The sequence below is a fragment of the Zingiber officinale genome, chromosome 6B, assembly GCF_018446385.1.
Source record: "Zingiber officinale cultivar Zhangliang chromosome 6B, Zo_v1.1, whole genome shotgun sequence".
NCBI lineage: Eukaryota > Viridiplantae > Streptophyta > Magnoliopsida > Zingiberales > Zingiberaceae > Zingiber > Zingiber officinale.
This window is the reverse complement of record NC_055996.1, coordinates 122,195,452-122,267,540: the sequence shown is the minus strand read 5'-3', so window position 1 is coordinate 122,267,540 and position 72,089 is coordinate 122,195,452. Positions and strand designations below refer to the sequence as shown.

The window sequence follows — 72,089 nt, the reverse complement described above, 5'->3', positions numbered from 1 at the left end:
AACTTCACCCTCAATGTAGACAAATACCCAACCTTGAGCATTTTCTAACCACTTGAGTTTCCACTTGAAATAATGAGGATATCCACTCCCCATTTCAAGTTCAAAAGCTCGTCCATGAGCATTTTCTTTAAAGAAGGTTAACCACCTTCCAAGGTTCATGAAAAATAATTTTCATGCCTTTAAAGAGTCCCTCCCCCTAAAGACATGGTGGTAACTTCTGTCATTGCACCAACAATGACTTGGAATCCCTAAACCTTTAGGAAACCCAAATTTAGAAGTTTTGAGGTTCAAATGTTCAAAGTTTGAAACAAACCTCAACCTAAACTTCAACTTAGCCTTCCTTTACCATTCCATCCTTGTTTTCAACACAAAAACACCCTTTTTATGTATACAAATGTATTTTAAGGGTTTGGAATGGTTACATAGACTAACCATGGTTCAAAGATGCTGAAGTCAGGCCTTCCCAGCCAAAATCAGCAACTTGGATCGATTGGAGTTGGGATCCAATCGATTGAACCAACCGAATCGATCCACTGATCGATTCAGTATGTGTGGATCGATCCACTGATCGATCCAGCGAGCTTCTGCTCGCATGATTTACCTCGATCCCCGGATCGATTCAGAACTCCAATCGATCCATGGATCGATCGGAGTTCTGATAGTTGCTGAAATTCCATTTCAGTCAACGTCAGAAACCCCTAGAAAATTCTACAAAAATCCAAAAATCATGAAAATTTGTGTAGACATTATTTAGGGTATTCTTTATCATGGGAAAAGAGTTTTCTATGAAAATACTTCATATTTTCAAAGATTGACACAAACTTGAAAACTTGCAAAAACTTTAGCGTTTTCTTCAAGTTTGTGTCTAACTATTCAATGGTGATTACTATCAAAAGATAGTCTTCACCAAGGTTTTCCAAAAACATTTTAAAAATATTTTCAAAACCAATATCCCATCATGTTCCTTGGGCATAATGCACATGACTTGTACATTAGCTTTCCCAATGATGGGAAAACACATAACTATGTGTTTTGATGAACCTAAAACTCAAAAGAATGCACTAAATCAACATCTTGAGTTTTGTTCATCTTCCTAACATCTCACTTGTATCTAATGTACACTAAAACACGTACAAGTCACCTTATAGTCCTTGTGAGATGTGAGATTTTGGTTTTGCCCTAATCTAGGAATCATGCATATCTATCTAGGCATTCTAGAGATATTAGACATCCACCTAGGATGTCACTTGTCAATAATTGTTGTTAAATGCCATTTGTCCTTAATTACAAGGAAATAACCTAATGCATGATAATGTTATAGCATACATCAAAATAAAATAACTTTCAAAAGAAAGATTCCTATAACTACATGATGTATGAATGTCATGACATGGTATTTTTGGATTTTGCATAATAGAGCATGAATGCAAAAATAGACATGATGTCATGGCATGTGATGGGCAAACAATCATGGCAAGATTTAGAATAAATAATGTATTCCTAGATTAACTATCTAAGTATCCTTAAAATCTTAGCTAAACTTACAACTTAAACCTAGATTGCCCTAAAGTGCTTTAAGAAAATGCCAAAGCCTAAATTGGCATTTCTAATTTCCTTGATTAATGTATGCCAATTGAAAGTAAGCATATCCTCAAATGTTGGCATATTTCATTTTTCCACAAGAGTAGCACTTTTAAATTAAGGCCCGGATTGCCTTAAATTTCCTAAGAACATACCAAAATCCCAACTTGGTAGTTCTTATGAATTTCCCAATATGTGCCATTTAAGACTAAAATCAATTCTTCCACCATTAGGCACATTTTACTCTTTCAAGGAGTAAATAATAATTCCATTTCATTTTCAAAGGTTAACAAAAACCTTGAAAATGCTCCTTGAGTGTCAATTTCCTCAAAGTTGGGTTAACTACCCTTCTAATCAGAGTTGACACTCTCTAACCCATCTATGGGGTAGAGAAGATGCTCCTAGGAACCCAACACCTATTGGTGCTCCTTGGATACTCTAGGTACTCACTAGGGATAACTTCCCTAGATACCTTCCTAGTGACCTTGTTGGGCTTCTTAGAAGCCTTGGTCACATTTTCTAGGTCAACTCTAGGGATAGCCTCCCTTGTGACCTTGTTTGTGACTTTCTTAGACTTCTTAGAAGCCTTAGTCACATTTATTGCAAAAATACTCTTAGGGATGACTTCCCTAGTATTTTTGGCTTGACCACTAGACCTAGGGTTTGTTCCATAACTATATGGAACTCTATGGTAAGAGGGCGCATCCTTCTTAGCCTTTGGTTTGTATCCCAAACCTCTATGGCCATTTGATGGCTTTTGTACCCCTAAACCTAGGTTATGCTCATTTTTCCCTAATAGGATATTTTCCATCCTTTTTAGGGTCTTTTCCATTTTATCAAGTCTTGACCTCAAGACTTGATTTTCCATCACTAAGTCCTTAGTTTTTGGTTTTCCATTAAGTTCATGAGCATTTTTGTTTCTAGGCTTGTAGCTACAATCCTTAGAGTTCTTGCCTAGGCTTTTACCTACATTCCTAGCCTTAGGTGTAGTAGTTTTAGCATGAAAAGCTATATGTTTTTCTTTAACGCTATCATGCTTTCTATTTTCATGGTAAATAGCATTAAAATGATATAAGTTAGAACTATCATGCTTTTTACCATAATGTAAAGGGTAGACTCAATAAATGTTACCTTCCTTTTACCTTAGAGGCTCCCCTTGACTTGAGCTTCCTCCTTGAGCCTTGACTATCTTCCCCTTAGGGCATTGACTCCGATAATGCCCTTTTGATTGCAAGAGAAACACACAATGTGCTCCTTGCTCTTCTTTGTTCCGGGATGGTCTCCTTGGGCTTCACCTTACCTTTTTGTGCCACTTGGCCCTTCTTCTTGGCCAATTTAGGGCACTTGCTCTTGTAGTGCCCATGTTCCCTACACTCAAAGCATATAATATAACTTTTATTATTAATTGAAATATTTATACCTTTGCTTGTAGGGGTGGCATCTTTTCCTTTGGATCCGGAGGTAGAAGCTTCCTCTTGATCGGACCTTGATTCTCCTCCATTTGATTTTTCTTGACTTGTGGAGGTAGAATCTTCTTCCTCCTCTTCGTCTCTTGACCCGGATGTAGAAGCTTCTCCTTCTTCTTGATCCGGCGTCACCAAGGATTGCTCCCCCTCAATCCTAGAGGTGGAGGCTTCATCATCTTGAACATGAAACAAGGAGTATGCTTCCTCCTTGTTCCCTTCGTTGCATTCCCTTGAGGATGAAGCTTCTTGGATTTCCTCTTCTTCGGAGGTTGAGCATCTCTCAACCTCGGAGTCCTCCTCTTGGTCTTGCTCCAAAGAGTCACCCTCTCTGGATTCTTCATGATCTTGTACAGTGGAGGGGATCTCTTCATGAAGCTTGGCCAAAATGCTCCATAGCTCCTTTGCATCTTCAAACTCTCCAATTTTGCAAAGGATGGTGCTTGGCAATAAATTGACCAAAAGCTTGGTCACTTTGTCATTGGCTTCGCACCTTTGGACTTGCTCCGGGCTCCATTTGCTTTTCTTTAGAACTTTGCCCTTTGAATTTCTTGGAACCTTGAAGCCTTCCATTAGAGCAAACCATTGCTCTATCTCCATCATAAGAAAATTTTCGATTCTTGATTTCCAAGAATCGAAACTCGTAGAAGTGTATGGTGGAGCCACCCTTGTGTCAAATCCAAGCCCATCTTGGAATTGCATCGTGAAGTTGAGCTTGATAAAGTCTTGAACTTGAAGAATTTGCTCCAACTTCTTCACCCTCTAGCTTTTCTTGATATGTTTGACCCTTCCGGCGATGATTCCGGTGAAGAGCGGCCTTGCTCTGATACCACTTGTTAGGACCAAAAGTAGCTAGAGGGGGGGGGGGGGGGAATAGCTCGTCGCGTGCTCGTCGCTCGGCGTGGCTTGTTTCTTCAAGGATATGCAGCGGAAAATAACAGAAACAAAACACACAACGCTAACAAGGTTGGTTTACTTGGTATCCACCTCACAAGAGGTGACTAATCCAAGGATCCACACCACGCACGCACCCTCCACTATGAAAACACTCCTTTTCGGTAACTACCGAGGGCGGAGAAGCCCTACAAGACTCTCAGTACAAGAAGAAAGGAAAGGGAAACTAAATACAAGCGCAAAGCTTACAATGAGTACAGAAAACCCTAACCCTAGCTTCTCTTCTTGCCTTTGATCCGCCTCTTGACTTGGAAAGCTTCCAAGATCCTTCAAGAACTGGCGATCTGATCTTTGAGAGCGCTGTGGAGAAGTTGGCGAGAGATCTGGAGTGAATCGGTGAAGAGCTGCCGAAGGAATCGTGCGCCTGCGGCCTTTATCGACGCCAACGGTCGGATCCCGATCGATTCGAATGTTCCCAATCGATCGAGGAGACTTTGGATCGATCCACGGATCGATCCAGAGCGTCTCTGTGCTCTGGGAAAACGCCTGGATCGATCCACGGATCGATCCAGCGCTTATCGCGCGAAGCAGCAGCGTCCCAATCGATCGGCTGATCGATTGGGACCTCTGGATCGATCCATCGATCGATCCAGAGGCTCTCTGTTCGCTGGGAAAGATCTGGATCGATCCACTGATCGATCCAGAGCCTGGATCGATCCACTGATCGATCCAGAACTTGGTTTTTGCCCAAAACCAAGTCCCGAAACTCCCAAACCAACATCCGGTCAACCTTAACCCGTTGGTACATCATGCCTAGCATCTGGTCACTCCTTTGACCTGCTAGGACTTCCCACCAAGTGTCTGGTCAATCCCTTTGACCCACTTGAACTTTTCTAGTCGTGCCAAGTATCCGGTCACTCCCTTGACCTACTTGGACTTCCACCAGATGTCTGGTCAACCTTGACCCATCTGGATTTCCTCATGCCAAGTATCCAGTCAATCCTTTGACCTACTTGGACTTCCCAACACCAGATGTCCGATCATCCTTGATCCATCTGAATTTTCCTTTGCCTGGCTTCACTCACCAGGACTTTCACCTAGTTTCACTCACTAGGGTTTTCCATCTGCCTAGTTTCACTCACTAGGACTTTCCATCTGCCTAGCTTCACTCACTAGAACTTTCCATCTGCCTAGCTTCACTCACTAGGACTTTCACCTGGCTTCACTCACCAGGACTTTCACCTAGTTTCACTCACTAGGGTTTTCCATCTGCCTAGCTTCACTCACTAGGACTTTCACCTGACTTCACTCACCAGGATTTTCCTCCTGCCTAACATCCCAGTTAGGACTTCCCAGTCAAGTATCCGGTCATCCTTGACCTACTTGACTCTTCTTCAATCAATATCTTATTGTCAAACATCTAAACCCAAACCAAGACTCAGCTTGGTTAACCAGGTCAACCTTGACCTGAGGGATATTGCACCAACATCTCCAACTGAATGAAGACCATTTAGGAGTTCCTTGAATCTCCCATGTAGTGAGCTTACCGTTTCTCCATCCTTCATGGTGAAGTTTTGAAGTTGATTTATCAACAAATCTCTCTTTGCAATTCTTGAATCCTTGGTGCCTTCATTTAGTTCAATAAGCTTATCCCATAAATCCTTGGCACTCTTAAAGGGTCCGACTTTGTTGAGTTGTTCCGAGCTTAATCCACATTGAAGAGTCACAATCGCCTTTGCATTTGCTTGAGCCTTCATTTTTTGTTCAACAGTCCACCTTGATGACTCAAGCATTTTTCCATTTTCAGTTGGCGCCATGAATCCCTCCGTGATTGAGAACCACATATCAATTTCGGTCATGAGATAGTGTTCCATGCGACTCTTCCAATAAGCAAAATTGCTGCCTTCATAGAATGGTGGTCGTGAAGTACTATGTCCCTCCTTCATTGACATCTTGTAGCTCTTTAATTTGTGCTTTCTTGACGATGAATCCTCAAAAGCAAACCAATGCTCTGATACCACTTGTTAGGATCGGTTGAGCTAGGGGGTGAATGGCTCACTTCTTTTGCTGACCAACTTTGTTTTGCACAGCGGAAATCTGAAGGCAATGCTAACACCGATATTTACTTGGTATCCACCTCCTCAAGGAGGTGACTAATCCAAGGATCCACACCACTCACACTCTTTCACTATCAAAAACCCTCCTTCTCGGAATCACACCGAAGGTGGAGAAACCTTAACAGAAATACAACTCTCCTTTCTCTTCAAAGTAAGTATTACAAACACTACAAAGAAGAAGTAGAGAAGAATTACAAGTTTTAACCAGCTTCTTCTTTGCAGGTGAGATTTCAGTATGTAGTGGAGAGGAGCTTGACCCCTTTTCTTTGAATCTTGATCACTTGAGAGCTTTCAAGAGGCTTGGAGAGCAATGGAACAGTATGTTTTTGCGTGGTTGTGTTTTCCAGTTTCTTCCCGTGTCTTATACGTTGAGAAAACTAGCCGTTTCTCACGTCGCCGTCGCCGTGGATCGATTGAGGTTATATTCCAATCGATTCACAACTATCCGTTGGAAGCCATCGCGTCAAGATCGACGGTGCAGATTCTTTTATTTGACTTGGATCGATTGGGGCAGCGTTTGAATCGATTCAAGCGCTTGCTCATGAAATTCGCAGCTGCGTGAATCGATCGGCCGATCGATTCAGAGTGATTCTGTGCTTCGCACAGAATGTTCACGGATCGATCGGCCGATCGATTCAATCCCTTGAATCGATCGGCTGATCGATTCAGAACGATTCTGTGCTTCGCACAGAACGTTCTCGGATCGATCGGCCGATCGATTCAGTACCTTGAATCGATCGGCTGATCGATCCAGATGCATTCTGTGCTGCGCAGAACTTTACCAATCGATCAGCCAATCGATTGCCTTACCTTCAATCGATCGGCTGATCGATTCAGAGTCAATCTTTCGCACAGCCATGTCTGAATCGATATACCAGTCGATCTCTGACAGTGAGCCTATCACACACATAATCTTGTGACTTGCAAGAGCTTCTCTTGCCAAGAATCCGGTCCCCGACCTTCTTGGACTTCTCTTGCCTTGCATCTGATCTTTTGACCTGCAAGAACTCTTTTTACCAAGAATCCAGTCCTCGACCTTCTTGGACTTCTCTTGCATCCGGTCTTCTGACCTGCAAGAAACTCCTCCTGCAAACTCACAATGCATGTTAGTTCCACCGTATTAACCTAAACTTAAATAATTGTCAACACATTGAAACTTCCAGGGCATGATTGCACCAACATGTGCCACCTCATGAGGGAGGCCAAGAGTTGTGACCCTTGGTATACCATGGAGATAAAAACTCCTCCATTAAGTGGTCGGCCACTTAAGTGTGCATTTGGTGTGCTTGTGTAACTCCATCTTCTTCCTCCTCTCTTCTCTTCTCTCCCTCTCCTCCTCCTTGGCCGAAACCTCCATGAGTGCTAGCACACTTTAAGGTTTCTTTTCCATCTTTTTGTTCGTGTAGATACACATAGAGGGGTAGTGTTCACTTGACACCCTTGAGATCTGGCGAACCTTGGACGAGCGGGATAAGCGAAGGGCTTCGCATCAAAGGTATAAACTCTTTAACATGTAGATCTAGTGTAGATCTAGGTTAGAAAAATATGTACACGAAATTTTAATCTTCGCACGGATCCGGTGGCATGGGACTTCGGGGTTTCCGCAACGCAAAAATCGATTTTTACGGCTCGAAAGTCCCAACATTTAGTAACGACAAAGGTCATCTATAACAAGGTTGATTATAAAGCTGTTCACTAGGCATACAATGAGTTATGAGAAGGGGTGTGAATAACGTAGATGGAATTTGTCCCTTCCATATAACAAAAGTGATGTTTGTAGTCTCTTTGATTAAATAAGACTATTAAAATGCATGATCATACTCAAATAAGTCAATATAAGATATTAAACTTATTTGGTTAAGTAAGTCTACTTAGAGATCAAGAAACACATAAATTGATGAGAAAATGACATGATCTATGCCTTGTAAATCATTCTAGATATCATGGACAAAATGAGTAAATTATGCAATAAAATAATCATTGATATATTAGGTTGGATCTATGTACGACATTCTCGTCACTTGGATGATCATAATGCATTGCTAGATACAACTCATTATTTGTGTTTTAAAAATGTGATTTTAGAGTAACTGTCAATGTTATAAGAACTTATTAGGTCATACATAGAGAGCGCATCAATTTTAGAATTTATTTTATTTTAGTATGACTAAAATAAAGTGGGTCTAGGTTTTAAGTCTGAAATTAGTTTTGGATCTTAAATTTGTATTAATGGGTTAATCTAATAGGGTTTTATTGGATTACTGATGAATTTAATTTGATCTTAAACTTATTGGATTAATGGTTAATTCAATATTTATTTGGGCTTTTTAAATAAGTCCAAAGAAGCCCAGTTATTAGATAAAGTCTTATTAGATAAGACTTAGCCACATTTTACAATTCTTATTAGATAAGACTTCAAAATTGCTTAGGTTAAGGGTATGATCTCAACTTATATATGCACATGGTAGCTAGCACTATATGTACGACAAAGTGAGTCTCCAATTGTGCTCGTGAGACTGGCGGCAACTCTGCTCGTATGGATACTAGAGAGGCACGAACACTATGATCGTTTTTAGATCGACTTAACTCTCTAGATTCACAAAGGTTCTGCATAACTAGAGGCATCTTTCTATACCAACAATATAATTAGAATTAACATATGGATATTTGATGTATTCCTTTTTCTACTGCATTTTAATGCTTGATTTCGCTTCGGATCCCAACAGTATGATTAGTATCCTGCAGCTCAGAAGTCTACGTGCACAGTTCGTTCGTCTTCCTTTGGCATTTACAGTGACAATGCCACTTCTACATGTTTATGAAATAGCCTCCATCTGATACGAGTCAAGAGGACAAAGCCCTGTCAGAACTTTGATTCTAATAGACCCCCATAGTGGTTAAAAGTAGAGAGATGCAGAAAAAACATGAGAGCACAAATAAAAATGAGAACTTAAGCAATAAAACACACAATAACTTACAAGGCCTCCACTGGATTCCCCAGCAATAACAATTTTTAGTTTCTCCAACTTTTCATCATTAGATGGCTGAGATGAATCAGATGCATGCCCAATGACAGACTGATAACTATGAAGTGCACGAGAAATGACTAGTTGCAAAATGACTAGTTGCAAAATGCCCAATGCACAACTTTTCATCCGTTGGTCATTTTCATAAACAAGTTAACTATGAAGTGCACGAGAAATGACTAGTTGCAAAATGCATGATACAGTACTGATAACTGGACGCTAACACATTTACATCTCAAAGAAAAAAGCAATGACAATCCATAACCATAAGAAAAGATCACCACCGCCGTACTAATGTTGCAACTTAATAGATTGCAACCGACTAGTCAAAAAATTAGATCAATTTGATTAACTTAATATGATAAAAAATATTGATTAGATTAATTCTTCTTTTATCTGGCCGAAAAGAATAAAATTGAAGATATCGGTTTGGTCTATACTCTTGCTACCAAGGAGACGGTGCCTTTATGAGTGGACGATATTTGTTGTTAGATAAGAGATTGAGGGGGCGTTTAGTTTAGGGGAATAGGAGTGGAGAATGAGAATGAGAATAATTGATTATCATTGTTAATGTTTAGATTATAGGAATAGGAATGCAAATAAGGGAATGAATCCTTGAAATTGGGTAATAACTCATTCCCATGTACCTCCCCTTCAATGAGCCATTATCCTATTTTCATCAATCAAAATATTCCTTTATTCCAAAAACACCCTTGACCTAAAACTAAAATTTTCTCCCTTAATATCAAATATCAAAATATATTTATTTATTTTTTCTTTCATATCACTTCTCTCTCCTTGTTCTCTCTCATCATTTTATCACACACTTTCTCTCTCCTTAATCTCTCCTATCACACTCTCTTTCCTCTTTTTTTTTCTCATCACACTTTCTCTCTCATCCTACTTTCTCTCTCATCATACTTTCTCTCTCCTCAATCTCTTCCATCGCACTCTCGTCGTTTTTTTCTCTCATCATACTTTCTCTCTCCTCAATTTCTCTCATCACACACTCTCTTCTCATTTTTCTTATTACATTTTCTCTCTCTTCATCCTCTCCCATCATATTTTCTCTCACATCATATTTTCTCTCTCATCTTCTCTCATCATGCTCTCTCCTATCACACTCTCTTTTCTCATTTTCTCTCAGCACACTTTCTCTCTCTTCTTTCTCTCTCATGAGACTTTCTCTCTCATCATTCTCTTTCATCATATTTTTCTCTCACATTCATCTTTCTCTCACATCTATTTTTTTTCTCTTATTTTCTTTTAAGGGTAAAAAAGGAAAATTTGATTTATTCCGATAGAAAATATACAACTAACCAAATATTGCTTTTAAGAGTGATATCCATGCTCATACTCATTCCCATTCCACAATACAATGATTCCCATTCTGATTCCTATTCCTAGGACAGAACCAAACGCCCCCTGAATTGGCAGGTTTTGACAGTTCAGCATGCTCTATAGTTAATGTATTTAGTATTTGTGGCAGTGGGCCGTTGTCATTCGTAGACCTTAATTTAGAGAAAATGAATCCACGTCTAATAATTAATCGGAGAAACATACCATGTACTACATCATAATTGAACTTTAATCTACGCTAGGGGCGAGCGAATCGCCTTTTGCCACATAATTGAACTTTAATCTGACCGAACATAATCTCCCCCATGTCTTGGTCATTTGCACTAATGGCTAGTAGTCACCCGTGATTTACCTCCTCCGTGTTGGCCTAGGGGCGGGTTGGCGGGGGCGCTGGGGGCCAGCGAATCGCCTTTTGCCACATAATTGAACTTTAGTCACTTGGTGCGTTGGAGCATACTGCTTCTATACTTTGACTATCTATATTAATAATTAGTAGTCATTTATGATTTATCTCTTTTATATTGGCCTATGAATGAATTGGTGGGAGCGTTGGGACGAGCGAATCATATTTTTTTATCACATAATTGAACATTCATGAACAAATTTGATGTTCAATTTAATAAGAGGTTATTTAATACACATAAAATAAATTAAATAAGTAAGCTTGAACAATGTGTTAAAGTAAATAAATAAGAATGAACACATATGTGTTCAGCTCGTTAACGTTCGTGAACAATACATAAACAATGTTTGTAAACTATGTTCATTAATAAAACTCTTATCTGTTAGTATCCTAAGATAGTTTTGATGTGATCAACCAAGTCAGGTTAGGTCTTGTTAGTATTTAACCCCTGTGTCTAAGTGTACAGGAACTTAAGAGCACAGAAAGTCGAGTAAATGACGTAGCTAGCAAGAAGGACAACACAGGAGAGAGCCAACGGGGCTCGGTTCGACCAAGGTATGACGTGTTGCAGAAGAGTACACGAGCGGATGAGAAAGAGCCGCACAACATTTTCGAGGGACAAGAAGTTGGGTCCGAAGACTGCTCGAAGGTCGGAAAATGGGTTCGGATGAGCCCTATTCTGGATGGTCGAGATCACCCAAGTGAGTGGAGCTAGAGCGGAAGACCCGGACCAATGCGAGCGGAATCGGAGCGAAAGACCGAGACCGAAAGTCAAAAAAATGTTGACCTTTTGGCCCAGGGCATGCCCTGACCCAGTTCGGGGCGCCTGGACATGGTCTGGGCACCCGAATTCTCGGCGTCCGGACCCAAAAAATTAGCCAAACACGACATGGCGCATTGCATTGCGACGAGGATAAAGTTTTATCCTCCTAGAGGTGTCTGGAACCCTTCCAAACGCCCGACCAGGGCTATAAATATAGCCCTGCTCCCAATGGTTCAGAACAACACTTGTAATTGATTCCATTTGAGTCTAGCTTTGCATTTTGAGTGCTTTAACTATGTAAAAGGCCTCTACGCCTGAAAGAGACATTAGTGAGCTTTACATCTTCTTTGGATTAACAACTTTCCCAGTTGTAACAAAGTAAACTTTTTGTGTCTATTCCTTTCTTTAATTAGTCTTATTTCTTTTATGCAAGTGTTGATTCTTATTAAACTATATAATTCGAGGAAGGTTTATTTTCCTTTGCAGGGTTATTCACCCCCCTCTTGTCGGTCGCCAAGTGTCCTACAAATGGCATCAGAGCGAGTTCACTTTAGGAGGACTAACCGTCGAATGAAGCACACGAGATGGTCGGACTGAGCATCTATCCACCGAAGTTCGAGGGGGAATTCGCGAGCTAGAAGAAAAAGATGGAGGTATTTTTTAAAACAAATTTTGAATTATTAATCATTATGAAATATGATTTTGTAGCCCCGAAAGACAAAGAAGAATATCAATGGATGAAGAAGGAGCAAGTCGACTTCGTGGGAAACGACAAAGCAGAGCTTCACCTGCTTAGCGTTTTACCACCTCAAGAAGTCAATCAGATCGAAGACTATGAGTCAGCAAAGAAGCTTTGGGAGAAATTTTTGGAACTACACGAAGGGACCTCGGAGGCAAAACTCGCGAGACGGGATTTGCTCAGGAACCAGATCAGCAACATCAAGTTAGAAGATGGTGAAACCGTTGTACACCTTCACTCAAAAATAAAAGAACTCATCATCGGACTCACGAATCACGGAGAAAAGGTAAGCAACCGAGAAGGTATACGTTTAACGCATTTCCTAAGACTACTGAATGACATCATTAGTAGATGCTTATTATATATCTAAGGATCTAGAATTAAGTACGTTTGAATAATTATTTTCAACATTTGAAGTCCATGAAACAAGATGTGTAGATCCAAAGAAGGAGCCAAGGCACAACGTTGCCTTAAAGGCAAAAATGGATGAACGAGACTCTGAATCTTCTCTCGACGATGACGAAACGACGTTTGTTGTAAGAAAATTTAAAAAATTATTTAAATCTAATAAATTTAATCAAGTATAGGGTAGAAAAAAGAAAAGAAAGGTAAAGTACTACCACTGCAATGAAGAATGACACACGAAAGATAACTGCCCCAAATTGAAGAACAAGGACAAGGAAAAGAATAAGAAGGCAGCCCAGAACAAGTATAAAAATCTAAAGGCGACATAAGATGAAATATCATCTGAATCAGAGATCGAAACAATCGCCGGACTTGCGCTAGTGGCAAGTCACCAAGAAGACGAAGACAAAGCAAACTCGTCTGAAATGAGCATCGATGAAGGGAGAGCAACATCGGAAGAAAGCAACACTTCAGGGGGAGCTTCAGACTATGGGATTGACAAGGTAAGTCAGGTACGATCTCTTCCTCCCGACAAGTTATTTCAGTTCGTAAAAATGTTATCGAAAAATTACTATAAGTTAGAAAAAAAATCAGTTAAAATCAACTTTAGCTATATCTTGTCGATTAAAAGATCTCGACAAAATAAAAATGAAAAATTGAAAGCAGAAATAGAAGAATTAAAAAATCATGCATACTCATATAGTCAATATGTTAGAAAATACAATGTATTAAATTAACACTTTAAATACCATAAGGGCTAAATTAAGAAAATATCACAGAAATATATTTTTAAGAAATTCTTGATTAATCCTATAGGAAGGAATCTATTTTGAATTCCAAAATCATATTTAGATTAACTATTTTTGGACTTAGGGCTTTTAAAAAGAAAATTAAATATTTAATTTTTTTAAATGGCATGTCTAGAAGTGATTGTTATTCCAATAACTAAGAAGACCTAGTATCTCGCTACAGTTTGAAAATTAATTACTGAAATAAATATTTAATTGACTAACTGTGAAGTATTTAATTATTTTAACTAATGCTTTAAATTATTTGTCAAAATTTTTGTTAGAAAAATTCTGATCGTTAAAATTTATTTAACAAAAATCATATTTGTTAGAGTTACTTTAGCAAATTTAGTTTTCTATATCTAAACAACTCTTCGGTATCTTTTTATCATTAGAAAATTTTCTATGAATTAATTATCTAAATACAAATTTTTAAAATTTTGCTTAAAACTAAACTGTTTGTGAAAATTTTATATTTGTTTGATTAACCTTTGTTAAATTTTTTCAATAATTAAAAGATTTTTTTAATTATTCCCTTAGACTTTAAATTTAGCTTTTCCAAAGGCATTTTTAAAGTACCTCATTTTTAATATGATTAAAATAGGGAGTAGTGAAAATTAAGTCTAGGAGGAGGGTAGTATAATTTAATTTTTGTACTTACTAATTTACTTGAAAATTTTATAACTGTTATTTTATAACTATTATTTTTATAACTGTTAGTTTTGAGGTTTATCCTAACTTAATTTGGGTTTGCTCACATAAAAAAGGGAGAGATTGTTAGTACTCCAAGGTAGTTTTGAAATGATTAATCAAGTCAGGTTAGGTCCTGTTGATATTTAACCCCCTGTGTCTAAGTGTGTAGAAATTTAGGAGCGCAGGAAGTGGAGTGAAAGATGCAGCTAGCGAGAAGGACGACACGGGAGAGAGTCGACGGGTTCGGTGCGTCTAAGGTACGAAGTGCTGCGGAAGAGTATATGGGCAGATGAGAAGGAGGCGCGTGGCATTTCCGAAGGACGAGAAGCCCTACTGCTCGAACGCCGGAAAATAGGTTCAGGTGAGCCCTATTCCGGGTGGCCGAGATCACTTAAGCGAGTAGAGCCGGAGCGGAAGACCAGGACTAAAAGTCAATAAAATATTGACTTTTCGGTTCGGGGTGCCCCGACCCAGTCCGAGGCACCCGGACTCGGACCCAAAAAATTAGCCAAACGCGATGTGGCGTATTGCATTGCGACAGGGATAAAGTTTTATCCCCCCTAAAGGCATCTGAAACCCTTCCAGGTGTCCTGACCAGGGCTATAAATACAGCTCTGGTCCCAATGGTTCAGAACAACACTTATAATTGATTCCATTTGCGTCTAGCTTTGCATTTTGAGTGCTTTAACTGCTGTAAGAGACTTCTCCGTCGGAAGGAGACATTAGCGAGCTTTTTATCTTTCTTGGATTAATAACCTCCTCGGTTGTAACCAAGTAAACCTTTTGTGCTTCTTCCTTTCTTTATTTAGTCTCTTATTTCTTTTATGTAAGTGTTGATTCTTATAAAGCTATAAAGTTGCAAGAAGGTTTGTTTTCCTTTACAGAGCTATTCATCCCCCTCTAACCGACCGCCAAGGGTCCTACATTATCAATATGCTAAAAAAAAATTAAAATAAACAAACAAATTTAAATTATCAAACTTAACAACCAATCAAATAAATAAAATTTCCAAACAATCAAGTCAAGTTTGAATTGAAAGCTCGATAACATCTAAACAAACCAAGCTCAAGTCAAGCATGAATTAAAAGCTTGATAACATCTAAACAAACCAAGTTTAAGCTCATCAAAAATAAACCAAGCCAAGCTTGAATAATCATTTCAAATATTTGGGTTATTTTAGGCTCAGCTTACCTTGTCTTGGCTCGATTACCTTATCAAATAAGCTTGATATCCTAAAGTTTGTCTCGGCTTGACTTGTTTACAACTCTATCCATAGTAGAGATATTTGAAGGGGATATTGTTGGATATATGTGAATAGAGAAGAGGTGGAAGAGGCATGAAGTTCCATTGTGAATGAAACTTTAGTCCAATATTAGGAGCTTCAAGGCATATTAGTTGGTTTATATTAATTCACATGCATTGATGATGTGAACAAATATATGGGAAGAGACTTTCTCTCACGCGTGAGTGCGCAAGGGGTGTAAATCCAAGGCTCGGATTGCACTGAACCAAGTTGACTTGTGTGTGAGCACGACTTACCAGCGCCGAATGTTAGATTGGTCGGGGTAAAATTTGCCCAAGTGAAACAACCAACGTGGGCAATCCACTGCTCAGCGAATAATGATCATTAATCGATCATTAACATTACTCATTAGTCTGAGCTCCTATATAAGGAGGCTGCGATCACAGACAACATACACATAAGAAGCAACTCTGCACCTCCGTTCCCCTCCTCATCTGTCGTGCATCTCTTGCTCGGTGGATTACCAGTGGTAGCAGTCAGGTACTTCTCAGTTCGCTATGACCATCAGTGCTTTCAAGGAAATTGCAAGCCTCAGCTGCACGCTCGCTCGACCTCTTCGTCTGCTCGGCTGCACGCCCGTCCGGCCGCACGCTCTCTCGACCGCTCACTCGCTCGACCTCTTTGTTCACTCAGTCACTCACTTGGTCGATCTCTTTGTCTGCTTGGCTGCATGCCCATTCAATCGCACGCTCACTCAGTCGCTCACTCAGTCGGTTGTTCTGCTGGTCAGTCACTTAGCCTGATCAGTTTATTCTTCTGCTCTGCTCGCTCGATCGCACTATCCGGTCGGCCGCTTCGCCAGTTCGACCATCTCCACCGCTCGATCTCTCAGCCACCCGGACGTTGGACCCACTCGGTCGATCTGCCAACTTTGCCATGTGTTGACTTTGGCTCACGACCCGCTCGACCGATCTGCTCACTCTATAGTCTGCGTTCAGCACTTGGCAGAAAACTAGTCCTGCTGGCAGCCTAAGATTATCAATTTAAGTCATCTTGACAGATAAGTAAATTTAATTTAATATATTTAAATTATGCTAATTTTTAAAATCTTAGACAGATTGTTTGTCGAACAGATATTTCTCTAAATATTTTCTCAATCTCAAATATCTCTCATTAGAAGGGGATATTATTAATCCCGAACAGATATTTCTCTAAATATTTTCTCAATCTCAAATATCTCTAATTAGAAGGGGATATTATTAATCCCGAACAGATATTTCTCTAAATATTTTCTCCACCTCAAATATCTCTATATAGAGTTATGTTAAGTGATTTTTCTCTTTTTATTTTTAATTAAAAAGTAAAAAAATATTTATTAATGGAATTTGAAATATCTAAGAGTTAGATATTCAATACATAGTAGATATTTAATTATAAATTTTAAAATATTTAAAGAATGAGATATTTAATTTATGATATTGACGTGAAAATTATAAATATGGGAAAGAAATCTTTAGATGCACTTAAAAGTCCGGGAAATACCAAGCCAATGGGAGGAAGGGGGAATATGTTTTTTTGGTCGATATGACTTCACTTAATTTTAATTAAAATTATTTAAAAAAAATCAAACTCACTGTCAAAATCATTTTAAAAGACTACTGCAATAGTTATAAGAAGCACTAATTGATATAAAATAAATTTGATTAACTTTATAATATAAATTTAAATTGATTTTTTTTTTTTATACATAAGAGCATCTCCAATAGGGGATATTTAAAGGGGATATTTCTCTAAATATCCCCCCTCTCAAATATCCCCCATTGTGGGAGGATATTTGAGGAAATAATGAAAATTACTGGGCACAGATGTGTGTCCGGTGATTTCCTCATGTGGGGCCCACAAAAAGTTTGCTGTCATTACCTTTTTATTATTTTTTATTTTTTAATTGAATATGATGGACCCCATCTAAAATTGAGGGGATATTTTATTGTGAAAGTTGAAATGTTTGAATAGTGAAATATTTGAAAGATGATGTGAAAGTCGTGTCCATAAATACTTGGAAGATCGTGCACACGCGTCGCGTGTGTAATATAATACATTGAAATCATATTGACCCTTTATAATAAAATTATATTAATTAAAACATTTTAGCATTAAAATACTAAAATAAAAGTCATTAGGGTAAAGTATCTTATTTGGGCCTTTGAAATTGTTTGGATTTTCAAGTGTCACTTTTACGGTTTTCTTATGAAAAAAATTAATTTAATTTAATATTATATTTATCTTAGTAAAAAAATTAAGAAAAATATATTTTTTAATATTATCGGTCTAAAATATTTATAGAAGCTTTTTAATCAATAGTATTGTCAATTCTAAGATATGGGACTAAAGATAATAATATTTTTTATATAAAACAACCAGAGAAATTTAATGATGAGAAAAATTCATAATAATATGTTGCAGTTGAATCTCGAATTCTAGATCACTGATTATTTCATTTGTGGAATTACTAATAAACCTTGGAATTATTTTTAGAGTGAATAGAAAAAAAGGATATTAACATAAATTCATTTTAGGCTTCACCAAAGTTAGTTAATAAAGGGGAGAAATTTTTAATAAAATAATAAGATATTAAAATAAAAATATTTTTTAATAAAAAAAATTGATGAAACGCTCTTTTAAAAGCTGGAATACCGAATACGCCTTTAAACATAGTTGCCGTGGCTTGACTGGGAAGAATTCCTTCCTCCTTGATCCGGCATCTGCGGGCCTTCATTCCAGTCAACGTTCAATTTTGGCAGCAGTAACCGAACGCCCAAACCTATCTCTGATCTCCAATTTTGACCACGCGCTTCCTCAAATCCACTTGCACCGTGCGCCGCTGTCATCAAATCCCCCCTCTCTCTCCTCCCTCGTCTTCACGCCCTAAAGCAAAGCAAAGCAACGCAGGGATGCCGCCGTTCGCCAGCGCAGCCTCGATCTTCTCCTCCGTGAACAACACCGCTGCCGATCCCAGCAGCAACGTCGTCACTCTCAACGTCGGTGGCCAGATCTTCCAGACCACCGCGCAGACCCTCTCCGTCGCCGGCTCTGGTTCCCTCCTCTCCTCGTTCGCCTCCTCCGCCTACGGCAGCGCTGCTTCTTCCATCCCTTTCATTGACCGCGACCCGGAGCTCTTTGCCTGCCTCCTCTCCCTCCTCCGCACGGGCCGCCTTCCTTCCCGCGCTGCTTCTGCTTTCGACCCCGACGACCTCCTCGCCGAGGCCCGCTTCTACTCCCTCCATCCGGTTCTTCTCTCAGCCCTTTCCCATCCATCCCTCTTCGACGCCTTCGCTCTCCGGCCCTCCCTCCTCCTCCCCCTTCCCGGCCGCGATTCCCCTTCTGCCCTAGCCCCAGCCCCCGCCCCCGCCGCCGATTCCGATGTCTCCCTCTTTGTCGCCCACGGTGGCAAGGTATCGTCTTTCGACCCTTCCCTCCGCCGCCGCGCGACTGCCCTCACCCCGCTTCCAGTCGTCGACTCCCTCCTGGCCCTCGGCCCCCTCGCCGCCGCCGGGGCCACAGACTTCCCAGGCCTCCACCTCCTTGACCTCCGACGAACCGGAAGTCCCGTCAGCCACGTCCTCCAGTGGTCTCCTCATCAATTCGCCCCTGCATCTGCCGTCCAGGCCATCGGTTCCTCTTCCGACCATCTATTTTGCAGCTACGAGTCATGCCGGAGGAACGCCAACGCCATCCTCGCCTACGACCTCGCCACACTCCAGCCGGTCACCGAGATCGCCCGTCGCGAGATCTACGGGGCCGAGCTGGACTCCGCAATTCCTGCCACGAAGCTGCAGTGGGTTCCCGGATTGAACTTGCTCATGGCCGCCGGATCCCACAGCGGGCCTTCGGGCCTCTCCGGTGACATCCGGCTCTGGGACTTGAGGTCGGCGGAAGCAGTCTGGCATGGTAAAGAGAAAGCTGACTGCTTTGCAGACATCACAGTCTCTGATAGCCTTTCGGCAATGTTCAAAGTGGGGATCAACTCAGGCGAAGTTCTGATGGCGGATATCCGGAATCTGAGCTCCGAGAATCCCTGGACTTGCATTGGATCCGGCTCTAATTTGGGAACTGGGAAGAAGGAAGGAAGTGGATGCCGGATCGAGAGCTACGGAAGGCATGTGTTCTGCAGCAGAGGCGCCGATGTGGAGATGTGGACGGAAGTGTTGATGGGATCTTTGACGACAAAGATTGAAGATGGACTGGAGGGTGAGAGAGTGATCAAGAGGAACACGATGGGCGGCTCAAAGGTAGCTGAAGGGAAGAAGATAAACCTTCTGGGATTCGGAGGCAACAGAATGGTGGTGACAAGGAAGGCTGAGCAGTGTGTGGAAGTCTGGGAAACCTCAGCCAGGGTTTGACTAGCTAGCTACCTTCTAATTCTTTCCAATGTGTTAATTCTTGTTCATAGCATAGCTTGTAACCTTGTTTACTCAGGTAGTAGATTGATTTTGATGAATTGTGAGTAATTTAACGGAATGTACTTTTACAGTGTCGACTTAATAGATAATATGTATGCTATAAGCATCTGCCATCACAGTTCCATCCTAAGATTTCTGATTTTTGTTGAGGTATGATCTTCTCGTTTAATTGTGGAGCAATTAGTGTCGTTTGACTGGATAAATGAGGTCCTTATTTCTACAATGGCTCTTGGCATCAAATATTGTCCTCACCGGTATCGCTGACGGTAGTTTGTCGAACTTGAAGAGAACTGGAGACAGTTAAAACTTAATTAATGAATCAGTTGCATAGTGGCAAGCAGCAGTGCCACTTCCAACTATGATTCAGACAGCAGCTGTACTGGTGATTCCTCAACAGAAGATTTAGTGGAGAAACATGATCTACCTGTTTCCACTAGAATCAGCCATTTTATGCAACACACAAACACCTTAAACCGATCAATTGAAGGCAACAGATATATCGCAACCAATTAATTAAGCTATATATGAAGGAAACAAGGCTTATTCATACGCATTCATTAATTAACCCAAAGACAAGACCAAAATGACAGCCACCTTCACATGAATTAGGACCTGCAGTTTATAATGGTGGCACGACTACGCAGGGAAGGTGCGAATCACAAATGCCAAAGGTTCCAAGTTGCCCTACAAATTAAACTTACATTACAACACAAACACACGCAGAAAATTCATATATAAAGCAGTAGCAGCTGGAAGGAAATATAATTAAAGGCAACGACGCCGGCGACATCACCACCATGCACCCACGTCGGCCGCCGGGTCGTCACATGGTGGTTTCGAGTGAGAGGCGGAGGAGGGTTTAGGGAGAGGGTTCGAGAGTGTTTATATATGCAGGGGAAGGGGCATCTTCTGAGGATATGCGGCGAGCACAAGAATGCAGTGGGTGACACCACATGGTGGCCTTGGCCTTGGTATTTCCTTTTTAGCTCGTCTTCATCTCGTGTCTGTGTCTGTGTCTGGCATCATGCCGAGCATATGCTCGGGATCTTAATGCCTTTTGCTTTTCTTATTTTCTCAATCCCATCCCATCCCATCCCATCCCATGCCTGCCTTTTATCTTTTCTTGGAGTTGTTTTTCGCTTTCTACTTTACATTTTGACTTGCGATCGAGTGTGATTGTGTTTAGTTCATAATTGTTGGGTATTTACATCCTTCCAGGAGCAGACATGAGTCCCCTGAGGAGAAGCTAGTCACTATCAGCAACCTAATTTATGCAAAAGGAAAGTTAAACTTTGATTAGGTGGATAGCAAGAAACAAGTTGGATAGGCCGAAACAAAGAGAAAGTTCAAGAGGCGTTGACAATAAAAAAAGTCACTAAAGTGTTGATAGTGAATGAAAGTAAATTAGGTGTTGACATCAATAAAATTCGATAGGTGTTGATGCAGGTTGGAAGATATATTGTCCCACGGATTGACATAGTTGTATCTATATGATAATATGAGTGATTATACTAATAGATCTTAGGGTCAATTCTCAGTTTGATTATTGTGCTAGGACAAATGTCCTATATGATTTATCCCTTCTAGAGAGCGTGAGGCCGTCTTAGAGAGACTGTTAAAGTGATGACTTCACCTTTTTACTCTGATAGATGTTAATAATAAAGCATCTAATAATATTAGCAAAGAAAAAGACTAAATGTCTAGAAAAAAAAAAAAATCAAATATCTATTGATAGTGTCTCTTTTCACCCGCGCAGGCACCTTCTTTCTTTCATCCTTTTTTATCGGTGGTGACCAAGGTAACCTCTGAGAGATGAGATATTGAGATCATCAAGCGCTAGTTGGGGGCAGGTGTCGCCAGCATTGCCCCTCCGACGGTCAAGTTAATAAAGGAACAATGAAGAGCGTGAGTAGCTCGAAAGAGGAAGATAGAAAGAAGTAGTCTTTTTCCCATGTCAACAAAATCATACATTCACTTACCTGCGTGAAGGTTTGTAAAGCCTCAGTTGAATAGGATCCACGTCGGTTGCCACACTAGCCCGGTATGAGCCATGTGGATGACCGCATGCTTGAGGCACCACCCCTTGACTGACCACACAAGTGAACCTTCTCACCTGCGATGGCAACCATTAGTTTGTACCGTCGATTTTGTCTAGTTATCCGTCCAATGCCACTTTTCTAGGAGACTACTAACGGATACTGACTCCATATCAGAGGAGGTGAGAGGTGAACCCCTAGAGAAGCCAGCTCAATCAAGCTCCTCCATAGAAGGCCCATGATGTGGTTGTTCATCCCAAAGCAACCTCGACTTCTTTAGATTGAAGCAGATCCAAAGAGGCCCTCAACCGGGACGGGTTTTTCTCGGGTGGCATCACATGTCCCCCCTCCAAGTCAAAGTAAAAAATCGAAATTAAATGAAGTCCGATGAGTTAGAAAGTGAAGAGATTTGCTTTTAGTATGTCATCCACCATTAGCTTCGATCACATTGGCTATAGAGATTTTGAAGATAGAAGAAATTTGTGATTTATATTCCCCAAATGCGGCTCCTTATAGGCCAACTCAAGGGAGGAGCATCTAAATCCTTGAATAAACATCTAGGTGAAGAGCACAACTTTGTAGCAAGAAATATGAATGACCATTATGTCTGACCAAGGAAAGGTGCTCAATCTCACAGCCAGTAATAAAAATGACCTTTATGCATGGACCAGGGAGAAGTGTTCAATCCCACAGTTAGTAATAAAGATGACTTTTGTGTTTGGACCTAGGAAAGGTGCTCGATCCTGCATCTAGTAATGAGAATGATTTTTGTATCTAGACTGGAGAGAGGTACTCAATCCCGTAGCCAATAATAAGAATGACCTTTGTATCTAGACCGAGGAGAAGTGCTCGATCCCACACCCAATAATAAGAATACCTTTGTGTCTAGACTGAGGAGAGGTGCTTGATCCTACAACCAATAATAAAAATGACTTTTGTCTTTGAACCATGGAGAGGTGCTCGATCCCACAGCCAGTAACAAAAATGACCTTTGTCTTTGAACCAAGGAGAGGTGTTCAATCCCGTGGCCAATAATAAGAATAACCTTTGTATCTGGATTGGGGAGAAAAGCTCGATCCGATAGCCAATAATAAAAATACCTTTATGTTTGGACTGGGGAGCTGAGGAGAGGTTCTTGATCTCGTGGCTAATACTAGGAATAACCTTTGTATCTAAATCAGGGAGTGGTATTCGATCCCGTGGTCAGTAATAAAAATGACTTTTGTATCTGAACTGAGGAAAGGTGCTCGATTCTGTGATCAATAATAAGAATGATCTTTGTATCTAGAACCAGGAAAGATGCTCAATCCTGCGACCAGTAATAATAATGATCTTTACATATGGTTGAGGATTAGAGGTGGGAGGACTCAAAGCCAAGAGAACTATTTAAGTTGAAATGCATCCCATCTCGATCGGGAATTGAAATTACTCTTGTAATAGTGAGGACTATCTTGAGTGTAAACCATAAGGTGGTCTCCTCCATTGTGGATATCAGATGAATCCTACCCTTGTGAAGATGGCATCAAGCCTACAACCATAGATTAAGTATAGAGGGTAAATCTGAGGTATCCTAGTATATGCTACTAAGAATAAATAGATTCAAAGGATATGTTTGCTTTCTATCTACTCGAGGAGGGATGACATCTTGGCATACCACATATTTCCTTACTTTACTCATTTGGGTCTTATTTGCTTCTTGTCTACGACCCATGTCTCATTCCTTCTACTGTCACATCTATCAATCTCTCCATCTGAAACATTGATGGTGTTAATGCCAACTGGCTCTAAACCTTTATCATATAATGTGCCTTCTCTATGCACACTTGAACGCTCGATCTATTGCTTTATATTTTGGTACTCTGACTTTTTCCAAGTACAAAGGACCATTTTTTAGTGGCCTCCACCACAATTAATTGACTTTGCCTGCAAGTCCTTCAATATGTAATCTCGTCGATCAGCTCGATATCCACAACACCCTCCCATACTCATACGGTTTATTAGGAAGGGTCACTTCTAATCGTTGATTGGGCTAGTAGTATTAGATCTGATCTTGACCATCTATAACTTATAACGGTACCGACTTATCGAATTATAAAAGCAAATTCTGCTATGTGAAAATAATACTTTGTGCATTTTTGCTGTAGTTACTATAGCTTCGTAGCCTTCTCCTCTCCCCATGTGTCTTTCTTCTAATTGGAGTAAGCTATCCTTTCCCTCCTTTTGCTTTAGTAGCTAAGTTAGTCTTATACTTAGATATGTCTATCATCCGATCGCCCTCTTCCTCTCATGATAGATCTAATACTAGCCAGGAGAATTTTCAATTTTGGTTTGAAAATAATATATCAAAGCTAGATAATGAGTCATGTAAAGTTCTAGCAGCTCAATTCCACATACCTTCAGATCATGGAATCTTATCTGTTACAGTGACCAAACGACCTTCTCTTCCTGCACAACTACAAGATGGATTATGCTTTCGTCTCAATCCCTTCTTATTAGAAGTATCTACTTACTTTTCTCTTCCACTTCATCAACTCAGTCCCAATGCCTTTCGATTCCTGACCAGGTTTTATGCAATGTTGACTTATTTAGATTGTGTCCCCTCCACAATCCTTGTTCACTATTTTTTCAACTCAAAATGTCTGAGTCAGGTATATTTTTCTCCATAATCCGAGATTTTCTATTTCTAATTGGAGCTCCATCATCCCTTAAGGGATGGAAGAGATAATACTTTTTCATGTGCTCCCCCAACCTATACCCTTTTCATTTGATTGGCTCATAAACCTACCGACCTGGCCTCCCCTTCTCAATTATAGGATCAATGAGAGCTATAGAAATACTATTCTATCTATAAGAGGCCGAGAGTATATTTTGGGTAGTAGTATGAAGGAGCTCATTTTCGTCTGACTGAGATTAAGTCTTACACTTGATGATCCATCCTTCTCCTTGGGTATGTTAAACTTTTCTTTTAGTTATCTCATATAATTATGCATTCCTCTTATTGTGTGCTTTACAGAGCCCGCCATATTGGTTTCTCTTAAAGAGCTATACACCCAAGATCAGGAAGGAACCACATAGGCCAAGATTGTACCTTCCCCTTCTCCCCCAGTTGTTGCCTTAAAGAACATCGAAGCTTCTTCTATGCAAGCAGCAGAATAATCTGTGAAGAAGAAGAGGCTCATGATTTGTACAGGCTGAGACTGCTCTTTCTATTCTTCCTCCTAGAACTTCTCCTACGAAACAGTCTGCTAAGAAAAGGAGGAAGTCAGGTAAACTATCTCCACTTCCTAAGAACCTGGTGCAACCGAGTTGACCCAAGTGCCTTGAGAGTCTCAATCAAGGGTCAGGGATTCTAGTCCTCAGAACGCAGAGACACGAACGATCAAGAAGCCTGCCTAAGAGAAGAAGAAGACAATAAAAAAGAATGCACTCAAACTCATCCCCTCTTTTGTAGGAGAGGAAGCTCGAGTTGATGCTCCATCGTAGGTTAGGGAATCCCCTACCAAACAAGGAGGATTGAGCTTGATGCAGGAATCAAGCCTAGAGGTGGGAGGCTCATCCTCTTCCCCATCCATTTATCGAGTGGGATCAACTTCCCCTCTAATTGACATGAACTTTTTATCAGCTAGTGTCCCAGAAGCTCCTTAACTTCATACAAACTCTTCCTCCTCCTCCCCTCATCCCAAGAAGAGTTTCAAACATTTGACACACGGACCTCACCACAATGATTCTATAGAACCTACAGATACAACCTATTCAACTTCCAATGTTGAGGCGAAACATTGCCCTCTTCCTCAAGTATTGTTAGATCAGATGTTCCACCTCTTGCTTCCTAGCTTCGACCAACTAGAGAGGGCGTGATTCCTCCTGCTAAGGAGTCCACATGTCCTTTCCCGTCGATTCGTCATCCCAAAACTATCTTGCCTTCCTCCTCCTATCACAATATGTGCTCTTTCATTTTCTCTACTGTGAACCTGCAACGGCTTAGTTTGGGCAGTAGAGACTTCTGCATGATTTCAATTAGACTCAAGTTTGGAAATATATCTTGGAAGGGATGATACGGGTAAGTATAAGTGCTCTCATCATTATATCTTTGTCATGTATTATGTCCCATGGTAATAAATTATTTCTTGGACATAGGGATTTGAAGGTGCTCGAGAGCTAGACACTTATCTCAAAGAAAGAAACAACATCTTAGCCACAAATATTGCCGAATAATTGAGTTAAGAGATCAAATTTCTCATTTAGAGGAAAAACTCTTGAAGGCCATAGTTCAAGGGGAGGAGGTGAAGGCTCAATCGGACACTATGGAGGCCCAGATGGTCGAGGAGTAAGCCCGAGTTGACACCTTGCAGGGAGAGTATGACCGACTGATGAGAGAGGTGGAAGTCGTTCAAAGGAGAGAGCAAAATATTTTGAAAAAAATCTAGAAGCCGCTCAATCAAAGGAATAGTTGATTTTAAAGGATCTAGAAACTATCCAAGAAGGAGAACAATTTGTTTGAGAAGAAATATCTTCCTTGATGTCTCTCCTTGACTTAGTGGAGACTAGGGTGAAGACCGAAAAGTAAAAAAGACTGAAGTGTTTAGACAAATAATTGTCTTCCCCCTTCAAACAACAACACAAGCTCAAAAGATTATTGACATAGAAATATCTCTTGCCAATGAACAAAAATAGTTATCCAAATGGCGAAAGAAATAAAAAAAATCAAATAATGGATGAACCACCCTTCACCAAACGTATGGTGGATCACTTCTTGGATTTCTAAAAATTGGGCTTCAAAATTTAGATCCTAATACAACAGGACCAAGTGATCCATCCCCCTCTTCTTCTTCTCTAAGAAGATAGCTTATGAGATACTCATTCCTTTTTCTTTAATGTAAAATGATTTAAAACTTTGTCTATAGAATTTGTATCACTTTATTTCCCAAGTCAACCTTGATTCACTAAAATCCAAGTGCCCTTTTTCATCAATTGATGATATGGATTCGAGTGGGATTACATTATCTATTATAATAAGGTCTCAAATAATAGGCATTCCACGACTTTAGAAGCGATTTTCCCTAATATCTTTCAAGTGATAACCTCCTATGCCCTTACGACTTACCACATGATAAGGCTCCTTTCATTTAGAATCCAGTTTTTCTCTTGCTGCATCGGATTAAACTTTTCACAAAACTAAATCCCCCACTTGAAATGAAAAAGGAAAGACTTACTTGTTGTACGCATGTTGGACTTGTGTGCAATATTGTTCAGCTCAGGAGAAAGTTTGCATCCTCTTTCCTTCTATCATGTCCATTTATCAATGTTGAACTGCTTCATTGCTCTCGGGAGTGTATGATACAATCTGAGCTATTCTTATACTAATCTTAGCAGGGAGAACAACCTCAAAACTATAAACTAGACTAAAAAGGATAGCGTAAGTCGGTCGACGAGGCGTTGTTTGAAAGGACCATAGAATACTAGGAAGCTCTTCCACTCCATTTCCTCCTATATGTTCTAATTTGATCTTCAGGCCCTAAACCAATTCTGTATTAGTGACTTCGGTTTGCCCCTTGCTCTAAGGATAAGTTATCGATGTAAAAGCTTGTTCACTCCATAGCTCCCTACACCAATGCTGCATTCTCCTTCCTTGGAGTTGCCATCAATTATTTGAAATTAATCACCGTCGAATGCCAAACTGACATATGACGTTTTGCTAAAGGAACTTCATGATATCATACTTAGTAATACAGATTAGTGGTTCAATTTCCATTCACTTAGAGAAAATAATTGATAGTTATCATCAAAAATCTCTTTTGCCCTATTTTCCATGGGAAAGGTTAGACCAGATCCATTGCTCATTAATAAAAAAGGTAAGCGACTACTACCAATCTCATCAGCTGGTCTAGTATGCCATGTATGGTGTCGTTGGTGGCTTTCTCAAGTTTTTACTAGCAACATTGCGTCTATCCTTAAGGTGGGCTAAAAGTATCCGACCAATAATACTTTTCAAGCTAAAGAGCAACCCCTAATATGGCTTCCGTAAGTTTCTTCATGTAATTCTCATAGCATATAGTTAGCTTCTTCCTCCCCTAAGCATCTTAGGAGTGGACCCGCACTGTCTCATTTGTAGAGGGATCTATCAATGAAGCAAAACCGCATGACTCTTTGTCTAAGTTGTTGTACTCATATAGTATCCTTTGGTAGCCTCCCCTCCTAAAGATAAATTAAGAACTCAATCCTCCAATCATTATTATAGGTTCCATATTGATTGGCACTTGAGACAGTAACTCGATCTGAGACACTACCTCCCTAGAAGTCTACTCTTTCAAAGAGTTGGCTAGTTTAGCCAACTCATACATCTTTATATTCTCTGTTCGGGGGACTTGTTTCAGCACAACTTCAACAAAGTGTTCTTTAGCATTTTTCATGACTTCACTATATTTTTAGTACTTCTAATCCTTGACCTCAAAAACTCCGTTGACCTACCATACTACTAGTTGAGAGCCCAAGTTAATTAGAATATGCTCAACACCCATATTTCGGGTGGCGAGTAGAGTGGTGAGCAATGTTTCATATTTAGCTATATTATTTGAGACCTGGAAATTGATCTTGATGACCAACTTAATTTCTTATCTCTAGGGTGAGATCAGAACTACTCCTACTCCACTGCCTTCATGGTTTGAAGAGCCATCAACATATGTTATCCACTACTCGTGCTTCTCATCCTGTACTGATTCTACTATAAAATTCTTAAGGTCCTGTGCTTTGACTGACGGATGTGACTAGTATTCAATGTTATATTCGATGAGTAATGACCCATTTAATATGTCGCTCAGTAGCTTCGAGATGAGCCAGAATCTATCTTAGGGGAGTATTATTGAGTACTATGCTTTTCCAAACCGTATAACGAATCTCCTACCTTTTGAATAGATGGCTTAGATAATATACATGATGTTGCTTGCTATCTTCTTGTCGGATTAATACAACACTAATGACTATATGTCTAAAAATGCCAAGAATATTTGTAATTCTTCACCCGGTTAGGGGTTGGTTAGAATAGGTAATTTAAATAAGTAATCTTTTAGCTCCAGGAAAACTTTTCATATTTTTCATCCTACTGGAATTGAGTAGCTCTTCGAAGGATTTTGAAGAAAGGGAGACTCTTGTCTACCGAGATATGAAACGAAATAGTACTATAATTCATCCAACTAACATTTGTACCTCCTGTAAGTTTCGAGGGAGGGGGGAGACTACATTTGTTAGCTGCTTCCAATCTTTCTTGAAGTTGGTCTCCAATCCTAAGTCGGTCACTAGGTAGCCAAGTAACTGACTCCTCTTTACCCCAAACGTATATTTTTTTGGATTGAACTTCATTTGATACTTTTGTAAAGTTATGGAAGTTTCTTCCAGGTCAAGAATTAGGTTATCTGACATCAAGGATTTGACGAAGATGTTATCCACGTATACTTCAATATTTCTTCCAAGTCGCTCCACAAATATTTTATCCATGAGTCTTTGATATGTGTCTTCAGCATTCTTTAACCCGAATGACATGATAACATAACATACAGTGTCATCTTTTGTGATGAAACTGACTTTGTTTTGATCTACCTTAGCTAAAGGAATTTGTTGATATCCTTGATAACCATCATAGAAATGAATTGATGTTCGTCGATGGAGTCCACCAACTGATCAATATGCCTTGGATCATGCCTTATTTAAGTCCCAAAAATTGACACACATGCGCTACTTTCCTAAGGGCTTGGGTACCAACACACATTTGATAGTCAGGTCGGGAATCTCACTTCTTGTATATGTCTAACACCTATTAATTTCTTGACCTCCCCCCTTATCACTTCATTTTGCTTTGGGCAAAATGATGTCTCTTTTGCTTGACCGGCCAAGCCTCCGCTTGAATATGCAAATAATGTTTCATGACCTCAGGATGAACTCCTACCAAATCCGCTGGAGACCAAGCGAAGAAGTACTGATTCTCAACCAAGCATCCGATTAAGGACTTTTGCTGTGCAAGCGAGAGATCTTTAGGGATATGGATGACCCATCTTCCACAAAAAGGGAACAACCTGATAGCTTTAACTTCCATATCTACCTACCATAAAGGAAGGCTCACCTTCATGAACCGCATATATCTCCTTGATGCTTTGTCTGGGAAGACCTGTCTCGGCCATGGATCTCCTAAGATGAAAATTGACTGTATTATTTTCTATATTTTCTAATGTAATTTGTTGTACCTCTTCCCATAGACGGTACCAATTTAATAGTGTCTCTTTTCACCCACTCAGGCCCCTTCCTTCTTTCCTCCTCTTTAGTTGATGGCGACCAAGGTAACCTTCGAGAGATGAGACATGGAGATCAATGAGCGCCAGTTGGAGGGCCGACATCGTCGGCGTTGCCCCTCCATCAGTCCAGTCAGTGAAGGGGACAAAGAGGAGCGTGAGGAGCTCGAAAGAGGAAGATAAAAAAAATGTAGCTTTTGCTAGTGTCAAGAAAATCATATAGTTTCACATATCCGTGTGAAAGTTTTTAAAGCCTCGGTTGAATATGATCCACATCGGTTGCCACGCTAGCTTGAGATGAGCCACGTGGACAACTACACTCTTGAGGCGCCTTCCCTTGACTAACCACACAAGCAAGTATTCTCGCATACGACGATAGTCATTGGTCTCTACTGTCAGTTTTGTCTGATAGTCAGTCCAATGTCACTTTCTCTAGGAGACCACTAGTGGATACTGATTCCGTATCAAAGGTGGTGAGAAGTGAACCCCAGAGGAGCTACCTCAACTCGACTCCTTTATAGCAGGGCCATGACATGGTCGTTCGGCCCAAAGCCACTTGGGCTTCTTTGGCTTGAAGTAGGTCTGGAGAGGCTCTCGGTCAGGGCTGGTTTACCCAGGTGACATCATCTATTAATATTGATTGAATTCATAATTGGTCAATGCTGACCTAAGATTAAACAAATAAAAATTTTAGTAGGTCAAAATTGACATATAACTAAGCAAATGGAAGTCGGCTAGACAAGTGAAAGCCTCAGTAGGTATGCAATTGAAAATTTTGCTGGGTCAACTTGGATCTAAAGCAGGTAAGTGAAAGTTCTAGTAACTCAAAATTGATTAATATTTAGCATATGATAAACTCTCGGCATAAGCCTCTTAGGGAAAATCTTAATAGGACAAGATTGATCCATATTAGGTATATTAGGTAGATGAGGAAGTATTGAAGTTAAGGTCTCTCGAAAAGATACAAACTCCTTAGAGTTGGTCGGAGTTGAAAAATATTAGATTTAAATCGACTAATGATTGAGTCAATTATGCAATTGATTTAGGTTAGTTTATCAACGAACATAATATATATTTTTTTCTGTTTGCAAGTCAATTAATTAGGTAATTGATTAAGGCAATATCAATTGACTAATTGTCAATTTCATTGACTAATGATATAATAGAAAAATTAAAGAAGCTCGTCGATTGGAGCCATCAGAGAGTTTACGAGTTATAATAGATTAGTCGACTCAAGTACTTGTTGAGAAGCTAGATAATTAACTAAATACATGTATTAACTTAGTTATCCATTAATAGATAGAGGACTGAAATAGTCACAAGATCTGACAGAAAATATACGTAACTATTTAAAAGAAAAAGATTTTTTGGAAGGTCAAAAAAAAAAAAAAGATTTTGCAAGGTAAGAGAGCGCCCCTAAGCCTAACCAATGATTCAACAACAACGCTACTGTCTATTATGGATGTTTAGTTCTCCCAGGATCTAGTGATAAAATGTTCCTCATGATTTATTTATCTGTATCTTATCGTATAACTAATGATATTAATTACTTGAGATGAATGATATCACATTTTATTTTAATTATGGATGTTTAATTACATTACTGATTGTTTATTATTTACTGACTAATTGAGAGTAGTTTGGTTTATTCTTTTTAACAATTGTCAAGCTGTGACTTTGAGGTTGAGATAAACAAGAACGCAAGATGATAAATTTAGTGTACAGTGTATAAATGTGGTTTATCCACTTATTGTCTCAGGAATGAATGAATAAATTTGATTAATGAAACAAGGAAAATAATGTAAGGTGAATTTCTGTTTTTAGCCTAAGAAGATGTTCAAAAATAAGTTTGAATAAATAGATTCAAGCTGTCAAATTGAGAATTAAGAGCAACTAATTTCATCACGCATTTGCTTGACTACTTTTCATAGAATCTTCTCCACTTATTGCATCATGAAGAGTTGTTAAAAATCCTTCTTTTTCCCTTATCCATCTTCAGTTTCTTTCCATTGGAATAAACATAAAGAGAAGGTGAGCTGAGTTATGATGTCATTCTTTCCTAGCATCAATTTATTTGGTGCCGCCTTTCTTAAAATCAATTCTTTCTCAACTGCGAATGCACGTTGGTCACATTTTAAAGCCACGTTATAACTTGATGGAAATAAAGAAGCCCGCCATTGAGTTCAATTAATTAACCAGTCAGTATGGTAATGCATGAGTGTTTGAACGCAAATTCTGAGGAAAATCCTTTTCTACTAATGTATTTGTATTTGTTTTGAACAACGTTTCTAATAAACCGTGTTCCTGCTAGCCACAACATAGAACTCAGACATTTACAGCATCATCTTACTAGCCACAACAATGGTTCATATAACTTCATATACCTGGTTCTTGCTCTACACCATCACTATTCGTGGACCAACATGATACGGATCAATCAATCTTAGAATGCACGTAATCGACAAATACAAAGTTCTTCTGGAGTTGATTGAGAGCATAAGCCAGGGCAGCACTGGCAATGGCAGCCCCGGCGAGAAGGAGACGAAATGAAATTTCTGAAGGAATTCCAGCAACTGCACAAAAAATGACTGTCGACGCTAAAAATAATTTCTGCCAAACCTGAAAAGCCTCATAGGCACCTTTGCAGGATGAGCATTTGAGGGTATGTTGCTCGAATCTGTCAAGCATCTGCAAGGAAGACAAGATCATTAACTTTATGACTGAAAGTTGTGGCACAGCATGGAGCAGAATTGGAAGAAACGATTCACACAACATTTATCAAATGAAAAAGTTTTCATTTGATAGCTCAAGAAAGCATGCATATCACCGAAGTTAATAGGTTTATTAATGTAGTCATTTAATCCCATATTAATGTTGAGTCTGTTAGAGATGTTAGGTTACTAGGATTTTTAGTGCAATAAGTTTAGTTCCACATTGATATTTATTTGAGCATGTGTTGTTATAGAGGATCTAGTTCCACAATGATAATTATGTGTTGTGTGAGTGCATTGATACTTGTGTTGTCTATGTTTACTAGTGTAATGAGTTGAATTCCACATTATAATTGACAAGATTTTAGTATCACACAATCAAGTTTTGTTTTTTCCCAAATCTTGTCCTCTACTCTAAAAATTCCTAAAAGGCACATGATGTACCTTTTCTCACTTTCATTCTTTTTTTATCAATACTCATGATGCCTCCATCGAAATGTTGAGTCAAAACCCTTGATGACCCAAAACAATTCAAATCATAAACTAAAACTAGATTTGAACTCGCTACACTCCTATGAAGACATATGAGGTTTTGGATGACCAACATGGGATTGTTTTGGTCCATTAAGGTGCTTCAGCCCTTTCATACATGTGCCAAAGAAACAAACATAAAATTGATATAAATTCAATTCCTTGTATAGTCATAGAATATGGAAATGAAGTGTCTGACTATAAGCTTGAGATCGAAAGAAGAAAATTATGAGAAGTAAATATGAAGTCATCTATGAGCATGAGACTAAAGAAGATACTAAAGATCACAGAGAACATAAAGCTTTCCCAGGGAGGTATTATAGACTTACACTAGTTATTGTATGTGTTATAGTTGATCAATAGACGATCAAAGTTTGATACACTAGTAGTTGATCATGGATAGTGTGGCACACAACCAGTTGAGCTAGAAGAGGGTTGAAAACAGAAGGGACAATCCCCACCACTAGTTAAATTTGTATTGAGACGGTCGGTTAAAGAGACATTTATTCAGCAAGTGTAGGGAATACATCTCATACTAATGAGAGAACCAAAGAGCTTCCAATGGGTATAGGTTCATTCACAATGAGATCAGTCATGCAAGAGGAGATGAATCCTTTAGAAGGAATTGACACTTACAATCTTGTTGAGTTGGCAAAAGGAAGGAAACCTCTGATTGACTTTGATGAGATAAACTTTTGAATTGTGAAGACGAATTACATCGGTGTGGTACTTAGTCTGGTGGCTAGTTTGGATGTTAAACTCCAGTAGCTTGACGTGGAGATTGCATTCTTGCATGGTGACCTAGTAAGGGATTTATGTTGTAATGCAAGATCATTTGGTTTGCAGATTGAAAATTATTATGTATGATTAAAACAAGCTTCCAGACAGTGCTACGGGAAGCTGGATTCTTGTGTTCCTAGCTAAGGATACAAAAAAATATATTCTGAATCTTGTATCTAGTTTTAAGAGCTTTTCCTAGAGGTAACTTTACCATTTTACCTTTTTATGTGGATGATATGTTAATTGTTGGACAAGACATCACTATGATTTGTTAGTTGAAGAGTAACTATACACATTATTTGATATGAAAGACTTAGGCCTACCTAATTACTAGTATGGAGCTCACTAGGGTTAACAACAGTATAAAGTTGTTATCTCATGAAACATATCGAACAAATGTTGGAAGGGTTTAACTTGAAAAGTGCAAAGGCAGTTTTTATTCCATTGGCAAGTCAATTTAAGCTTAATAAAGATCCAAGCTCACCTCTAAAGGTGAAAAAAAGGAGATACCAATTACTTCTTAGGGTTTTAAAATAGGAAACCCAGACACAAACCACCTAATAGTAGAAACAATTATGCTTTTAAGTTAGGTTAGAATTTTTTTGAAGTTGGGATGTTATATGCCCATTAGTCCCATATGGAAAAATAATTCAACATACACAAGTGCAGTGGTTCAATATATAAAAATAAAATTCGTCTATTTTCTAACAACTCAATACTTTAAAAAAAATGGTGAGCCAATGAATTTTAACATAGCATCAAAGCGGATTTGAATCATACTTGTCATAGAAAACAATTTATACCTCCAAGTTATGATGAGGTTGAGGGGTGTTGAAGTTGGGATGAAGCACATGGACAAGTATGGTGGCCGAATATATAAAAATAAAACTAGTCTCTTTAAGAACATCTCGAATTGTAAGAAAAAAATGGTACACCAATCAACTTTGACACAATTCATCTTGTTTTGTTAATTCTGTAACGGTTTTTTGGCTTAAATTTTCTACTCTTTATGTATAAATTCACACATACAATTGGTTCATGTTGGATTCTCTTGGACAATAGACAGCTACAAATTTAAGCCAAGAAACAAAATTCCAAAAAGAAAATGAAAGTGGATCTACCCAAGAAAACACAAGTCTTATGGTTGGGGGTTAGACCAAGTCGAGGCATTCTGGTTACAACAATATAAGAAAACTCTAAAGTAATTTGAGGGTTTTGGAATGGATCAAAGAGTTGTCTTCTGACTATCATGTAACCGAATTAGTTGTACTATCCATATTATGTTCATTGTCAATTTAACTTGATTATTTTCCACAAGCAAAGCCAGTACAACCTTTAAATGATCCTAAAGAATCTTCTCAGTAAACAAAAAGTTTATATACCCTAGCATGTTAGGACATCATGATTTTGTTTATAAGAGAACTAAAAGTTACTTTAGACCAACAAAACGTAATTAAATACTTCGATTGTTAGAGAAAAGTGCATCTTCAGTAAAGTATCTGGAAAGAAATGGATATCTCACCTCATGTTTGGACAGGACAGTTGAAGGTAATGCATGTTGGTTAGCGTGGCCAAACCAATCAGGCTGACCATTTCCATGTCTCCTCAACCAATTCCTGAATGCTAGAACCAAACGATCAGCCTGTGTAGGTGTGAATGTAATCTTCGTATATTGCTGATTGACATCTATAGAGGATGCTGACATTTCAGAAAGAAAAATCTTTTCTTGTCCTTGAAGTACAATCATATCACCATCATACACCTTGTTTGAAGTCCAGTGCTCATACCAGCGGGGAACCAGCTGCAGCAAGCATCAAAGTTACTTTTTAGCAACAGAAAACATGAGGAAGCTACCAACATGCAGGCACCACATGATTGTACAGAACTTCAACCAGCAGACAGCTACAATGGAAAACTGTTTATTGAAGTTATTGACTGACACATGCCACAATGACTTGTAAACAATGATTCGACAGTTATGGAAATTCCAAAACACAGCACTAATTCAAATAAAAAACAGGCTCGCAATAAACAAGACATTTTTTTCTGTACTCGTTCAATAGCGGATGAAGATGCATACAACCAATTTACTAGGTTCCAGAATCAAATAGAAGGGGTATCACATGACAACTGGAGCACTAAATTTTAGCATCATTAGTACAAGAAACAGAAGCTAGAGAATTTCAGACGTATATGAAATTCCTTAGCTAATGACTGAAAACAAAATGTAAACACTAAAAAATTTCTGAGCTTATTGGAATACCTGCCACCATGAAGGGCCTGGCATTGTGAACTGAAAAAAGTTTCGAGCACTACAAACAATGGAGCGAGTTTTCCCTGGGGCCATAGGTATGTTAAATGAACAGATCCAGATTACCCAGTTCTGGTCGCCAAGAACAGGCAATTTTGTTTTGATCTCTATCCTTCAAATAAATGCATGGGATTAAGCATGGTGAAAACCTCTAGCTAGAGCATGGCAAAAAGATACACAAATGGATAAAGTCACGGATAATGAAAGCAGTGAACAAGCTATAACTGAGTATGGAGAGTTGACACCTCAAAAAGTTAGCAATAAGAAAGGCAAAACATACTGCATGAAACCATATGAGAAATATGATAACATAAAGAATAGGTAATTTTCCAAATTAATCAATGGACAAGTACGTAGATCACAAATATTATTCTTTTTGTATTAAACCACTTCATAATGTTTGCTTGGTTTTGGCCCAAGGTTTCAGGCCTAAGCGTCTAGGTGCTTTAGTAATAACAGTCCCTCCATTGAGACTACGGCTTAGGTATCGACAGACCTAACTTGCCTACATGAATATCGGGCTACGACATAACATGTATGCTGGAGTTGGGATTAATGTTGCACATGCATGTTGAAATAGGACTTCAAGAAACACGTAGCTGGCATGAGCAGCTTACATCTGTCCTTGGGTGGGAAGACGGTGAACTCTCAAAGGAAGTGGGATTTGAGGGAGGATAAGGGTAGAATGGAATAAGTTACTTTATTTCTAGTTTTGGGAAATAAGGGTATCTTCATCGTCCTAACTTTCTATCCTTCCTCACTTTCTCTCCTAGTAAACACCATTTTGTAAAGCTTTCTTTCCTATGTTCTCTCCAAGGAAAAACCTTTCCAGCAATGTTATTTTATTTTAACCCTTTAGACTACCCTGAAAAAGCACACAAACGTGTTTTAAAATTTAATCCTTGTATTGATGTTTCTCATGACTACGTACTTATCTTTGGATCTAAACAGCCATCCTCAATTCCATCAATGAGGCACATCAAACTTAGAAGCTATGAAAGCCTTCTATTCTTGCATTGAACCGTCATCTTGAAAGGACTTATGGTACACTGGATTTAAGTGGTCCAAGCTTCAGTTAGAAAACTTGCCAGCTCTTGTTCTAGCTTGGAACATGAAGAGGTTAAATGACTTCAAGAAGGAGATTTGTGCCAGACTTGTACAAAATGGTAGAGATTGAATCCTGGGAGATATCTCCTGCACACTGAAAAACTATAGAACGTTGACATCCTGGAAAATCTCTCTTAGGAAAACTGTCAAGGAAATTCTGTACAAGAATGTCCAAGTTGCAAGCATTAGCACGTTGATTGAGGCATGGTGATCAATTTGGAGGAATGGTGGACAAGGAACCAGTTGAGTATCCAGTTCTATCTCAAAAGCTAATAATGCTTGTGCTTATGACTGATGATTTGTGTTTGGAACATTGCATCATTCTTATATTGTTCTTATATTCACCTCACGATACTTTTAAATATCAATCACCTGCACATAGATCAACCTTGGACATTCTATTAGTGTTGAATCACAAAACCTATTTGTGCTCATTATTATACTTGTTATACTTAAGCATGAACTAACTTAAAAGAGAAACTAGAAACCCACTAAATTTCTTTTGGGGAGATGAAATTCCCTTACTTGGTACTAGCTTTTAGATAAGAGTGCTCTTCATAGGAAATAATAACTAAGAACATGGGCTGAATATGTAGAACATTAGGCATGATATGTAGAATAGACAAAGTCAATAAGACACCGCCATCTATGCTCATTCACAGGTCTAACAGAAAAAGAGATCCAATGTCTAGCCAAATTTAGAAATGGAACTAAAAAATTCAGGAAACTAAACTTCCCTACCACTCACTTGTTCATAGCATAGCAAGGAGCAACAAACTTAGCAGTGATGCGTGGGTTCCCGTTATCTGAACCAGCATAGCCCCAAGGACCACTAGATTCCAACTGAAATGGCAATGGTCTAGCTCTATCCCTTCTCCCAGTGACCTGTTAATGACACTAGATTAGGAAGCTAAACATTGACTAACAGTATTGCTGGCATTGAAATAATTTCATCAATTGGAGGTTCACACTATGGCAGAGGCCAAAAATCATGAAGACATAAAGAAGGATAGTGCCTGCTGCAATGAGGTAACGTCCAACATCTATAACTTTATGAAGCATGCTGATAATAAGTAAATGCAAACTGAATGGCAGAACTAGAGTGAATTATGATTATAGATGGTTTTGAAATCCCTCCCAGGTTGATAGAGGTAGTGGTTTCCTTGAGGAGCCACTCATGAAATTGTTGAAAATGTGTTCTCGGATTCCTTCTCCAGTTGTAGCCAAGAAAATTGCTAGTAGTAACTGTATGCCAAACTAAAGAGCCTGCCTTGCCTAAGGCAAGGAAGGCTTATCTATTGATTCCATCATTTGTACCTTGGGAAGCATTTTTCATATTAATTGCTTAGCCCCAAAGGCCAGGAAGGTCAATTTATGGATTCCCTTCCCCTCGCATCTCAGTTTCAAGGGAGTGTTTTATGAACCTTCCTTGACTGTTAATAGCAGCAACAAGTCAGCCACAAGCCAGCTTTAAGGACAGCATGAAGCTAGCATGAAGAGTGTTTTATAAACAAGTTTGCAAAAAAAGGCTATTCCACAAACGTGTTGGGAACATGTGCATTGAAGAAAGGAAGGAAGCAGACCTTCCAATGCATGAGCACCAACAAAGACGAAACAATTTACCGCTACCTTCTTCAACATTCATAGCCTTCAGGGTCATACAGTAAAAAAGATACTCCCTAAGGTACCAAGGGAAGGAATCAATAGATAATCAAGTGAAAACAAAGATGGATGTAAGATTGTGCCAGGTGGAACAAATGGAGTAAAGGAAAAAAAAGAAGGGCAAATGAGTATCAAAAAGTGGGACATGAAAATATTGATGCACAAAATAAATATATAAATATAAGGAGATTTGTTCACCTCCGATAGAGTTGATTCCTTGGCTTATTAAGGAACTTGCAACATTACATCAATTATATTTCTATTTAGAAAAGGGTAAATTGCTAATCATATCATGAATTTTACACTTTTAATAAATCTATTAGGACCTTTCAAATTTAACAAATTTATAGTGAATTTTTTAGAATCATACCAAATATATCATGGTGTTAAATTTCAGCCAATTATAGTTAAATGATGATGTGGCATCACACCTAATGAATAAGTCTACTAACTCAAATGTCACATCACATGTCATTATATTGAATAAATTAAAAAATAATCAATAATTCATTTGCACTTACTCTCGACTCCACCTTGTTTGCATCCCCTCAATCACCCATGAAAACCATTTCCTGGGCCATCGACACTATTACAACCACACAACACATGAAACAATTTTTTTTATATCATTGACTAATATAGCCATGTTGCTATCACCAAGCCATTACTCTAAGTTCTCTAAGTGGGAGTGACAAGAAAAGAAGTAGTGGTCAATAAATGGCTATGGACCCATCGGTGATGATGACACAGGTTGAGCGGATGGTTTAGGGTGGAGTTAGAATGATTTTAGGTATTTTTAGGATTTTTTTTTTATTTTTAGTTGATTGAATTTAATAGGATATGATGTTGCACTTGAGTTGGTGCTAGCTAGGCATAGTATCATCTCATCACTTGATGATAATTTGACAACAATTTATTTTTGTGATAGATTAGAACAAATTTAGAAATTTCATGATAGATTTATTAATTTCGAAAAAAAATATTAAAATGTGTGAAGTTCATGATTTATTTAGCAACTAACACTTTAAAAAGTAAGTTTGGGTAATCCCCTTATATACATGGTGAAAACCTTGATATATAAAAATTCCATATAACTATCAACAAATTATATCAGATAAATACTATATCTTTGGTTAACCATGAATATAGAAATATTTCCTATCTAGAATTTTTATGTCTTTTTTCCCTTTTGTTTTGACTTAAATATCTTCCTAAAATAGCAAATCCTACTCACCACAGTTGGGAAGTGTGCGCTTTCTTGCACAATACACTGACTACAGATGCCTAGTGATTTTGCTCAATCGCTGGGAGGTTCTAGAGTACCAGCATCAGCACACAATGCTTTTGGCAATCCAGAAAACAATCTGGTGGTAGTAAAAGTAGCTAAAACATATACAACAGGATAGGAGAATTTAAATGGCAGAGGAGTAATTTCACTACCAACAAAGGGAAACCAGATATAAAATCGATTAAAATTTCAATATCAATGCAACGTACGATACTACCTTGTGATGTGCAAATTCTATGTGACACGGATCCGAGACATTTTCCATGAGTGTATCGTAGCCATAGAACAGGTCACGCTGGATAGTCACGGTGGAGAAATTGGGATCATCAAATTCTGCTGGTAACCTAAGCCAAAGTAAAAACAACTTACATACTGTAATTCAGGAACGTGATAATCGAATCTATTTTGTAGGCAAACATACATGGGAGGTTGCGTAGCAGTGGCCTTCTCCCAACCTTTCTCATCGGGCCAGACAAACAGTAAACCCTGCGAGACCAGGGTAGGAAATTTGATTGCGCAAGCTCTGGGCGATCGAACTGCCCGCGCTTCAGGCCCTTCGCTCGCTGCCTGCGGGATCCGGGAACACGCGCCGCTCCCATCGAAGGACCATCCATGATACGAGCACTGCAAGCAACCGCTCTCGTCGATCCTTCCCTCCTGCCCGGATACACGAAACACCATCAATCAAACTCACCGACGCGAAAATTTTTGCGGAAAGCGGAGATCAATACCGATAGAGGCGCGAGACGGTGAGGGCAGCGGTCATCTAAGGCGACCCAGCTGCCGGAGTTGGGATCTTTCCAGATAACGAGATCGCGGTTGAGGAGCTGGAAGGGGGTGGGGACGCGCGGATCGAGGTCCTCGATGAGGGAGACAGGGTACCAATGATCCCTCCAGGAGAACGCAGGCTCCGATCGAGTGGACGATGAGGCCTCCTCCGCGTCGTGGTTGTCATCCACGGCAGGGCTCGGGGCGACAGGAGAGGAGGGGTTGGCCACGAGGAGGCGCGGCGGACTCCTCCGTGAACACCCGCGGCGGCGGCGGACGGAGGAGGGCTTGTATGCTGATGAGATAGTGGGAGATTGTGAGAGCGAAGGCCTCCGATCGAGGGAGTTGGAATTGCAGGGAGAGAAGGACAATAATAACGAAGCCATTTGGTTTGTGAATTGCATCCCGAACAGCTGGTCTTATAGTTGGACCCGTCCCATGCCTATCCAGTAGGCAAAAGGCAATTTGGTTTGCGAGTTGTCCGAGCGATGGCGTGACGAGGAAGCAAAGTGTGCGTTGCGGTCGAGAACAGAACTGCACCGGCAGTCCAGGCGTGGTCAAGCAAAACTGCTTAGGGCCACAAGACAATGAGAACAGGGACGCATCTGGAATCTAGCGTCGTGTCTTCCTGATTTGATTAGTTGGATTCTTGAACATTCATCAACTTCAGTAATCCAGCATTAGATTGTGAGTAATCGCCCTTAGGCTATGTTTATGGAAAGGGAAGGGCAAGAAATTGACGGCGGACAAAATTTCATAAAGAATGGTGAAAGAGAAGAGCAGAGAAAGAATAGGAGGGAGAGAGAAAAGAAAAGCTACACGAAGGAAGAAGCAGAGAATCATGGGGCTTACCTCCGATCGTGAGCAACCTCCGAGGTCTCGAGCTCGTAGTTGGCCAACTGCTGGCTACGGAGCATGTTGTGTAACTTCGCAACGTGCTGGCGAAGGAACGCCTCCTTGCATGTCATCTTCTACCGCCACTCGACCTCCAGCAGAATGCCTCTCGGTCGGAGGTTGCTCACTCTCACCCTCGCGGGGCCGACGGCTTCGAGAACAGCCTCCAAGCACGAGGTGGTTCGCCCTCGGAGGGCTATCGGCCCCGCGAGCGCTTGCCCATGCTAGGGTCGCTGGCCCCGCGAGCGCTCTGCCACGCGAGGACCGCCGGCCTCGTGAGTGCTTGCCCACACGAGGACTGCCAGCCCCGCGAGCTCTCGTCCACGCGAGGACCGCCGGCCCCACGAGCGACCCTCGAGGTCGTTCGCCCTCGCGGTGCCGCCAGAGGTCTTTCACCCTCGGGGGGTTGCAGACCCGCGAGCAACCTTGAAGGTTGCTCGCCCTTGGGGGGCTACCAGCCTTGCGAGCACTTCCAACCGCAAGCGACCTCCAAGGTCACTCTGTTGGGTCGTAGACTCGTAGTAACGCACGCAGCGCCCTCGCGGGGCCATCGGCAGGAGCCGCCAGTAGGAAGCAAAAATGATGGCATGAACAAAAATAGTTGTGTAGGTTGAAACGTTGTTAGAGAATTGCTTTCCGCACGATTTGGACGGAAGCAGGGGTCGCCGACCTCCGAGCACCTCCGACCACGAGCGACCTCCAAGGTCATTCGTTGGGCCACACTGACACATCCGGCGCCCTCACGGGGCCACCAGTTGGAGGCTTGGAGCCGTCGGTAGGAAGCAAAAATTATGACATGAACAATAATTGCGTAGGTTGAAATGTTGTTAGAGGAAATTGCTTAATTTGGACAGTAGCAAAAATAATGAAAAAATTATTCACCAAATTTATAAATCTGTGTGTTCATTATATAAATAAAAAAATAACTCTTAAGTTTTTTTTATAAATAAGAGAAAGAAATATAATTCATCATTTTTTTAAGTAAATAAAGGAAAATTTTCATGATAAATTTTTTTGATAATTTTTATTTCCTTCATCCGAGGTAAACAGAGCACTAGAGTTACAGTGCAACAATAAGGTGCTTTCATAATTAACTTGATAACGCATTACAAAATTAATTTCCTCTAATAAAAAAATAATCGATATCATACAAAGTTGGCTCCAAAATGATAAGTAATTCACACTTCTTAATTTGATTCTAATGATCAATAAAAATTTTTCATGAGCTTATACGGATAATCTTCAGAATTAATCAATTCAAAAAAATTACACGCCTGAATTAAAAAAAAACATAAATTTTTTTTAAAAAAAAAGTTAAGTAATCCAGCACTACTTCTCCTCCACCTCAAGTATAGACAATCAAAGTTATGTCGTTTGGATCAATAAAGATCAATTAGTCTGTCTTATTATAGTTAATCCCAACTCTAACTAAGTCTATTCTCAATATAGCTGTGGGGCTTGATAGTTATCATCAAGTCCTTCAACTTCACAAGCAATTATAATTTGTGTAATAAAGTGAATATACACCATCAATCAAGACTAATGTATGTTCTTGCAAATTAAAACTTCTATACACTACAAGAAAATCTACCATCAATAATAGTAAAAAGATAACTCTTTTAAAAGAAAATCTTTATTTTAGAGCATTTAACAATGACTTTAACAATAAGCGTTGTCTTTTTGTATTTTTTTTTTCTAACAAAGACAACGATTTTTGAAAAATCGTTGTCTTTTAGCGTTGTTTAGAGGGGTTACGACAACGGATTTTAAAAACCATTATATTTAACTATTGTTACAAGGATTACGACAATGATTTTTCAGACTGTTATCTTTTTTTTTTTTTACTTTTTTGGGTTTCAAGACAATATATATTTTGGTTAAAATATTAATTTCCTTTAACCTAAATATTTCACAAAGTCTCAGGCGCCAAAAAAGACCCTTCCTTCAGACTCGCCTCCTTCGTCAAAGACTCACCTCCATCGCCCCTGACGCTTCTCCAGCAACTCAACAGTGAGGTGTTCGACTCCCGCAACTTGATGGTGAGGCATTTGACCCTTCACTGTGACTCCTCTCACGTTCTTCAGCTTCTTGACCCCGGCGCTGACAAGACTCCTCTCATAGTCAAACTGATCTACCTTTGCTTCTTCCTGATGGCGCTCCTCGTCGTGGCGTGCTTCGCTCCTCTAACTCTAAGCCCCTCTACCTTGCTGTCACTGCTCGCCATCCCCACCGAGGAAGCGATTACTCACCTCCCGCGAACTCTGCTGCCATAAGATGTATGTTCTAGGTACCTCTACATAAATCGATCTTTCACAAGATTATTAATAATTCTGACTCAATATAACCTAATTAGCCTTTTGTATAATCCTAAATCAACAAATTTCAATAAAGTTTCTGTATTCAACTCTAATCATGCATCCATCTGAAGAGTATACGGAATGTTCAGAAATAGAAATGTCTTTTTATTTAAGCAGCTACTCTTATAAGAATACAAATATTTTTTTAATGTTGATCAAGCGTGTAAATCTTAATGACTTAGAAAAGTCTACTCTCGAGAAATCCTAAAATCATTGATAGTCATTTAATTTCTTTTTAATGGCTTGATGATATAAACAAGCTATGTTAATGGATGGAAATAAGTTTTCTCAAGATAAATTGAAAAATATGAAACTGATAATACAAAGTAATATTTACAAGTATCTAAGTATTTTACTAGAAAGACGAGAACACTTTAAAAAGAAGGCTTTGGCTAGGATTAGAAAGACAGTATCTGACGAAGAACATTCTACTGAAGGTACCATGGATTTTTTATGTTTTAGATTTTCTTTGATAAATTATGTCTTCAAATTACTTGCATTTTAATTCATTATACATTCCTTCAAACAATATGTGATCAAGGGAGAGAAATTGGAGGGTTATTTAGGACTTATTTGTAATATTTTAGTCATACTTAATTACATTATTCATGACATTTTTTTTTAAATAAATTCTATATGTATTTAGCCCTAACTTAACTTAGTGTTGATGTAAATCGAAAAAGGAGAAATTGTAAGTACCCTAGGTAAGTTTTTATGTTATCAACCGGGTTAAGTTAGATCCTGTTGTATTTGATTCTTGTGTCTAAGTGTGAAGGAACTTAGAAACACAAGAAATCGAGCGGAAGATGCAGCTAGCGAGAAGAAAGTCATAGAAAGAAAGTCAACATGCTCTGTGCATCTGAGGGACGAGGTACTGGGGAAGAGTACATCAGCAGACGAGAAGGATGTGTGCGATGCTTCCGAGGGACGAGAAGCCAAAGTGAAAGAGTATTCGAGAAGAGAAGGCTGGAGTTGGGTTCGGGTGAGTTCAACTCTGAATGGCTAGAGAATCACCCAAACAATCAGAGTCAAAGCCGGATAAAGTCAACTCTGAGTTGACCTTGTCCAAGCACCTAGACCAAGTCTAGGCGCCTGGACTCCGGGCGCTTGGAGAGGGTCAGGGCGCCCAAACCGCCTTGGTGCCAAACAAGCACCTCGTTGTAGATTTGTTACTATAGATCACTTTCGGGTCCATGTCAGTAGTCATCCAGGCGCCCAGACCAGTCCGAGCGCTTGAGAGTGGATAAACAACTTATTAGTTAACCGTTGTAAAATAAATTGAGGCGATCAGCTAGGGGCGCCCGGACTAGGTACGAGTGTTCGGGATCCGCCACTTCAGTAAACAGTCACTTCAGCTAGTGAAGTTATAAAGGAGGCTTGGGGATCGAAATTCAAACAACACTCCAATATGAACTTCTAAATTATGTTTATTGCTTTCCTTGTAAGATATAATAAATAAATAATAAGTGTTATTCGAGAAATAACATTATTAGATTTTTTTTAGAAATTTTTTGGGATATAAACAAAGTCCATATGATATGTTTAAGGGGATAAATCAATTAGACCTAAGGAAAGCCTATTTGGATTATCTACTAAGTGAGAGTTGATTTATTTAATTAACATAAGGTTTAATTAAGTTAACCTAAGTATAAAACTAATGTTACTGTGCCCTTATACGCCAATTTCCTTCCTCCCTAGTCATCATTAACCCTCTCCCTCTGTCATCTCTGCCGCCATCAACCTCACCTGGTGTCACATTCGCCGGAAGGAAGGGTCGACGCCACCCCCTTGCACGTTCTAACCTATACCTTCACTGTGTCCCGACGCTATCGTGTGGTCATCGCTGCTGTGTCATCGTATCCAACACCGACGCCTCTAATCGGGAGTTGCTAACGTCCCACCCCGATCGATTGGAGTCATCTGATCGATCCCCTGATCGATTCAGCGTGCTACTGTGCACGGAAGAATTTATGGATCGATCGGCTGATCGATCCAGCTATACCAATCAATCCAGTGATCGATTCAGAAGCTCTCTGTTCGCGAGGCTAATTCTTCGATCGATCCAATGATCGATTCCAGAGCTTACTGTTCGCGGAAATCAGCTCTCAATCGATCAACCGATCGATTGAGGTCCCTCCAATCGATCGGTCGATCGATTGGAGTTTCTGATTTCGCTGCAGAACTCTGATTTCAGAGCTCGATCATACACAACTCACTATAATAAACCTAAAATGCCTAGAGAACATTGTAATAGGTCTTCACTAACATTATGCATGATTTACTACTCATCAATAAGCTAACTAGTGTTCCAGGCATGGCATAAGCATGGTTCCAAATATTAAAATAACTAGAAGTGCGGAAACGTAATAACTTAAGAAAATGCTAAAGGTTTCTAATTTTTTTCTAGTTTCTCCAAGATCTTTATTCCAAGTTCCATCCACACACATCTTCCTTGCATTGTCCTCCAGCCTCCGCTAATCCATCCTTCCTTTACCTTTATCTGCAGTATAAGGAAAAGAAGTATCTGTAAGCTTGGAAGCTTAGTAAGAAACCATCTACCTCACAAAACATGCATACGATGCAATTTATGCTTTTAAAACATGCTATTCGAAAAATACGCTGACATTGCTAAACATGGATTCTAAAACATGGCATAATCACATATGATACATAGCAATCATAGCTAAGCATAAAACCATCATGTGGATCCATAAGAACTAAACTGAAATAAAAGCTGAGCTACACTACTGCTAACTGATGCTAAGCTGCTCTGTATTCACATAAACTATTTTGTGAAGTTTTGAAAGCTATTTATCATAAATAGATGAAAATACATAATCATGCTGCTGATGGGCCCAGTAACTGTACTTGCTGTGCGCGCATCCCTAACTAAACCCGGGGTTGTAAATTCTGAATCTAGTAGGGTTTACTAGGTTATCTAAACCTAGGGACGACTGTGGGAGCCCAACCCAATGGACATCTAGTCCAGTACAGTGCCACTGCTGAAAATAAAATACTGGTTATAGCTGAATTATTTTATCTTGTTATTTCTAGGTTATCTGAACCTAGAGCTAGGTTATCTGAACCTAGAGGCGACTGTGGGAGCTCACCCATTGGACCATAGTCCCATATAAGCTGAAGCAAGGCTAAGTATGCTATAAAATGCTCCTATTGCATTTATCTAAGCTATTAAAAATGCCTATGTTGCATTTAACTGAGCTAAATATTTTATCAAACATTTGGTGTGCACTAATTCACACCCTATGTGTTGAAAATCTGTATGCAACTAAACTAAGGCATAAAATATACGAAGAGCTACTTATACTGCAGGTGAGGGGTTTCTTACATCCTGCGCTAGTTTTCCTTACGATCTGATCGCTAGGTTTTCCGGAGAAGGGATCTCTTCGACGATCTTCTCGCGGAGAGGAGCGTCCTCGTACCCTTGATGTTGCCGGAAGATGTTCTTGGAGCCTTTGGGACGGAACCCTAGCCCTTGGGGCTTGGTGCGCCGAGAGAAGAAGAGGAAGAGGGGCGGCGTGTGAGGGTTTTAGGAAGAGAAGAGTTGCGTTAAAAACAATTCCCCACTTAATAATTTTCCTATTTATATTAAGTGGGTAATTCGGCCCAACTCTAACATAAATATAATTGATTCCCTTTTCTTTCAGCATGGCCCTGCTGGGTTCACTTGGTTACTAAAGTTATCTATAAGACTTAGAGTCCTATAGGTCTCGGGTTTAATTCCCGGTTAGGCTATTTTACAGAATTTTCGGGCGTTACACAGGTTATCACCCAGGAACTCGCAATTCGATCTCCAGCTATGACGTATTTGCAAGAATTTTTTCTCTAAATTAGGGGGGGGGGGCAATTAAAGAATACTAGATTTCTGAACTGGCTACTGTAATCGCTTCCTGATTTACCCTGATGATCGATAAAAAACTTCTATAGGGTTAGATCAGTCATCCTAAAAATAATCAATTAGGCTAATTAAAATTGTTATTATTATTATTATTATTTAAGATATTTTATTGGCATTGAAGGTTCATGTTGTTCCATATTTTATTTATTTTTTAATAATTCAAATACCTGTGTTCCACCTTATTAATTTTGAAGATAGACGAGGTTCTCCTTAATTTATCTATCAAGTAAATTCATAACATATATTATGTATACTCAAAAATCAACCTTTAAAATATTTATCTAAGATTCAAATTTTGATCCTTTTATTTGTTTTGCTACTTAGTTAGTCCAGTGGTTGTTGGACTAAGAATAATGCCTAAGGTTAGATGACTCAAAAGTAAAATTAAACCAACAAATCATCCAAAAACTAAAGGCTAAATTGATAAACTGAGGAGAGTAAATATCTCAAAAAGAAATTAAACCCAACCTAGTGAAAAAATTCTCATTAAAAAGGTTTTCTTACAAATATCAAACTCTTCTTATCCTAATAAAAAAAATTTACTTATCCTAATAAAATCTCTAATTGAATTTTTTTTTTAAAAACTAAATAACCTTTTAAAAAGCTCTTCTACAATTTCTAAGAAACACGACAAAGTATATAAATTTATGAACTTGGACAATTTTAAACTTTTCAATAATATACTAAATATGACTTAAAATTTCAACAATTGATTTAAAATCCTTATGCATTACTTCGATGAGCCAACTAGAAGGTAACCCAAGCAAGCCAAATGGCCTAAGCGAATTTCAAATCTGGAAGACATAAGCAAGTCAAGAGAGATAAGAGAGAATAAGTTGATTAAGTCGAACAACAGGCTAGCTGTGCTAATGATGAGTTGAATAAACTTTCAGACTTATGGTGTAACAGTAGGGTATTTAGGTTATCGTCCAAGTATTTACGGTTCAAGCAGCAACTATGATGAATTTGTAAAAATTTTATTTTCAAATGAAGCACGCAACTAAAAGATACTGAGCTGCAAGCGCTTCTCAATTTATCTTAATGACCCGTGAAAATTTTTTATAAAACTGAATCGGTCATCTCAGACTCAACATTATCCAATCTAATTATTTTTTCTTAATGATTAGTTGAACACATTTGATCGGCCATCTCTCTAGATTTCACAAGGCCCTACGTAAAAGTTTTTTTTAGTCCTTTAATATTTTTTGAAAAAAAATAATTGTCCCTCATCAATTTTTATTCTGCCTTGAGACATGTAATAACGTGTTTTATTTTTTTAAAATAATAAAATATTAATTTTTTAAAATAGATTTTTGTATAAAATTTAGTTTTTTAGATTTTTTTAATGTTAAATTATTAATTAAATTTGTATGACATGTATAAAATAAGCTTTGAAATTAAAAAGCAACAGTAGGCATACAAGAGAATAAAAAAAAGACGGAAAAACTGAGACAAAAAAAACTAAAAATAACGTAATCAAAACCAACAATGTGATTAAAGACTTCATGAAAATTAAAAAAAAACATCCTCATATTATTACTGGCGGGAGAAGAGAAAAGTATGGAATCACTGATAAAGAATAAAAAAAAGACGTAAAATATTGAAGAAGGACAGGAAAGTTACATAATCACCGATGGCTAAAAATTTTAAGAGATATTGAAAGAGAAAATTAATTAAGTCTTATAACATATAATTAAAAATAATAATTACAAAAAATCTATGAAATAATTTAATATTATAAATTAATCTGTATCAATAGTTGAATAAAAATGAACAACACCAATATTAAAAATTGAGACGGTCATTCTTTTAAAAAAATATTAAACAAAATTAAAATTAAAATATTAAAAATATTAAGCCCCGATAAATTTAGGGGTTCTAGACATAGATTTATGCCTTTAGCCAATCCTGAACTTGACAAACATAATATACATATGACAAAAAAATGATTCGCTCATTTTAACTTCCTCATCAGTTCGTCCTAAGTCAGCACAGAGGAGGTAAATCATAGATGACTATTAATCATTAGTGCAAATGATCAAAGCATGAGAGAAAACATGCTCGGACGTGCTAAATTTTGACCCTAAGATCTCATGTAATAACATTCCATATCTCAATCATCGCATCATCCTGATACATAATATACATGTAGAAGGGTAAACGAGCCAAGCAAGAGCTAGATGGGCAAAATAAACTGATGGGTCCATCTAGCAATGGGGATGGGGTTGATCTTTTTTTCTCTAATAACTAAGAATGTTGATTACCGGTATAGTCTTACAGAAACATTATTGTAACAACGAAATGAAAAGTTTCAACTCAAGAGAATAGCGAAGCTCTGCAAGCAAGGTTAGACATAAACATATAAGTGTTCTTCCACATTCCAGATTAGAAAAATATTCTACACAGGAATCTTTTAAAAGCTACCAATTCCCACATTTTTTATCATACAGAGAAAAAAAAAAATTTTGGCTTTTTCTTTTACTTTTAGCAAAGTTGAATCTTGATAATATATATATATATATATATATGCACAGGCTCATGGTAGAGCTAGAGCATCCACTCGCAACAACAAAACACAATATATATATAGTCCAGCTATAATGTCACAGGCTACAACGAATTCACCTTTGCTACTACAAGATAAAACACATAAATAACCAACAAAAGGAAAGAATTTACCTTTGTGATATTAATCTTCAATCAGTCTGCTATCGATGCAAACGGAGTGCGATGAGAGCAATAACGAAAGAGGAACAGAAGTGAGGTGTAATGCAGTAAGTGAGAGGCGTTGGTGCACCACTGGAGAACACCATTCCGAAGGACCCATAGCCAAGAACTTGTTCGCCACTACCAGCACCTTTATCACCGTCTGCAGAGCCATAGCTGACACTGGAGGACCCTGCACCACCACTGTTGTCTCTGTGCCACCAAAAGTAAGCACATTGTGAGCCTCCATACAGATTTCAGCTGTTTCATGTGTATGAATTACTGAATGTATGTGAGAAAGATTGTAAGATCATACATGCAAAAGGAAACAAGGTGTAACACTATCCTTCCCTAATAAATGTTTGTAGCCACTGTTTGTTCTCCCCCTCAATCTTAGTATCAACCATAATCTCTTACTGGCATTTGATCCATGCCTTGCACAGTTTGTATTCTAAGAAAACAAAATTGTAGTTAAGCAATGAGCCATGTCAAACAGGAAATAATTAGTTATGTTGAAAAGTCAGGAGAAACCCAAGACTAGTAGGATTGCGATTTGTTGTTTTGTTTTATTTATTCTTTATTTGCCTCTAGTTTCAGGATTCTTGTAATATTTATTCCCTTTAAAGTAATGGAATGATGAGCCAAATCTTCGCATACAGAACCAGAAATAGTAGCAAATGTTTCTGCTAACCTTATCGCGCCATTGAAGCCTCTTCTATCTAACCCTCTGCCTTCTCCACCTTTTGACAATTACTCATTGGCAGATTACCCAACACAAACTAACTGAAAGAAACTCCCAAAAATGCTCTTAGTCAGTTCTTGTAATCAAAGGCGAAGGCAGTATGACTCTCTCTGAGTCTCTGGAACTTGTCTACCTCCATCTGATGATGCACCAGAATACTGAGGAAGCAGAGAACTTTATCACAATGGCATAACTAATTAACTCAATGGAGCCAAAGAGATTTGGGACATTATCTAAGAAATCTATTCTGATCTTGAAAACACATTTCAGAGTTTGATCTGTTATCCACCCAAGTTGACAAGGTACACTTTAGGCTTACTGAATACCGTAATGACACATAATAGAGATATATCTTTTTATGATGCATAGTGGGACTGTGCAAGGGAGGATTTTCAGTGGGGTTAGTAGGGCACATTCCCTACTATAAATTGTGGGTAAAACAACTAGTGATTTGATCACAACTAAGGGTTAGAAAAAGGAGGTGATTTCTATTTTAAAAGAAAAAAGAAAAAGATGTTATTAGGTCTCCCACACCCCTTGCCCGTTTCACATTGTCAACTAAGTGTAATCGTCATTGCTTGTATAGTTGTGTCAGGGGAGAAAGTGACGAACTGACTTCCTTAAAGGAGATCAACAACATCAGCATAAATCCTTCTAACACTTCCGCAAGTTCCATAAGCAAATGGAGGTCTTCCATGGACTTAACCTCCAAGTTCTAGTAATCTGATACCCATCATCCTTTCTTCATTTTTCTTTCCTTTTATGAAGTTTTTAATAGATATGTTGGAAACAATTTAATTTTATTAAATAACTATATTATTTAAGTTTCTTATGATTAATTGCTTTATTCATATTAATTAATGAAGAGACAATGCTCACATTCATGGAATGTGAGAATGTAGTTATTTCAATAGATTTTAGGGTCAATTCCACTGGTATAAAATATCTCGTTGGGTGCCCGACCTCCCCATGTAAAGGGTTGTTGCGCTACAAAATGCCCCCATGACTTATATCTTGCCGTGGAATCATCGATACTAGGTTGTTTAGGGTAAAATATATCACCTTTTGCTCTAACGGAATGTGAGAATGTAAGATTTAATTGAAAATAAAAAGATAATTAATTGCACATTGATGAAATATGAAATGAAAGGTTGGAAAAATAATCCTCCCTCAACGTATTAAATATTTTTTTTCCATCCAAAAATTAATCAAGAATAGAGGTCAAAAGGAAGAAATATAATTTTCCTTATTATTTTCTGTATCCTTAAAGATTATTATGAGTTAAGGCAAGACATGATTTCCCTAACATATCATATTGAGAAAATCATTTTGTTCAAATTTTAGGTATTAAATGATGTCCTACATTGAATTGGACATGCTTGGAGCAGAAATTGAAGCGGTCCTAGCATCCTTAGCTGATTATTTTAATCAGTTTGTGTTGAATTACAACATGAATAAAATGGATGCAAGTTTGTCAAAGTTGCTAAATATGTTTCAAGCAACTGAGAACCTCTTATTAAGAGAGAAAATCCTACTATCATACTCACTGAAAAGGGAGAATCTGCTAAGTTTACACCCAATGGCAAAAACTTTAGGAAGAAGTAACAGGTTCACCAAAAGATCTCATGGTGGAAAATTGGCTAAGGAAAATGAGGAAAAGAAAACCAAAGGAAATTGTTTCCATTGCGATAAGCCCAATCATTGGAAAAGAAACTGTCGCCTCTATTTGGCTTCTCTGAAGAAAGATAAACCATATGAAGGTTTGTCTAATTTATTTATCAATTTAATGGTTTGATACTTGGTGTATAGATTCTAACACAACGTCACACATTTATAATACGTTGCATGGGTTTAAGGAGACCAGAAAGCTAAGTGATGGGGAGTTGAAGTTAAAAATGGGGGCAAGTGCAACAGTTGCAATAGTCACTAGTAGAACTTTCTATTTAGAGTTTTCATAGAATATGGTTTTAGTTTTGGAAGATTGTCTTTTTCTTCCATTAGTTCATAGGAACTTGGTTTTGGTTTCAAAACTTGCTACTTCTGGTTATGTTTTTTATTTCAGTTGAAAAATTGTTATCAAGTTAAATAATAAATTTTTGGTTTCTAGTTACTTGAATGATGGTCTTTATTTTTTGAAACCTATAGATCATTTCATTAATAATATAGAGACTAATGATTCATCTAATGTGCATCTTTAAAAAGAAAATGGATGTTAATCAAACATGTTTGTGACATCTAAGGTTTTGGTCATATTAACATTGATCGTAGCATTAGGTTGGTACAAAATGGTCCTTTCAAACTGTTAAAGGTTGGGTCATACCCAACTTGTGAGCCTTGCTTGCAAGGGAAAATGATCAAAGCTTCTTTTATTGGAAAAGGAGTTAGAGGCACAAGCACATTAGAACTAATACATTCGGATATGTGGTCCATTTAATCATGCTGCAAGAGAAGGTTTCTCATATTTTATCACTTTTATTGATGACTATTCTAGATATTGTTACGTATATCTAATAAAACATAAGTCGGAAACCTTTTGAAAAGTTCAAAGAATTTTGATGTGAAATAGAGAAACAACTTAGAAAATGATTTAAAGTCCTTAGATCTAATAGGAGTGATGAATATATTTAAGATGATTTCAAGGATTACTTAAAAGAAAATGGAATCATTTCTTAATTAACTCCACCTGCCACACCTCAACATAATGGTGTCGTTGAAAGGAAGGATATAACTATATTAGATATGGTTTGTTCTATGATGAGTATGTCAGAATTGTCAAATTTTTTTTAGGTCATGTTGTTGAAATAGCTATTTACTTATAAAACAGAGTTAAAAAAAAAAACAATACATATGAATTTTGGATTGGAAAGAAACCAAATTTAAATCATTTGAGAATACAGGGTTGTCTTGCTCATGTTAAAAGTCTAAGTTGGAGAAATTAGGATCAAGAACTGATAAATGTTTATTTGTGGGATATCCCTATCAAGATATCAAGATATTCTTCTTTCCTTATTTGATTTTTATATCCCTTGATTATCTCTCTAAATATTGCTCTAATTAGAGAGATACTTCTTCCTATATTAGACGCTAAGATTAAGGAATCTAATTGTTGTAATTATTGTTATATTTCTTCCTATATTAGACCCTATAATTAAGGGATATTATTGCTATAATTATTATTATACTTCTTATATTAGACCCTAGAATTAAGAGATTTGATAATCCCCTCAAAGTCTATATATTGTAATTCGTTTAGTGAATATAAACGGAAAATATTTTCAAAAATTCTCCCTTGTTTATTTTGTCACGGTATCAATGTCAAAACTCTGAGATCAAGTCTTCTTTGGTCTGGTTTCTTGTCGAGCTCCAAGATCTCAGTGGTTTGTGTAGGATCGTTACACTTGAGAGGGGGAAGGAGGGGTGAATCACGTGAATTTAAAAACTTAATTTTTACAGTTTTATAAAACAAGTACGCAGCGGAAAACTAAAAACAAAAAATAGAACAAACACACAAAGAGTTACTTGATTTGGAGCCTTTGACAACTCCTACTCTAAGACCCATAATCTCTCGGACCGTATCGACGGACAATCCACTAAAAACTTCTTCCGGAATCGTCGGAAGAGGAAATCGAATACAAGATATCGAAGAAAGGAAAGTGTAACCACCTACACCCCCTTTTACAAATAATAAAGAGATGCAATAATTAACTTCGTTACCAACTCGTAGAAAAGGATCCAGAAGCGCTCAAGAGTTGGTGTCGATCTGCCGGTCACATTAGTATAGCAGCAATTGAACGTGTTTGCAGCAGTTGGACATGTTAGCAACAACAAAACGGTCTTTGCAGTTCGTAAAGAAGATGTGTGTTGAAGGCTGCTCGAATAGGGTTTGTATGGACTGTTGGGGGTGCCTCCAACTTGTCCGAGGTGCCTCCAGCAACAATTTTTATCCCCTTATCTTCGGAATCGATAAAACTTGTAACTTGCAGATTTTATCCTCTGGAAAGCGCCTTCAAAGCTCTCCAAGGTGCCTCCGGCGGCAAGCTTCAAGGTGCCATCATCCGGGAGGCGCCTCGTGCCCTCCCACACGGGGACTTCGGCCGAAGCATCTGAGGCGCCTCCACTTGAATAGGAGGCGCCTCAGATCACTATTCACCCGAGGCTTGAGTCACTTTTTGCTCCTGCAAAATGCGTTAGTCCAAATAACAAATTATACATAAAATAGCATTATTAATTAGATCATGTCTTTTTGAGACAAGGATCTAATCATGATCTCAATCTAAATTTTCAAAATGGACCTAAACTGGATATGTGCCTAAAGTTCCTAATTGGGACTCGTCCTCATTGGACACTCTCCTCTAGTGACTTACTTTACTTATCATGCAGAATCGCTTAATTTATTTTTGACCCACTAAGTCTTCCCGCCAGTTATCAAGTCCGCAGACCTAATTAGATTTCGGCGTCCTGTGGACCTAGCCGAACTTCCAGCCATATATCAGTCACTCCTTAACCTATCTGGACTTCTACACCAGCTATCAAGTCCTCTAAACTTAGCTGGATTTTAGCCTGGTGTTAGGTCCTCTAAATCCATCAATTCCTACACATTTGATAGGAAGGTTAGATCACACCTAACTTTAATCTATTTGTCATTCATCAAAACTTAGGTTTGATCATTGGTGTCAATTGCACCAACAGTTTGTTCTTTTTTTTCGAATTCTTCTAATCTATTTTCTTAGAACAGATCTCTTAGTACTTGTTTTTGGTTAAAATCATGTCTTTGAAATGATCTGAACATTTTCTCATTCGATTTAATGGCAAGAATTATTCTGCTTAGGTATTCCAATTTCAGATCTTTGTTAAGGGAAAGGAGTTGTGGAATTATATTAATGGGGCAAATCCTGCACCCAACAACGAGGAGGAGGAATATGTGAAATGGAAAGTGAAAGATACTCAGATTATGTCTTGGATCCTTGGAAGTGTGGAACCCTCCATACTTCTCAATCTTAAGTCTTATAAGACCTCTAGAGAAATGTGGGACTACTTGAATAAAATTTACAACCAAAGTAATATAGCACGAAGATTTCAATTGGAACTCGAGTTGGGTCAACTCAGTCAAGGGAATATATCAATCCAAGAGTTTTATTCTTCTTTTGAAAATCTTTGGGCCGAGTACACTGATATTGAGTATGCAAGTGTGCCTCCTGAAGGACTCATTACTATCAAAAATGTGCATGAGACTAGCAACCGTGATCGAGTTAAGGGGGAGTTTGAAGCAATCAGGTCCAACCTGATGAATAGAGGACCAGTTCCTTTATTTGATCTTTATGTAGGAGAGCTTCTCACGGAAGAACAACGGCTCATTACACATGCTCTTGGAGCAAAAAACTCAATATTCTACTCTAATTCAGGTTATCTATGCTGCTCAAGGGTGGTTTAAAGGAACCAGAGATATGACTAATATTCAGTGTTATAGTTGCAAAGGATTCAAGCACATTGCCACTAACTGTACTAAAAAATTCTACAATTATTGTATGAAATCAGGGCATATCATCAAAAATTGTTAGCCTCCAAATAAATCTAAAACTGCCTACAATGTCTCAGTTGGTTACTCAAATGCCCCTAATTCGAGTCAGTCTTCTATTACTCCTAAAATGGTCCAACAAATGATAGTCTTTAGGCCTTTCAAGTAATAAAAATTCTAATTCTAAGCCTTGGTATTTTGATTCCTGGTGCTTTAAATCACATGGCCAACACTCCCTTGCCTTTAAATAATGTTAAAAAATATGAAGGAGATCTTCATATTAATACTGTCGATGGTAATTCCTTACCTATCACAGATGGTAGAGATATTTTACCCTCTTTGAATACTATTTTTGGTCTCCTAAGTTGTTCACTAATATGATATTTGTCGGTCAATTAGTTGACAACAATTGTACTTTCAAATTTTCAAATTCTGGTTGTCTTGTGCAGGATCAAGTGTCAAAAAGATGATCGCAAAGTGACCTAAAGTGGGATGTCTTTTTCCTTTGTTTCTATCTCTCTTTTCGATGTCAAATAATGTTGCTTTTAATGTTGTTCAATGTGATAATCAAATGTGGCATAGACGTTTAGGACACCCTAATTCTTATGCGCTTTGAATCTTCCTTAAATCTGGTTTACTTGGAAATAAAGATTCAACTTCTTATGCCAATACCGATATTGTTGATTGTGCATCTTACAAACTTGGTAAAAGAAAAACACTTCTTTTTCCATTGCATAAAAACAGTACCACCAAACTTTTTGAACTCGTACATACTGATGTATGGGTATTGTCGTTGTAATTTCTCATGAACATTACAAATACTTTGTTACATTTATCGATGATTTCACTCGTTTTACTTGAATATATTTTTTTCGGTCTAAAAGTGAGGCTTTCTCTATATTTAAAGTCTTTCATGCTTTGGTTGAAACATAATTTTCTGCTAGAATCAAAATCTTGCAATATGATTGAGGTGGCCAATATATGTCAAATGAATTTCAAATTTTTCTTCAAAGTCATGGGATCATATGACAACGTTCTTGTCCTTTCACTGCACAACAAAACGATATAGCTGAAAGAAATAATCATCTTCTTCTTGATGTTGTTCGCACTCTTCTAATTGAGTCTTGTGTTCCCTCTCATTTTTAGTGTGAAGCTTTATCTCCCAACTTGAGCAATGATTCTCCCTACTTTCGTTTGTTTGGGCATGTAACAAATTATTCCAATCTTCATATATTTGGATGTGTTTGTTTTATTCACCTTCCTGCACATGAAAGAAATAAACTTACTACCCAATCTATCAAGTGTGCTTTCTTAGGGTATACTGAACCCAAAAAAGGATTCCTTTGCTATGATCCTCATGCTCGTCGAACTCGTGTCTCTAGGAATGTCATTTTTTTAAAAAAAATCAGCCCTTCTTTAGTACACAACAGACCACAGAATTCACTTCCCTATCTATTTTACCACATTTTCCTGAGTCACCAACACTAATTCCAAGGTTTCAACCTAGTTATGTTTATCGTAGGCGTACTCCTTCTGCACCTGACCCTCTTATAGGTCTCCCTGAAGTTCCTCCACATCTTCTTGTGGCATCTAATCTCATTTTCAATAATTCACCTCCTCTTCAAAGAAGCTCTAGACCTCACAAACCTCCTGGAAGGTATAATTTTTCAAATCCTATGGCTATGTCTACTACTTTGTCTTCTATTTCCATTCCCACTTGTTATAAACAGGCTATAAAACATGAGTGTTGGCAACAAGCAATGGAGGCAGAATTCAAAGCACTTGAGGAAAACCATACTTGAGACATTGTTTCTTGTCCTTCAAATGTTAAACCTATTGGTTGTAAGTGGGTTTATACCGTGAAACTCAAGTTTGATGGATCTTTGGATAGATACAAAGCTCAATTAGTTGCACTTGGCAATAAGCAAGAATATGGCCTTGACTATGAAAAACTTTTGCACCAATTGCTAAGATAACCACAGTGAGAATCATTCTTGCTATTGCATCCTCTAAATCTTGAATGAGGATCTTAAAGAGGAGGATTACATAGCACTTCCATCTGGTATATCAATGACAATATCACATGAAGTTTGCAAGCTAAGAAGCTCATTGTATGGATTGAAGTAGACACCTAGAACATGGTTTGAGAAGTTTCGCACCACTCTTCTCACCTTCCCTTTCAAACAAAGTCAGTATGGTTCATCACTTTTCTTTTACAAGACAACCACTGGTATAATTTTTCTCTTGGTCTATGCTGACGATATTACCATCATTGGTAATGACAATGAATTGATCATTAAGCTTCAAAATATGTTGCATAGTACATTTAAAACGAAAGATATTGGGCAGCTCACATATTTTTTGGGGGCTGGAAGTTCACTCTCAAGATTATAGTTTGTTCTTAAATCAACATAAATATATCCAAGATCTTATTGAGTTTTTTTGGGGTTGGAAGTTCACTTTCAAGATCATGGTTTGTTCTCAAATCAACATAGATATATCTAAGATCTTATTGAGTTAGCGGTTTTAAGGATACTACTGCTGTTGATACGCCAATGGAGGTGAATGTGATGTCAAAAAGATGAAGGCAAGCCTGATCCTTTTTTATATAGACAACTTATTGGCAGTCTTATATACCCAACAATCACAATGTCTAATATCTCATATGTTGTCCATATAGTTAGAAGATTGATGCAATCACCTCAACATCTTCATCTTGTTGCAGTTCGTCGCATTATTTGATACTTAATTTGGTCATCTACTCATAGGTTATTTTTTCCAACAAAATATGCTCTTCAATTGGCTGCATACAGTGATGTAGATTGGGTTGGCTGCTCGGATACTAGAAAGTCTATAATAGGTTGGTGCATTTTTCATGGAGATGCCTTGATTTTCTTGGAAGTGTAAGAAGCAGGATTGTGTCTCTAAATCTTCCATGGAGGCTAAGTATAGAGTCATGTCTGCAACTGGTTCTGAAATTGTGTGGTTACGTGGTCTTCTCTCCAAACTTGGATTTCCTCTGCCTACTCCTACTCCACTTCATGGTGATAATACTAGTGCTATTCAAATAGCTGCAAATCCAATATATCATGAACATACAAAGTACATAGAGTGGATTGTCATTACATTAGGGAGGCCTTTATTCGAGGAGTGATCACTGTAAGATACAATAAATTAAATAATAAGTGTTATTAGAGATATAACCTTATTGGATTTTTTAGAAATTTTTACGAATTTTTCTGAATTTAAACGAAATCCGTATGACATGTTTAAAGGGATAGAGCTATTAGGCTTAAAGAAAGACTGTTTAGAATAGCAATTTAAGTGGGAGTTGATTTAAGAATTAACTTAGGGTTAAATTAATTAAACCCTAGGTATTTAAGTAACCAGTACAGTGACCTAGGCTTAAACGTCGTTTCCTCTTTCTCACCTCCTCGATTTCTTCCTGCGTCTCCGCTGCTGAGATCCGGATCACGCCAGCACCGTCCGACTCACCACCGGTCAGGAATCCCATCTCCTCCACCGCTTACCCGAGCCATCGCCCTCTACGAATCGTCGTTTCCTACGCAGGTTGGTCCTCAGCCAAGAGCAAGGAATCTCGATGTGCCCTAGCTTTGATCGACATCGCCGAGCCCTAACCTCTTGGCCTCCTCCCAATCCACCGCTGCTGGTGGCTGAGCGCCACTTGACGTCGCCGCCCCTTGCGCGTGAGGCCAGAGCCCTCATCCTCTCCTTGCATCGAGGCTGTTCGATTCATCCGGCACCGATCATTGAGAGATGGTCATTGGTCTCCATCGCACGTTGTCAGTCGCTCTTGGGTTGCCGATCTTCCATCCCTTCTGATCGTCACAAGCAGAATGCCGTGATTAGCTCTGCTGCCGCCCCTCTTACTTGCGGTCCCTGAGCGACTACTGCTATAGTGAGGTCGTCGCCCAATTTCTCCTCCCTTCTCATCTTCAGTCGTCATCATGAGCTGCTGTGAGGGCAGTGGGCATTCCCGACTGAATGGTAACAAATCCCTTAGCCTAAGTTTTGTTGATCTATGTTAGATTTGATTAGAAGTTGGAATTACGTTGTGGATTAAGAATTGAGTCTAATGCTTGAATGTAAATGTGTTGATTGTGATTTAGGTTTGGCGATTTGGGAGATCAGTAGTTTAACCTAGCTTCGGCTACCAATTTTCGGCAGCAAATGTCTTCGGTCGTGGGTCAACAGCTATGCAATCGTATTTGCATAAGTTATGGAGGTAATTTCGTGTATAACTGGATTCGAGTGTAGTTGTTGAATGATTAATGGTTGAGTTTGATGAATATTTAAGCTTAGAGTTGATTAATCTAAAGGATGATTGTGTTAATTGAGGATTAAACCTAATCAAATGAAGAAAATGGAATTAGAGGGACCTAAACATCTATTTGGGGTGTAGGCGTGGATCGTGATACGATTAGGTCTATCCTAATTAGTTTAGAGAATTTAATTTAGCTATTTGATTCATTTAAAGATAGCTAATGGTATATGCTGATACAAGACTTTGATTGAGACGGGTGGCACGATATGGGAGTCATTTAGCACGATCGATAGATAAAGACAGGTACTTCTTACCTTGATTCTTTAGTACTTTGGCCTTAGTGCATAAGTTAAATATTTGGATAGTTGCTATATTTACCTTGGCTCCACTCATATTTTTTTTTAGCTTGATACTTATCTGTTTAATCTTTGAGATGATCGGATCCATGTCTATACAACCTCTCGTTGTCATCCATGATATTGAGAAGATATTAGATACCGTGTTTACTTGTTTTGATTGTTGCTTATTCTTGTACCTTATTGAGCATGCTGACTTTTATTGTAGCTTAGCTGACTGCTATTTATATATGTGATGACTATTGCATCTTGCTCATCATGTCATTGCATGCATGTTGACGACCATGTCTTCCTTGTGGTTGAGAGTCGTTGGCCAGAGACGCACACTCGACCACTCATGGGTAGTAGTAGCTGGAGTACGTGCCGCTTGTCCTGTCATACTCCCACTCAGTCACTCATAGGTGTAACAACTGAAGTTGCGAGCAGCAGGGACCCGTTGCTACGTAGCTAGTCAGCTACTATGCAAATTGTCCACTCGGTCACTCGAGAGTAGTGGTGTACAGCTATCATTGTCCTGGCCTCTCAACCATAAGGGGTCGTAGTGCAGAGAGATGGGTGGGATTGACCATCCGTGTATATGCTTTTCTTATTATATTTGCTTATGTTGTTGTTTTTATTGTATCCAAATGACTGTGATATGCTTACATATGATGAGTTATATGCCTATTGCATGTGTTAGACACTGGCTTACTTATTGGCAGTATGTATATACCTCACATATTACCCTTATAGTTATGAGCAGTACTACTGCAATTCCTCACTAACCCTAACTTTCTATTACTAGCTTAGTATATAGATTCAGGTATGGACATTCATTATGATATCTCTGTAGTTCATGATACTATTCCCTATGAGATTGTATACCTTTGGCTCTCTAAATATATATTATGCTCATGCACTATCTGTCTATTACCTACTGAGTCATTAGCACTCACCACCCCTTGAACTGGTTTTTCTTTCATCAGAAAACAAGTAGATGGTACAAGGACACTTGGGGGATCCTGATTGTCGGTCCCACGTCACATCTGAGGACGGTTTTTCTCGTTTTGTTTTCTGCGTTATTTGTGTTTTGAATTTGTGAACTTGGTATTGTAATAACTCGATGTGGACTTGGAATTTAGTTTTGTGGTTGCGTGTATTTTGATTTGTTGTTGTATTAAGTCGGGTCGGCTCGTAGTTAGTCGTTTGTGGTTTTGCGATTGTTATTTTATGACTTCCACTGTGTTTTGTTTCAGCTGTGTGGATTGTTTATCAACTACGTAGTTGTATTTACTTTCAGCCGTGTGGGTTGCTTATAAACTATGTGGTTGTGTTTACATCTAGCAGTGTGGGCTATCGATAGCTTGTGAGTAGCCTTCTGGCATTGTATACATGTTTCATTTGTCACTACTACAGGGAGGTGTTGTCCGATTTTCGTCAGACAACCTTACCCTCGGGGCGTGACAATCACTCTTTCTCATCTTACTACTAATCTTCAAATAACTGATGTCTTTACAAAAGCTTTGAAAAGTCAACGACACAAGTTTCTCAGAAGCAAATGGATGCTGATAGACTTACCCGCATCAATTTAAGAGGGGGTGTCAAGATATTCTTCATTCCTTATTTGGTTTTTACATCTCTTGATTATCTCTCTAATTATTGTTATAATTAGAGAGATACTTTTTCCTATATTAGACTCTAAGATTAAGGGATATAATTGCTGTAATTATTGTTATATTTCTTCTTATATTAGACCCTAGAATCAAGGGATATTATTATTATAATTATTATCAAACTTCTTCGTATATTAGACCCTAGAATTAAGGGATTTGATAATCCCCTCAAAGTTTACATATTATAATTGGTTTAGTGAAGATAGATAGAAAATATTTTCAGAAATTCTCCTTTATTTATTTTATCAATCCCAATATGACTATTGGATTCTATTTTTATAATCCTACTGAATAAAAGATTTTTATCAGTAGGAATGCTACTTTCTTGAAGAAAATTATAGCTTGAATGAAAATAGAACCAATGCTGAGAAGTGATCAACCAAGGCAGATACAGAAGAAGAAGATATTGTCTCACAATCCAGTTGAAGTTCAAGAGCCTCATCGAGTTTAAAGGATAATAAAACCACCAACTAGATTCACATTGTCAAATGAGATTTATCAAATGAAATCTGTGGAGTCTTACGAAAAACCTACAACTTATGAAGAGGCCATGAACGATAAAGATTTAGAAAATTGGGAAAGAGCCATGCAATCAAAGATGGATTCAATGGTTTCTAAGGAGGTCTGATGTTTAGTAGATAAACCAGAAGGTTTAAACTTATAGGTTGTAAATGGATCTACAAAAGAAAATCATGACCCAACAGAAAGGTAGAGACCTACAAAACTAGGCTTGTGGCAAAAGGTTATAACCAAAAGGCTGGTATTGATTATAAGGAAACCTTTTCGCCAGTTGTCATGCTAAAATCCATCAAAATTATTTTAGCAATTGTTGCACATTATGATTATAAGATATAACAAATGGATGTCAAAACATAATTCTCAAATGGTTATAACTAAGAAGAAATATATATGGATCAGCCGGAAGGTTACATATTTCATAGGGATAAATCAAAAGTGTGCAAATTGCTAAAGTCACTTTATGGTGTTAAGCAAGCATCACGCAATTGGAATATTCATTTTGATAAAGCAATCAAAGAGTTTGCTCATTAGAAAACAAAACACATTGGGCGTAGATTTCACTTGAAACATGACATCATACATTGAGGAGATAATGTAATAACAAAAATTGCTTCAGATAATTTAGCAGATCCATTCACCAAATCACTTTTTCAAAAGGTGTTTGAGAAGCATAGTGATGCTATGGGTGTGAAATACGTAAGTGCAAGTGGGAGACTATTGAAACTATATACCCTCAAAACAATTTATTTAATATTAATCATGTGTATATTATATTTTGGGTGTATTTTATTATAATTAGTATGTGATATTACTTGGATATTTTTATTAGATTATACTTATGATTAAAAAATCAATAGTGGGGAGTAATAATTTAATTGTAACTATCCAAGTCGTTCTAGGTTATAAAAGAATATAATGTGCCGCTGTAAGATGGAATGATTTACTCCATCATTGAGATATTAACCTTAATCAAATAGTGAGTGTAATATAAGTATTACATACACTGAACTAATCAAGATCAAGAATATATACAAGTGTTATTGTCAAAAATATATTCTTTCACAAATTCCCTTTTATCCTTAGACCTAAAAGATTTATAAATATTTAATTAAAATCTGCACAATTATAATTTATCAATTGTTGATGCTAAATTAAAAGTCATGTACATATTTAGTGGGTCATGTATATGGTAATTAAATTATATAAATGTTCAACAAGAAACCCAACATTCTCAACTAAAGAGAAAGATATTCAATTCAATTTCCATTAATGATTGGACTCAAAGAAAATAAACCGGTGTTATTTAAATTAGTTTTATATTTATATGATTATATATAAATCAATGTCTCAAACTTTTTTAGAGTTAAATTAAGTTATGGAAATTATGATTAAATAAATTATATGTGTAAATTTATTTTGACAATGACCCATATGAAACATTATATGGTTGGAAGGATGAAATCTCACTTTTGTATGTAAAGATTTTATCAATATCTATTTTAAATATCAAATATAATCCGCAATGAGTTGATGGACAAAATTGTGATTTGATGGATATCTAATTACAGAATTCAAATAAGTGATTAAAGTAATCATGGATATTGATTAATTACCATCCATAATTTGAAATTTAAAATCTCTAAAGATCCCACGTAAATCTCTCTAAGTTCTTTATTTAAAGGAACCAATTGTTCTATAGATTGACCATCAGAATCAATATAACAAAAAAACATTCACATAAGTTAGAGAGAGCATAAATACCTTGGAGGCAACACACTTGAGTTGCTCAAAAAAATCCAAAAGGTTGAATAATATACATTTATTCTTAAATAAATATTATTGATTTATTGTTTTTAATCAAAATTATAATTTGATACAATCAATCCAAATTAAACTAACAACACTCACTTCGCAGCTTATAAAAGGGGCCAAAACCATTAAAAGGAGATTTCTTTAGTCGACTATAAAAGAATAATTAAAGTTCCTAACTAAGAACAAGATATCATAACCTTCTCAACCTCAGACATTACTAACCTCACTTTGGCTAATTTTTCATGACCTCCCTAGTTCAATGCCACTAACTTCCTAAGAGTCTACTTCATCCAATTGCACCACACTAATCCACCTCATTCCAATTCCCATAAGACAATAATGACAAAGCCTACAAAATTTAGCCAAGCTCATTTGAAATGTGTTACTTAGAAGTTAGAACTTGACCAAATTGAATCCAATTTAACTAAGATTTAACCACCTCGGTTGAACTTATACCAGTTCAAGCAAACTCAACCCTTTCCAAACTCCAACTTAATATAACTCCTATTACCTTAACCTCATCTAGCCCATCATTTAAAATCAAGATGTGAATTGGGATAAAAAATTATAACAGACTTCACTATCTTTTGCAAGTTGGCAATAATAGTAATAAATGATGAAACAGAATCACGCACGAATTAGTTGAAGTCAAGTTTCTAATAGTATGATGATTCTTAACAAGAATACTCTTGTTTTTTGACAGAGTTAGAAAGAAAAATGAGCAAGAATCATATAATAACCCTTGTACATCTTAAGAGAGTTATTTTACATAAAGATAATTTCAGTAAAAACATATATAAGGGTTTATGTTTAGCGATGAGAAGTTTAATCAGAATTAAGTTAAAGTTAATAGAACACCAACATTTATCCTTTTCCAGCAAGGAAAATAAAAATAAATAAATATTCTTTGACACAATAATGCTACTTCAAGACTTCAAGTGGGAGGATGCTCCTTTGAGATTGAATTCTCCAAGTAGTATCTATTTCTTCTGTAAAACTGCCTAAGAGTGCAATTTTACCAAATAGAAGCACTGTCCAAAAAAGGTATCCAGAAAATAAAGGGACTTTAAAACACTCATATCCAAAGAATTTCAGTTTCTACTAAGGACGTGGTATGCCATGTGGTGTTTCTAAATATTCCTACAGTGAACCTAGTCACATGCATTGACGTAACCCTGTTTCTTTTATTGTTGTTTTTATAAGGAACATTGTCTAGAATCATTCGATTTGTTTTTTTAATTAACCTTGTAGCTGGATTACTTTTTATTGTAAAGAAGTGTTGTTAAGAGTCATCTCAATTAGTTTTTACTATTTTTCTGGATTAACCTTGTGACTGGATATAGGGAGAGGTGTGCATTTCAATTATTTTTGGGGATTAACCTAGTAGCTGTGCTGAGTGGGAGACTGCACGCTTATCAAATTATGGATAAACTAAACCATTATACTTTTTGTTGGGACAAACTCAGTTTACAGGGATTGAAGGGCCTAGGACATGATTAGTTACCCATTTAATATTCAAGGGAAAGAAATTTTAAAAAAAAAAGGCAAGCGCAAATAGAAAAGTAATGGACCTCTATTATCCTCACTTGGTACTCTCTTTGTCACCTAGCACCCTCTTCCCGTTGTCATAAGCATCCTCTCCCACGGTCCAGTCTCCTTTACCTTCCGTTATAATTAGTTGGGAGCTAGATGCAAGTTGGAATCCAAAAGACTGAAACTCATTGTTTTTTTTAAGTTAGGATCCAATTCTTCGGACCAACTAATCAAGGAGATGACGGATCCAGTCCCACAAAAGTTTTCTGCTGACCATTAGAGTAAATCAGGAAGTGCTCATAGCGAACGGCCCAACAAATTAACATCCCTAGTTTGTCAACCCGTGGGAGGAAAATGTCATTCAATGCGTCATAGTTGGTAGTTGGGAATCGAAGAATGGATGCTTGAGAGACTACATGAACGATATAAAGGCAAAATTAAACTTTTTCCCTCATTTTTGCTCGATTTAACTAATCCATTAAGAAAAACCTTCTTGCCCCACTTCCCTATTGATTCGATGCTAATAATTAAAGGAGGAAAAATTCTGCAACTTTAACCAAAATGACTACAATTGAAGTAGTTTAAACTATAATGATTATAATTAGAGCAATTTTAGCCAAAAGTGTTTTAAAGCAAAAAGAAGCTTTATAAAAGTTGCTCCGACTCTAATTAGGGCAGTTTTCACCAAAGCAGATTTTTGCCATAAATAAATAAGGAACAGAAGGTAAAGGCTTTAATAGAATCCAATGCGAATGCGAGGATAACGTGAGCGTGGTCCATACCTGGCCCCGCCAAGGACGCCGGCGTTCATAGTGAGCTGGTCGATGAGCGCGGCAGACTTAGGGTCCACGCTCTCTGCCATGGCGTACTTAGCCTCCACCCCCGCTCCGGCCCCCGACGCCACGAAGAACGCTCCGTTCGCCATCACGTCCCCCTCCGTCCTCCAATTCCACTTGCTCCAATCCTTCTCCTCCGTGTCCACCCGCTTCGTCACCTGCACGCTCACCTTCAAGCACAGCCCTCGTCCATCGATAAAAGAAGATCGAGCTCTAATTAAATATTTAATAACTCGCCTCTTTGGCGTTCGAGTTGGCCGGAGCAATGTAGCGGTTTCCCTGGCTGTTGACGGTTGGGTTGGCGCTGCCGCCGATGGCGTACATCTCCCACGAGGTGAAGTCGTTGTTGACCACGTGGAAGTAGCCTCGGCGGCAGCGCGGCATCCGCTGCACGAGCTCCTCCCCGAAGCGGTTGAACGCGATGGTCACCTGCATCCCCGAGTCCGGTAGGTAGTCGTCGCTGTGACCGAGCAGCATAACATCGTCATGGTGAGAGAAGTAGCTGTTGGAGATCGTGATCGCCGTGGAGCCCATGATGGCATCGATCAGGCCATCGGCGCAATAGGACAGCGCGCAGTGGTCCACCCAGATCTTGCGGCCGCTGTAGATGGAGATGCCGTCGCCGTCGGAGCGCGTCCGCCAGCCGTAATGCGTTGGCGAGGCGCGCACGTTGGCCTCGCCCGCTGAGACGCAATGGTGGATGTGCAGGTTGTGGATAATGACGTTGGATACATACTGGAGGGTGATACAGGCGCCGCCGGCAATATGGACTACAGCACCGCGTCCGTCGATAGTCTTGAAGCTATTCACCAGAAGCTCCTCATTGAGACGGATAGTCATATCGCGGGCGAAGGTTATCCAGAGGGGGCCATCCTGGATGGCGCCGTAGCGGAGAGTGCCTGGAGCAGGGTTCACCGGGTCACGGTCCGACGGGTCCGTGACAACATAGATCGGCCCGCCCTTGCCGCCAAGTGCGTCACGGCCAAACCCGATGCCACACTCAGCCAGCCTCTGCCGGTCCTCCCGCCAGTCACTGCCGGAGCACCGCCAGCAGTCGTCGATCGGGTTCCCCGTGATGCACTGGTCCTTGTCGCCGGCTGCCAGGAGCGCGCGCCGGTTGGAGTACGCCACCTGCCTAAGAAAAAAAAGGCCCAAAATGCAACGATCATCATAATACAAGCAAGAAAACAATGTGCATTCGCGCAGAGAGGAGAGATGAGAAGAGCAGAAGCATTCAGTAAAAATGGTACCTTTGGACTTCACGGGCGACGAAATCGGGATCGGGGTGGGCGTGAGTGTGGGCAGAGGAGTTGGGAAAGGGCAGCGCGGCGGAGAAGAAGGGGAACGAGCAGAAGAGGAGGAGAATGTGGGTAGAAAGGCAGCAGAGGTGGCGGCGGAGCATGGTTGCTGCCTTGCTGGAGCAGTGATTACAAAGATCTGGACTGTGCGGAAACGAGAGAGGGTTTCAAACGATGATCGAGAGAGTGAGAGGGGAAATCTGTAATGAGGTTAGGGTTCTCGGGATGGGAACGAAAATGGGATTTTGCTGCAAAAGGTGAAATCCTGCCCCACGAAAATGGGGTTTTGGGCACGAAGAAAAAAAAAATGATGAACAGATAACATTCAACTTGGGGCGACCGGCCCAGCCAGTTTTGGAGAGAGAGGGTGAGGGTGAATTAGAATGGAAGAAGAGGCGAGGAGGGGGCAGTTCTGTTTAATGGACTGTCGAGCCGTGGGGAAAGGAAGTATCTACTCTCTATCGTCTCCTCCCACGCCAAAGTCCAACCATTCTTAAATGGTTCTAGGAAGGATTGAATTTTTTTTAAAAATTATAGAATGTATATATAAACAAAACCTCTGGGAAAAAAAAACTATTGAAAATGTCTTGTCTGATATTTGCAGTGTCATATTAAAACTTGCTTTTATCTCTTTAAAAGTAAAAATAAAAAATGCATTTTTGTTTTGAATAAAATATATAATTTATGATAGTTTAAGATTTATTTTTAATATTTATATATAAATATTCTTTTTTTTCTTTTCACACTAAAAATAATTTTATAACTTATTAATAATTTTTTCTATCTATTTTTATATAAAAAATATACACTATTATAATTCTTTTTAGTCTCATATTTTAAGATTTACAATAACACCGTGAGTAGAAAAATTTGAGTAGAAAAATTCTTATAAATATTTATTTTTATGAAAGAGAGTCTAATGGATGTTTGCATCATTTATCTCCAAGAGTGGAATAACATCCAAGTGAGCACGTCATCTTATTGTCACAACAATCAACAATCTAATATCTAAATTAAAAAATAGGATTGTAAGTCGAGTTAAATTTGATATTTTTTACATTTATTTAATAAGATAAATAAGTAAGTCAAATCATGTATAAAATGAATTAAGTTGTTTAAATAATTATTCGAGCTTTATTTAATTATCTAAGAGTTTTATATGTTTAAGCATTTGTTTTTGTTAGTTAGTGAGGGTAATATTATAAGTTTGTTTATTTATTTTTTAAAATAAATATTTATTTTTGATAAAAAAACGTATTGATAAAATATGATTTTTAAATTTTATTCATGAATATTATTCATAAATATATCTGATAAATAGTTTATATTTTTTATTTTAAAATATTAATAGAGTGAAAACATGTATTTACTCTTCCCCAACTAAGATTACCTTAGTTGAAATAAGAAAAAAAAAATATATAAGAGGGGTAGCATAGTACATAAATCATGTTATGCAAAAACAAAGGTAAAATGAGATATGCACAAATAGGAAACTTCTATAATATTATTTCATCAGATGTTGTTGGATTATACTTCATGGTCTTGATGTAATATAGCTCGTCACTTGTATATCTATTATTCATTCCTCAACTATGATATATTTATAGGGATTTCTCAACTATATAAATCTAGGGTCCAGATTATACTGAACCAAGTTGACTCGTACGCGAATACGACCTGCGCACACGAATGCCAGATCGGTCGGGGCAAAATTTGCCCAAGCAGAACAACCAACATTTTGCCACGTAAATCTTTTTGTTGCTTGTGTAACGGATGCATTAAAGAAAGATTAATGCAGAATCAAAACGGCCAAGTGAAACGCTGGCGTTGAGTAATGATCATTAATGTTGTCCTTTGATTTTGAGCTCCTATATAAGGAGGCTGCGACCACAGGCAAAAGGTTACGCAGATAACACAGCGAAAAAGGCAGAAGCTCTTCTGTATCAAGGAAATTGCTACTCGCAGACCTCTGTCAGCTTACCCGGTAGGGATTTTCGCCCGACCTTACTGTCCGGTCTGTCCCACTGCAGACCTGGTCTTCCTTTCTGCAGACCTGCTCGAACAGACCTGGTCATTCTGCTATGCAGACCTGGTCTTCCTTTCTGCAGACCTGGTCATTCTGCTCTGCAGACCTGGTCTTCCATTCTACAGACCTGTTGCTCTGGTCTGTCACTCTGTAGATCTGTTCTGCTGCTCTGCCGCTCTGCAGACATGCCCTGCCACTCTGGTCTTTCGCACTGCAGCGTTGGTTTGCTGTTCTG

At 38.4% G+C, this 72,089-nt stretch overlaps 3 protein-coding genes and 1 long non-coding RNA gene across 7 annotated transcripts; 2 read left to right on the top strand and 2 right to left on the bottom strand.

Moving 5' to 3' along the window:
• Window positions 1–18,356: 18,356 nt before the first annotated feature.
• On the top strand, window positions 18,357–20,052 carry LOC121989309 (BTB/POZ domain-containing protein At5g41330-like). The gene has a single exon (XM_042543264.1). The coding sequence runs from the start codon at window positions 18,426–18,428 to the stop codon at window positions 19,872–19,874; it is 1,449 nt and encodes a 482-aa protein (XP_042399198.1). The 5' UTR covers window positions 18,357–18,425; the 3' UTR covers window positions 19,875–20,052.
• A 12,418-nt stretch (window positions 20,053–32,470) lies between these two features.
• Window positions 32,471–42,831, bottom strand: LOC121989308 (pheophorbide a oxygenase, chloroplastic-like). Its single transcript, XM_042543262.1, has 8 exons — window positions 42,260–42,831; window positions 41,371–42,071; window positions 41,061–41,296; window positions 40,857–40,983; window positions 38,438–38,574; window positions 36,535–36,694; window positions 35,794–36,072; window positions 32,471–32,937 (listed from the first exon to the last, which is right to left on the bottom strand). The coding sequence occupies exons 2-8, from the start codon at window positions 41,809–41,811 to the stop codon at window positions 32,683–32,685; spliced, it is 1,635 nt and encodes a 544-aa protein (XP_042399196.1). The 5' UTR covers window positions 41,812–42,071; window positions 42,260–42,831; the 3' UTR covers window positions 32,471–32,682.
• An 8,303-nt stretch (window positions 42,832–51,134) lies between these two features.
• Window positions 51,135–70,304, bottom strand: LOC121989305 (probable pectate lyase 12). Of its 3 annotated transcripts, XR_006114219.1 has the most exons (5): window positions 69,781–70,304; window positions 68,768–69,665; window positions 68,477–68,688; window positions 51,597–51,731; window positions 51,361–51,493 (listed from the first exon to the last, which is right to left on the bottom strand). XR_006114219.1 is itself a non-coding variant. In XM_042543260.1 (4 exons), the coding sequence occupies exons 1-4, from the start codon at window positions 69,930–69,932 to the stop codon at window positions 51,283–51,285; spliced, it is 1,473 nt and encodes a 490-aa protein (XP_042399194.1). In that variant the 5' UTR covers window positions 69,933–70,304; the 3' UTR covers window positions 51,135–51,282. The 3 variants fall into 3 exon arrangements, 2 of the variants coding, with proteins under 2 accessions (XP_042399194.1, XP_042399195.1); XM_042543260.1 differs by lacking the exon at window positions 51,597–51,731 and having other exon boundaries at window positions 51,135–51,493; XM_042543261.1 differs by lacking the exons at window positions 51,361–51,493; window positions 51,597–51,731 and adding an exon at window positions 55,586–56,197.
• LOC121989307 lies at window positions 60,951–63,393 on the top strand. 2 transcript variants are annotated; one of them, XR_006114221.1, is made up of 3 exons: window positions 60,951–61,545; window positions 61,668–62,125; window positions 63,144–63,393. It is a non-coding gene; the product is annotated as an uncharacterized LOC121989307 (long non-coding RNA). The 2 variants fall into 2 exon arrangements; XR_006114220.1 differs by lacking the exon at window positions 63,144–63,393 and having other exon boundaries at window positions 61,668–62,856.
• Window positions 70,305–72,089: the final 1,785 nt, after the last annotated feature.

What these genes read in the sequence shown, in the direction of transcription:
- LOC121989308 (XM_042543262.1), bottom strand. Translation starts at nt 41,811, where the DNA reads ATGCAATTCACAAACCAAATGGCTTCGTTATTATTGTCCTTCTCTCCC. An exon ending in ACTGCTACGCAACCTCCCAT is followed by an intron (nt 40,984 to 41,060) that starts GTATGTTTGCCT and finishes ACTTTGGCTTAG; the next exon opens with GTTACCAGCAGAATTTGATG. An exon ending in CCTTGCTATGCTATGAACAA is followed by an intron (nt 36,695 to 38,437) that starts GTGAGTGGTAGG and finishes ATTTATTTGAAG; the next exon opens with GATAGAGATCAAAACAAAAT.
- LOC121989305 (XM_042543260.1), bottom strand. Translation starts at nt 69,932, where the DNA reads ATGCTCCGCCGCCACCTCTGCTGCCTTTCTACCCACATTCTCCTCCTC. An exon ending in CCAACTCGAACGCCAAAGAG is followed by an intron (nt 68,689 to 68,767) that starts GCGAGTTATTAA and finishes GTGAGCGTGCAG; the next exon opens with GTGACGAAGCGGGTGGACAC. An exon ending in GGCGTCCTTGGCGGGGCCAG is followed by an intron (nt 51,494 to 68,476) that starts GTATGGACCACG and finishes TTGGTGGCACAG; the next exon opens with AGACAACAGTGGTGGTGCAG.
- LOC121989309 (XM_042543264.1), top strand. Translation starts at nt 18,426, where the DNA reads ATGCCGCCGTTCGCCAGCGCAGCCTCGATCTTCTCCTCCGTGAACAAC.